The following is a 58,477-nucleotide window of genomic DNA, read 5'->3' as shown; positions in this document are numbered from 1 at the left end:
AGGATGGGACCACCTCAAAGTGAAATTTGTATCAATATGCGTATAGGTTTTAAAACTATCTGAATATAGAAAAATACATATAAAGTAAAACACATAGACAACGCCCACTCAGGAAAACACTGTGGGTTCTCTATAAGAACATTCTACGAAAAACACAACTATGGAACGTAAAACAGGAAATTGTTCCATGTTTTGTTTAAAACATGCACTCGATATTTTGCAGTAGTTTTAAAAGTTTATTGTCACCAACGAAATAGTGAAATAATTCAAAAGAAAATAATCAGCTAGAGAATCAGATGGTTGCCATTCTAACGAATATCTATGCCCCATCCATAATTCGATAAATACAATATTTGAAAAGTAACTTAGAGTTGGTATGCAATGTTACAAAAATTTCCGTAAAAGCCTTTAATTTCTTACATTGATAGAGTTCGGATTTATAAGGGCTATCACGAAAAAAGATGTTCATTAACATAGTACTATGTACTGTGTTGTACCGAAACATTATTCCTTAAAATCGGGATGCGGCTTATTCTGTATTAAATACGTATCCGACCTCAAAATGAATTTTAAACATTATGATCTTGGGGCCGTGTGTTTGTGCAGATCAATAGCTGGTGTCACGAGGATCCTGCAAAACGTTCTCTGTTATTGGGTTCGGGTTTCTTAAGTGCTACGTTTTATTGAAATTATTTTTACTACAATCTTTGAAAGTATTCCCAGCCCCCCCCCCCCCCCCCCCCCCCCACTCCCTTTACCGAAACTCATTCCTATAACATTTTTATCCAATCGCGAAAAGCAGATAAATAGTCTTCTTTTGGTATCTCTTTTTCACACTGATAAATTGTGCTGCCCAGAGAACTTCAGGAACTTCAGGACTTCATTCCAGAAAGCATTTCCTTGGAAATAAAAACAAGGTCACAGTGACTCATGCAGGTGAATAAGGCGGATGGTTTACAACTTCGACCTTTTCAGAAACCAAAAGAAAACTTAAAAACCAGTTGTGAGATGAGGCGTTGTCATGTATAAGATGGATTCCTGACCATCGTTTGGTTGGACGTTTCTTATTGTAAAACGTTTTCATTTTCTTCAGTACAGACTTCTTGTAGAAACGTCCAGTGACTATTACTAGATGGACAAGGCACTTGAACGACGACTAGCCCACTAGAATTGAAGAAAATTGCGTACAACATCTTTATCGAAATTATGGTGCGCTTGGCAAGACAGGGCGTTTTTGATCTTTTCGCTTCCATCGCTTATTATCAGCCCTTTTCTGTGGCTCAAACATTTACAACCAGGTTTCGACACCTGTTAGCGCGTAAGAAATAACCCGACTATCACTGCCATTGTATTGTCTCAAAAGTTCCCGAACAAATTTAAGGCGTAGTTTCATTTGCTCCCTCGTGAGCTAATTAGTTGCCAGCCTAGCGCAAGCCTTTCTCAGGTCCAAACGCTTTTTCAGAATTGTTTCCACACTGCCTTCTGATATGCCAGTTCAAATGCAATATCTTTCACCGGCAATCGCGCATTCTGTTCGACCACAGCTTTTACAGCAGCGATGTTTGCCTTGATAACAGAGGTTTTAGGCCTTCCAGAACGGGTATCATCTTCGACAGATAATGTCCCAGCTTTAAAAGCTTTAAAGATCTGCTCCCGTCCTACCTTTTAACTTTAAATTGTCACTGAAAAAGCATGAAATTCCTGACTATGAACAGTGACGCCTGTCAAACTAGAGTCTATTTTATATAAAATTCTATATGCAGGGGCGTAGCGTGATCAATTTAGATGTTACTCAAGGGGAGAGTGTGGGAGGAGGAATCCCCTCCTCCTCCTCCGGCTGTGTCCGGGGAGCCTCCCCGTGGAAATTTTAGAGCAAATTTTTGGTGACTTTTCTAACGAAAACTATGCTCCTTTAGTTTGGAACAAAATATTCACAAACGGCTTGGAATGTAAAGAAAGGTCTATATAAGTTGATAAACGTTACAATCGGGGTATGGGAGAGGAGCGGGCTGACATTTTGGAAGGACTTGGAGTAGGCAGGACGAAATTTGTTATTCACAAATTAACAACATGAGTTCTTTTTCCAAACTTAATTGTTGTATACAAAATTTGCATTCACTATACATTTTATATGGAAAGACAAATGCGTTAATTTTCATAGAAAACAACATAAGATAAATAATATCAATTCAAGTTTTCAAGTTTATTGGCATAATCAGCAAACAATTTGCCTTTGGCCATTTACAAACAAAAACATACTATGGCAAAGACACATATACATACACAAATCATAATGGATACTTAATACATGGCTGTATACACATTATTACAATATACATTTAAGAAACAGCTAAGTTTTTCAGGGCATTTTTTCTTATTAACATGCAGTCTTTAATATATTTAGATATTTTTATCTGCAAACCTTTACTTTTTGTAGACATAAGCGAGTTAAATTTCTGTATACAAGGCCAAGATATGCTTCTAAAGTATTTTCTACGAACTGTTCTGAATTTGTCACAACATAACATAAAATGATATTCCGATTCAACTGCCTTTTGATTGCACAATATACATAGTCTATTTTCTCTTACTGTACCATTATATCTGCCACTTTCTATACAAAGGTTATGAGATGACAATCTTAATCTAGAGAAATATTTTCTCAAGTCATCATTTGTAATATTACAGAGATAATCTTCAAAAACAAAATCATTTTTATATTTACAATAGTAGTTTAGTTTTGGCATGTTATGTATGGTTTCTCTCCATTCTTGGATATGCTGGTCACGGATTCTGCGCTGTATAGTTGGGAAGTAATTTACAGTTCTATCAAAATTAAGTCTTATGTTACTAAAACCTAAGTGATCAATCACAGAATGAATTCTAGTTGCCCAACAATTTGTTTGTACATGCTGGCATAGGTCATTATACATCTTAAAAGAAGGCGAGTCCCTATTTTTCATAAGTTTCAGCCAGTATTTTATTGATCTTTCCCTGCAAATTACTGATAATGGGAATCTTCCCAATTCACCAAGAACAGCACTGTTTGGAGTTTGATGTTTAACACCAAGTATATATTTACAAAATCTGACATGAAGTTTATCCACACATTTAAAACTGGTACTATTATAAATCCCCCATACTTCTGAACCGTACATCAATATTGGTACCACCATTTTGTCAAACAATGAGAGTTTAGTTTTAATATCAAAATTAACTTTATCAAACAATGACAAAAGGTTATGATAGGCTCTTAGGGCTTGATCATGTAGAGCTTTTACAGCGCCTGACATATTACCAGTGTATGTGAATTTTACACCTAAGTATATGAAATTATCTACGATCTCAATTTTTTCACCATTTATGACAAAATCAGGATAGACATTTTGTTTACGCTTTTCAAAAACACATACTTTCGTTTTATCAACATTGATTTTCAAGCCCCACTTTTGTGAATACTGATAAACGCTATCAATTTGTGCCTGCAGGCTTTTAGGATCAGTGGTAAACAGTACAATATCATCAGCAAATAATATCATAAACATTGTTAACATATCAAAATCCCTGTCTGTTAACAAATTAATATGTAAGTTATCAGTAATATCATTTATAAAAAGTATGAATAAAAGGGGAGATAATGGCTCCCCCTGTTTCAAACCGATAGTAACATCGAAAAATTTGGACAACTCTACAGTATTTGTCAATTTCACACAAGACTGAACAACATTATAAATACATTTAATCATACTGACCATTTTACAGCTAATTCCAGTTTGGAGTAATTTTAACCCATAATGCATCATGATTAACGGTATCAAAAGCCCGTTGATAATCGATGAAAACACACCAAAGCTTAGAACGTTTAGACAAAACTTTTTGAATAATAGTATGCAACAAAAAAAATAGCATCAGCAGTAGAGCGTCCATCACGAAATCCAAACTGCGACTCATTAAAAACATTTTCTGATTCGCACCATGCGTTTATGCGATTTCTCAGTAACAGTGAAAAAATTTTACCTATAACGTTTACCAGTGTGATTCCTCTATAATTGCAGGGATTATTTGCATCACCTTTTTTATAAGTAGGTACAATCACAACCCTTTACCCATGAATTTGGATAAATACAGTTTTCAAATATGTAATTAAACATGGTACATAAATAAGGTGCTATATAACATTTTGTATCAATAAAGAAATCAGATACATTGTTTTCATAATCACAGCTTTTATAACGTTTTAACATAGATATTGTTTTTTCTATTTCTTCTACAGATATTGATCTATCTAACTGATCAACATTTACAGTTACATCACGTGACACATTATGATCGTTAATATCAAATTGACCTTGTGATTCATTTGAAATGTTCGAAAAATGAGAAACAAAGTCCTCGATTTTAACGTTATTAGTAGTATTACTATTGTTTTTAAATTTCTTAATATATTTCCAAAATTTACGTGGAGACGTTTTGCTCATATCTGACAGTTTAATTTTCTCTTTATTATAAAAGACTGATTTAGCTTTACGTTTAACTGCACTATATATATGTTTTGAATTCAAAAACTGCACTTTATTTTCTTCAGACCTATTTGACATATACTGACGTTTAGCTGCAAAAAAGTTAGACTTTGCTCGTCTGCATTGTTCATCAAACCAAGGCGATTTTTTCTTTTTTGGTTTCGGACGGCTATTAACAGTTCTTGCAAAACATCTGTAAGAGATATCATGAACCAAATTTGAAAACTCACTCATACACTGGTCAATATCATATTCTCCAGATAACAATCTGCTATTTATTCTATCAAACAATACAGAATTATTATCTACTTGTTCTATAAAAGAATCCTTTTTGGATATATCCCAAAAGATTTTGTCATATTCAACCGAATCATTTTGTGGTATATCAATACAATTTTTTAATGCAAAAACAATAGGACAGTGGTCCGAGAATTCTGTTAACTCAAGAACACAAAAATCTGTTATATCTTGATAACCCTCATAGCTCGTGATTACATAATCAACTAAACTAGAAACCGGGTTATTTCTCAATATAGAATGAAAAGAACATTTTCCATCATCCTTGCGTCCATTAATAATACATATATCGTTTTCTTTACAAATATTTAACAAGTGTAAGCCAAAATTGTTGACCTGTTGATCATGATTACGTCTCACAGGTAAACTAGACGTCTGAATACCAGACAATGGGATATCAACATAACGGTCAAGATTTAAATTCAATACATAATCCGGCAAGTCGCCTGTGCGAGAATTTAGGTCACCAACCCAGAACACAGTACCAAGGTCACTATATTTACGAATTTCAGTATTAATATGCTCGAAAAATCGAACTCATATAACATTGAATTTTCATTTCTATACATAGCAGAATTTTCAGGCGGTATGTAGCTCACACAAAAATATGCGTCAGATTGGGCATGAGTAAACTTTTTATCAATTTTAAACCATATTATACCTCTAGCATCTAAACTAATAAGCTCTAGATAGTTTTTGTAACATTCTTTATAATACACAATAACTCCCCCACTTTCGCGCTTTGCCCTTTTACTCGACTTGGGACGAGGACAGTTAAAATGATCAAAACCTTCAATTTTTATGTTCGCTGTAGTAGAGTTCCATGATTCTACAAATAACAAAATGTCAAAATCACTTATGAAATTTACAAAATCACAGTCATTAAGTTTCGAATTTAAACCCTGAACGTTCCACAATAGAAACGATAACTGCTTCTCATAGACTTCCTAGCTATATCCAGAAGTGGACACATTGTCCACCGTGTACATTCTATTGTTGATAAACAGTTTATCATAGGATAGGTAAGCAGTCTTTCCATCATTTTTAGCTTTTATCATCGCCGGGATCAACAAGCGTCGCCGATCCTGAATGGTTTTGGGAAACTGCTCACTGACGCGTATCTTTGGCTGAGCTGATAGGCTTTTTGCATAATGACGACCTTTTCCGCGAGATTGCACGCGTAATCTGACGTCCTTCACCAAAAAACATGAACAGAATGGTCACGTTCCAAAAAATATTTCAAAATTGGACGCCAAATCTTTGAAAAAGAACATTTAATTATAGCTCTAACTAGTTTTTCTGGTGTCAAAGATCACAGAACACGACTGTATGAATTTTCACTGGAGTTAAAATATTTTAAACAAAAACCAGGAACTGTATCTTTATCGGAAGGCGAATTATAGTTGAACGTGGGCGGGCATTTTTGACTGTTCTATTACAGGATGACGGAAAGATTAATATCTTGACATTTATTTTGATTTTCTGATACTCCTAGAAAGCAAATCAGTTATTTTTGTAGCAAGCTATCGTAAAATGTAAATGCTATTTTTTTGTGCGTTCATATAGTTATGAACCACACTGGAAGGCCAAGTATCACTTGTGCGATCCATGATTTTGCAAGAAGTCCCAATGTACTTTATACTCGTAAAAACGCACAGAAATTATTATTCAATTATTAAAGTACACATGTATTCGTACGTGTTACAACAGAATATATGCAAATTACCTTGCAGAAAATACTCTAAAATGCCTATGAACTGATTAGACTGCTGAGGGCAAAGTTTGACTTATGCACAGTTTAAAAACAGACAAAATGATGAAGCTATTTCAGCAGATTCTTATTTCATTCTTCATCTAAATTTACGGTAAATTCTCTTTTAAATATTGAAGTTAGGAAAATGTTGTAAGCATTGTATTGATTTCTAGACCAAATTATTGTTTGCCATCTGTCTTCCTTTCAAAACTTCAAGACAGTTTCAGTGAAATGAATCACTACATTATTTGAAACCGTCAAGTAAATTATTATACAGAGACAAAAGTCTTGTGACAGGTGTTTAGACTTAAATATAAAATCTATATCACGGAACAATAATAAAGGAATTGTCCAGACGTTATTAGTAATTAAATATTAACTGGTTCTGAGTATTTATTGCACAGATAGATAGGTAAATAGATAGATAGTTTATTCAAACAAAAGGCAGTATGCACATATGTATGTCCTAGGTTTCTAAATTACTTTCTGGTACTTACGTGTAAAAGTTTAGTTCTGCTCATCTCGGGGCTAGAGGGCTTGCACTTCCAATTCCGTCAATCAAACCGAACCTGCAACATTTTCGTTTATGTCGTGTTGGGCGACCTGTGGTTTTCCACTTTTTTATTTTAAAGAAATCGAGGTATTACCGTATTTCAAACGTATTAAGGTGTAGGATGTATAATTATTTCGTGCGTTACATGCCATGAATATACTACCATTTTAGATTCCCTACAGTTTGTTAACTCAGCGCCAGGTTATAGTGATTAGAACAGCCAGTCTACCTAACCCTCTGACCCATGACATTCCGTGCAAAGCATAGTTGTAAATACATGTACACTACTGGCTATTGCACAAATTAAAGACCTGCTCCAGTCCTACCTTTTAACCTTAAATTGTCACTGAAAAAGCATGATAATCCTGACTATGAGCAGTGACGCCTGCCAAAATAAAGTCTATTTTATATAAAATTCTATATAAAATACCTGTGGTTTTGCATGCTAAAGTGTGGCGCGTGGACGTTAACTGTTACCTGTTGTAATCATGAGTTGCATACACACAGCCGCGGAGCAGGGCTTTAAACCCACTAGAACTAATGCGGCTTAATATATTATGTTATTATGAAGTTATTAAATAATATATATCTTTTTCGCGAATTTTAACTTAAACAATTGATAATTTTAGGGTTTTTTAATTTATTAATAACTCCCTTACATCTTTTAACGATTTTTCAGCAAATAACCTTTTATTTACACTACAGTAAGTTCTTTGATTATTATGCCCCCGAAGGTGGACATATTAATTTCAATTTTAAATACTTAGTATGTTTTGGGAGTTATGCATACTTGTGTTTTTCCTATAAAATGTTAAGGTCAGTAGGGGCTGTTTGTTAAGTTACCGTAAAGACGCCCCACAAAATAACTGTATTCTTTTGTATATCTGTGATGGTAATTATACATTCTTTGCATGGAGAAAATGAGAAATAACAAGTATCTAGTTACAAATTGACAGTGACATGTATAAGGCCAAGACAACGTGTTTAATGTCTATATATATTATTAAATTAATGCAGAAGTATGCACGGTACTTCATGTATTAGGTGAGTTTAGACCACACTTTGTTTTTACAGTGTATTTATTTATTTATTTGGGTTTTACGGCGCACCAACACAGTATAGGTTATATGGCGTCAAACAGGACTACAAATTTTGGTTCCACATCTCATTTACATTGAAATAAATAAAACATGAGGTATGGAATTTTACAGTGTAAGATAAGATTATTATTATTCCATGTTTATAAAACTATACTGAGAAGAGAATGACTGAATAAGTTTGCAGATGAAGCTGTGAAAACACATTAATTCAAGGAGAGCCTAAATTGTCCCAGTATTATCAGAATGATTTACACCAAGTTCACGTGGGAGGAAAAAGTAGGTCGCTAGGTCGTGGTGGGTCTTTAACACTTCAAGTAATTTCTTGAATACCGATGGTTAAAAATAAATACTATAGCCTACTTACTAACGGTTAGTGCGCAAGCGATAATGTTACACGCTGATAGCCACACGAGAACTACATGCAGATATAGACTTGTCATAGTGCACTACTGCGGGAAATATAAAGCGGTAGTATTGGACTGGGAAATTCATGGCATGATTAATTTTGATTGAGGTATTTTTTTCTGCAATAAATGTTGGGAGATGAGTGTAAGGGCATAAGAAGAAGGTGGCTGGAATTGAAATTTGGTTTCTTTATACTACCCCCTCCCTCGACGGAGTGAAGTAAGGTGGGGTAGGTGCTTTGCAGTATAATGACCCGGAAATATATACTCATAACGGTATGATTTCCATGTAGAAATTAATGAATTGCTAGTTTATATGACTGAAATTGAGTGTTATACTATGGCAATGAGGATAACAAAGTCCAAATGTTAATTTATAAATCTGTTCTTTTTGCTGTCGTTGATTCTCTTTGATTATGGGATAGATAACTTATTTTTATTTAGGAAATTCTGCTTTGGAATTCATAGTTGTCACAGACACGGTTGCTTATCCTTCCAAATTTTACTAGTGATGGACAACTGCCATTAGGAAGATCGTTCTTATGGTCAATACCAGCTATAGTATATATGCATCTGAAATCATATATGTATTTAGAATTTTAAATGTATTTAGATTTAAATATGTATTTACAATAACAAGTGCAAGTGGAGCTAGAAAAAAAAACGAAATTTATAATTTTTGATCGAAATTTTGATAAAAGAACAACACCAATCTGCCGACACAAAGTTTATTAGTCAAGGACCAAGACAACAACATACTCATATGCTATGACATTGTCCCTACACCCATACCCACTCCTGATCAGTTTTATATTGCTTCTACGGAGTTTTCAGCTTTTTATGCCACGCTACGCGCATTATATTAAATACTAGTAGTTTTTCGTCCTTTGTAGGACCTTATTCGTAACAGATCGCATTTGTAACAGGTGTTACAAATTCGATCGCATATGTAACAGGTGTTACGAATGAGATCGCATATGTAACAGAAATCAAGCACATTTATAACAATTTTTGAGACAAATGTGATCGATGCCGATTTTTGATGTGACATCTGATCACATCTGTCACATGTCATTTTCAACCGGAAAAATGAACAAAAAAGTGCATTTTTACATGTGAAACACATTTGTAACATGTTTTAGCTCACTTGTACGAAGTGACAAAGTAAGCAGTTGTGATCATCTTTTGTACGTCGTCCGTGGTCCGACCGTCCGTCCGTTCACATTTTTCTTGTGAATACGATAGAGACAACATTTATTATTTGATTTTGAAAAAAACTTGCACAAACTTATATATACCTATGATATCTCGGTTCCTTTCAAAAACCAACCATATCACCTTATTTGTCTTAAAGTTATAGTCCCAGAGATGGCAATAATTACTGATTTTAGCCTTGTGAACGCGATAGAGACCATATATTTTGTTTATTTTGACTAAACTTGCACACAACTTATATATCTATAAGATCTCGGTTCCTTTCAAAAACAACCGCATTGCATCATTTGACTTGGAAATACGGCCCCTGAATTGGCAAAACAATACTGTTTTTGTCCTTGTCAACACAATGGAGACTACATTTGTTACTTAATTTTTATTAAACTTATGAACGATCTCACTTCCTTTAATAACGGCCATATCGCGCCATTCGTCTCGGAGTTATGGCTGAAATGGCAAAATTTGCTTATTTTAGTCTTGTGAAGACAATAGAGAGAGACCATATTTATTATTTCATTTTGACCAAACTTGTATAGAAGTTATATATCTATAACATCTCGGTTCCTTGCGAAAACCAGCTATATAGCACCATTTATCCTGGAGTTATGGCCCTTAAAATGACAAAATTAGCTGACTTTAGCATTGTAAACATGACAGAGATCACATTTGTTATTTGATTTTGACCAAACATGCATTGAAATATTATAGCATTAAAATCTTGCTTTTTTTCATCGATGAGTAGCCACATCACACTATTTGTCTTAGAGTTAGGGCCCCTGAAATGGCAAATATCGCAGATTTAATAACATGCATAATGTAGTATTACTCATGTGAGCGATAGTGGGTCATGACGACCCTCTTGTTGATTAGAGGGATATTTCCGGTCAGGTTAATATCTTGGTACAGGTTTGTTATCTGTCAATTAAACTTGGCAAGAATACAGTTATCATGACTGGTCTGTTCATAGTACCATGGTACTACATGTACATATCACTTATAAATTTCCTATATCGGTTTTGGTTTGTAAGATTTCATTTTTACTAAATGCATATGAATATGTATGATTAAAGAGGAAGATGCACACCACATGCAATCCCTGTTCAATTTTTATAATCGGTAAATCGCTGGTTGTATCGCTTCAACAACAAATAAACTGCACTAAAATCAAGATCAATGCATTCTCAGCTAACATAGAAGTCTTGTAAAAGCTTGTTTCCGTAGAACACCGGGTATATATACATTTATGTATACTTTAAAATAGTGACTAACTTGACTATTCTTAGACTGCTCATGGCTATTGTTCTGATCCTGATGTCGTCGGCGTCCGCGGGTTCGCTGCAAGATAGGTTTTTCGTTTTCGTTTTGTTTATCTTTGTCAATTCGCATTGCTTTAAACATCAAAAATAAAAAAAAACTTAAACTGACGACAATTGATACATCAAATGAAATATGTCCCATTTAAAACCCTGACGTGAACTCTATTGGATTATATTTAATAAAAGAGTTTTCTTGCCAGGCCTGGTGTCTGCATTCGGGCCAGAATTTCCAGAGATATTGTGTTTCTCATCCACCCAGTTAAGACTTTACGTGTATCGGTGCGTTTTACCAGGCCCGTAAACGAACGTACGAGTGTAAACTCGTATATGAGCCAGGGTATAATTTCAATTGAAATTAATGGGAAGAACTAACCATCGGCTAGAGTGTCAAGGGACGAACGTTCGAGACCGGGTGAAAGCTACTCGTATCTGTTGCGATTTTCGCCTATCGGTGCTGTTTCAAGCTGGGAAGTTGTCTGTTACTAACAAAGATACGGTTGTACTGATTTTAATATTATTGACATTTTTATTATCATTATCATCATCATCTTCTTCATAATCATCATCATCATCTTGGACTGGTCCGTTGTAGGATCAATGGTAAGATTATAACTGTCCTAAACTGTATACCTAAATACTGTTGAAAACAGGCGCTCTGAATCCAACAAACAAACATAATATTCATCAAAACCATTCTACAGGGTGCCAAACTTTGAGACGTTTGCAGTAATAAGTGTAATATGATCACCACAGATTGTCACTAAGTGGTGGTTATTTGTACCAAAGTATTTGGAAATCTGACTAAAGCGAGTTACGAACTGGACACAAACGAATATATTACAACAAAATAACAAAACAAATCTTAGTTCAAAGCTGTGACCTTGATCTTGGATATAGCAACATGGATCATGATCGCAACAAACCTTCTATCCATGCTGATCATTTGTACCAAATAATTTGAAATCTAATTATGCATGGGCAAGTTATACCAAGGACAAGAACCTATATATAACTGCACGAACGCACAAACTCCGCTATTTCACGGCGGGATTATAATAAAAGAAGGCCTATTACCTCTGAGGCGGGCTCAGTGGGGTGAGGGTAATAAAAAAATAAAGTGTAATTTCTTAAAATCTCATAGGCATTAGTCCGCAGCACAAGATCGGCCCCTAGACTTAAGGCTAACGACTCCGTCCATGACAAGTTATATATAATTTGTCCCACGACATAGCAACTTCCTGTTTGTCACCCAACTTGAAACAGCTCTGGATAACGAAAGATAGCTACACAAGTTGACGCCACCGGGTTCGAACCAGTGACCTGAGCCTGTAGGTCTACATTTCAGCTAGTCGAGGTAACAGTAGAAGTAGCTGAAGTTGTAATCATATTATAGTGTTAGTGGCAGTGGATGCAGAAATGGTAATAAGAATTGAGCCACGTCACGGGAAAATTGGCATTCGGACATTTTCGTGAATTTCCGGAAAGTCTATATTCAGGCTGACCTGTGCATTTATCATCTGAATTAAGATCAGAAAATTCCATATTCAGGTAGAATAAGCCTTCTTTGAAATAACAGTGAACGGTGTGTTCCCGTGATCATACTGCGTGGATATGCAAGCTGATCAGGGGCCTACAATGGTAGCAAAGCCTCGAAGATTCCCGAAGGCCCATTTTCTCATGATGCGGCTCAAATAATTTATGACTTCGATGACGACGAACTTATGATGGTGCTTATGGCAGTCATTTAATGATGTTGCGATGGCAACCGACTGATTGAACATTTGCAGTATAAAACTCAACATGATACATATGTGCTTCTCATGTCAACCCTCATGTTGGGCAAACACATTCATAACACATTTTACCTGTTACGAATGCGATCGCATACGTACGAAATCTGTTACAAATGTGATCTGTTACGAATGTGGTCCTACAGTGCTTTAGTGTGGCGCGTGGCCGTTAACTGTTACCTATTGTAATAATGGATTGCATACACACAATAGAATTTGAATAGCCGCGGAGCAGGTCTTTAACCCACCTAAAAATGTGCGCATTGAAATGGCCTGAAGTCCATATATACCATAAAGTTCATCAAATATAGATCTGCTTTGTATCTATATCAAGCCTAATCAGGCTAATGCGGCATTTTATATAGCTACGGATTTCAATCTTTTCGTCCATTTTACAATTTGACAAGTAAATTGGTCAGTGTATATGACTGCATGTATTTCAAGACCCACCACGATCTAGTTACCTGCTTTTCAAACATAAAATCTTCAAGAAAATCATTCTAATAATACAGGTAATATACAGCTGTACTACAAGTTTTCAGGTGAACAATCTAGGCCCTTCCTGAATAAATGAGTTTTGACAAACTCATCTGCAAACTTATTCAGTCAATCTCTTTTTAGCATAGTTTCAAAAACATAGATGAATAATTATCTTACACTGTAGAAACAAAATATGATTGAAATTTAACTAAATAGGGCCTACACTGATTTCTGTACATATTGCTACAGTTATTCAATAAAACATTAAACACATTTTCTTGGTCTAATATATGTCACTGTCAATTTGCAACTAAATAACTTGTATATCTCATTTTTTTCCCATGCAAATCTTGTATAATTACAATCATGGAAATACAAAAGAATACGGTTAATTTGTTGTGCGTCTTTCAATTTGAAATAACTCTGTCATTTGAAAATTTGCACGAAATAAACGGATATCATTAAGTTAGCTATTGGACACAATGGCACCAGAACAGAAAGAAAATTACTCTGTACATGTTATACCTTACCCCTAGATATTCTTGTTCTGGTGCCAGTGATTGGACACACCACTCAAGTGTAATGTAGCGGTTTAAAAAATACAAGGGATAAAACTACGGAAACCCATAAGTGAGGACCCTCATATCAAATGCATGCACTCATTTTTCATTTTCATCCCATCAATCATTTTTCAATGTATATGGAATTGTACATTAGACATAGTGGTAATTTAGTATAACTAGGTGTTGAAGGCTATAACTGTACATTACTGGTCTTGATCTCTATACTGTTCGCTATTCCATCAGTAAATATTCAGTGAACATCACTCCAAATAAAAGATGGTATTGCCCGAATTTAATAATGGACCAGTCCATTGTAGGATAAAAATTAATATAAAAACATCCTTGCATTTCTTTGATACATGTAACACTAATGCGATTTTTTTTATCAATGTCATGGGTAATTATCAACAGAAATATATCTTTAACTTTAAAATTAGTGAAAGAAAGGAAACGGAAAAGAAAAGCAAACAGGCACGAATTGAAATACCCAGAGGCTCGAAATCACTAATAAAAAAATTAAGATCTTTTTAAAGCATAGGAAGCAAATAGTAAATAATATCAAAGTTTATTTGAGCCGTGCAATGAGAAAACCAACATAGTGGCTTTGCGACCAGCATGGATCCAGACCAGCCTGCGCATCCGCGCAGCCTGGTCAGGATCCATGCTGTTCGCTAACAGTTTCTCCAATTCCAATAGGCTTTAAAAGCGAACAGCATGGATCCTGACCAGACCGCGCGGATGCGCAGGCTGGTCTGGATCCATGCTGGTCGCACACCCACTATGTTGGTTTTCTCATGGCACGGCTCATTTGATTTAATGCGTTCATGAATTATTTTAAGTGAAAAAAAAGAACCCTCCTCAGCTCCGAAGTGTTAAGGATGAGAAACATATCATGTAATTTAAAAGAAAAACATCACTCACAAGTCATTTTCACTTATGTATTACAAAAATGTGATACTGTAAAATCACTTAATTTCGTGGTTTTGGTCTAAACGGCAATCTCGTGGTAATATGAATTCATTGATTTCAACTTTTGAACATAAAATGAATGGGAATTTCACATGTTCGTTGGGATTAAATTTCGTGGATTGACTCAACCACGAAATCCACGAAAATTAGTCCCCCACGAATATTAACGATTTCACAGTATTTCGAATGTAGTACAATTTAAATTTATCCGGTATCGTGCGTATTATTCACCATTCTTACCATGTGTTTTATACCCGTATACATGTAAACGCAGAGAAAATAACATTACAACGGAATGTGTGCAAATCACATTGCAGTAACGATTCTAAAATGCAAATGATTTGGCTGCTGAGCTCAAACTTTGACTTATGCACAGTTTCAAAGAATTCATTTCAACAGATTCTCATTTCATTCTTCAAGTAAATGTACGGTAAATTCTCTTTTAAATATTGCAGCTATAGGATATATTGTTTTCTACACCAAAGTAATTACTAAAATCTTTTGCGTGCTTTTAATATTACAATCGTTCTTCCATTGACAAAATCTTTTCAAAACTTACAATATCCGAGAAATGCATCTCTACTTTCTTTGAAACAGTCAAGTAAACAATGATACAGAGACAAACGTCATGTGACAGATGTTTAAGCTGAAATATAAAATCTAAATTCACAAAACGATTATAAAGGATTTTTTTATTAAGTGTGTAGACAACATTGATTTAGTAATTATATATTTGCTGGTTAAGAGTATTTATTACATATTTGTATCATAGGTTTAAAGAAATCGAAGTATTATCGTATTTCACAGGTATGATAATTTCGTGCGTTAAATAATTTTGATTGATGTATTTTTTCAGTAATACATTTTGGGAAATGATTATCAAGACGTCCCAAGAAGGTGACTGGTGTTAAAACTTGGTTTCTTTATACTGCCCACCTCCTCCCACGACGGAATGGAAAAGAGATGAGTGTGTGCCTTGTCCGCGCAGTCTGGTCAGGATCCATACTGTTCGCTAACGGTTTCTCTTATTGCAACAGGCTTTGAAAGCGACAGCATGGATCATGACCAGACTGCTGATCGCAAATGCACTATGTTGGTTTCTCATGGTGCGGCTCATATATGCATCCAAAATCGTATATGTAGATATAATTTAAAATTTATTTAGATTTAAATATGTATTCAGAATAACAAATGCAAGTGGAGCAAGAGAGAAACAGAATTAAGAAATCTTGATAAAAGTTCTGATACAGGAGCAATAACAGTCTGTCGTTATAAAAATTAGTACAAGGTCAAAGTCCAAGAAAACGGCATAAGCATGTGCTATGATATTGTCCCTACCCCCATACCCACTCCTGATCAGTTTTTATTACTTCTTAGTATGGAGTTATAACCTTCTTTTTTTGGATTTTAAATGTTACTCAGCTGCGTAACTGAATATTGATATTGAAGAACAATCATCTAAGAAACAAAGATATGCAATAACAGTCATAGGTCACCAGTATTGAAACAGAGTTATCTGCCCTTGAAAACGGCATTTTCCCCAAACATTAAGCAGGATGAGGGCTATGTGGTCGAAATAGGGTTGTCTAATTTTCAGCTTTTCAATGAACTAATTAACATCTTAATTAACATCTTATTGCTCTCCTACATCTACAGAAATCTGATTGCGATGTTATCCAACAATTGTCTTTACAAATAGCCATGTTTCCAAATATCAGTCAGTATCTTTATTTGTAAATACCCCTTTTAACAGTTAATGGTACTGTCCAACTTGGAAGATGGACAAGTTCACTATAGAAATTTAGTAGGGTAAGAGTAAATTCGTTCATGAGATATTTTTATTGATAAAACCGAACCTTCATTAGCCCTGAAGTATTAAGGATGAGAAACATAATGCATCATGTTTTCACTCATCACAAACAAGTATTAATTATAAAATATAGAGGATATTTGTTTGTTTTGAGTGAATATGGAATATATCTCACTTCGAGGTGAGATATATATTCCATATTCACTCAAAATAAACAAATGTTCTTTTTATTTAATGCTCAATATATAAATATTACGTTGAGATGTGCATTCTGCAACAAATTTTAATCTCAGCACGGGAAACAGACGTCAGACGTGTTGTGACGTTATAAAGACGCACACAAAATAAAGTTCCATTTTATTTTATTTTTTGCTGCATAACGTTATGAAATTCTCATTAAGTTAAATAATTTGAATCGAGAAATATACTATAAAGAGCAAAGTGCACAATTTTCATCCTATTTTAAGCAAATAATTTATAATTCATACATACTGAATGCGGGGGCGGAGCTATATCTCTCACAGTGTGAAAATATAGATTTCATATTTTCACAGTGTGAGTGATGAGATATGAAAATATTTAACTGATAGAATACAGTATTTCATTAGTTAGCATAAAATAAAAAATGAAAATTTGTTTGTTTTTCGTGAATATGGAATATATCTCACCTTGAAGTGAGAAAATGTTCATAGTTTCACTCGCGCTCCGCACTCGTGAAAATATTTGATTTACTCACTTCTCAGTGAGATATATTCCATATTTACTCAAGACAAACAAATATCCTCTTTGTACTATTACAAGAATGTGATATTTCGTCAGTAGTACAATTTAAATATATCCGGTGTTATGTGTATAAATCACCACTCTTACATTTTGCGTCGTCGATCGAAGTAACAGACGCAGTAGAGAGTGATTGTTGTTTTACTTCTGCAAAATTCGTAGTTTAACAATGAATGTTGGGACACTTATTGTGCTTATATATTTGATAGCGCCGGTGGTTTTTGTGCAAGGGTCGGAGAAAAAGGGCGTGGTCCACTGGGCAGATAGTTATAAGTGTGATGATTTCAAAGCATTAGATAACATGACTTGGTGGTAAGTCCATTTATCACTTCAGATTGTCAGATAGTATTTTGTTTCTGATTTCAAGTAGATATTTTTTTTTAAATACAACTTTGGTAGTGTGTTATTTATCTTTAACATAATGATAACTTATGTTTTACGATCACATCTGCTATTCGAACATGAACCGTTTAGTTTCAAGATCCATCCACAGAGTGCAGTCGTTATTACATTTTATAAAATATTCAATATATATTTTTGGTACCAGGTCTACATTTTTATTTTTATTCATTACATAAATCTTTTTTCTCAGTTTCCTTTCTGTTTTTTTTACAATTAAACAGTGCGGGATTGAGTTATATACAAAGATATTTCCACTACTGTCTATTTTACCGTCACAAATCATCCGTGTATTGTTATAAGGGCAGTAATTTTAATTAAGAGTTTTTATAAGAGAAACAAATAACGAAATGAAAAACTGATTTATTCACCTTCGAATTGCCTTCTTTTTCGTGCAATATATCATCAAGGGCGGGCGCGTGGATAGAACCATCGGTCTCCCGTAAGCCAGATGGATGGTTTCTCACATGTAAAAATCACCGCCCTAAGTGAGCTCGGACCCACATCGGTGATGGGCAAGTAATTCAAAGACAGCGACCCTAACCACTCGGCCACGGAGGCTCCATTAAGGATATGTAGTATTATATCACGTCAGTATTACAGAAGTTTTACCTGACATACTGTATGAATCTCCAGATGATTTGTTAGGCCTGGATCACATTCGAGTGTGGTCCAGCTTGGTAAAATTCTTGAGAAACGAATACACCTCAGATCATGTGGCAAAAAATGTTTCTCCTGAATTATTTACAGAGCGAGGAATATAAATGAAACCGGTTCAGGTGCGGGCAAGACAGGGAAGAATGTTTCCACTCAATGCATTTTGAACTTTAATTTTTGCCAGTTTGTATTAAGTTTTAATAATCAGGCGGTAACTTTATGTCTTTTGTCAATCGTTACATTTTACATAGACGAATCTATTTTGTGTAAATTGTTATTTTTTGACCTTTATTCCGAAACACTAACTTGACTTATTTTGTTGGTTTGTTTAGTGTTTAACGCCGTTTTTCAACAGTATTTCAGTTATGTAAATGGCAGTTTTCCTGGATTCTGGACCAGTACAAACCTGTTCTCCGAAAGTAACTGCCAACTTCTCCACATGATTCAGAGGTGGAGGACAAATGATTTCAGTCACAATGTATTTTATAAATTGAGACGGAGAACATACGCCCCGACCGTGGATCGAACTTGCAACCCAGCGATCCGTAGATCTATGATGTCCCTATTGAGCTAAGCGCACTATTTTATACATTATATTGCATTATAAAAACTGTATTGCTGTCACTGTTGAAAATTTCGATAAATCACTACGTAGAAAGCAATATAAAGTAACAAGAGGGTCAAGATGGCCCTGTATCGCTCACCAGAGTATCATTGCTCAAAATGATACGATCGAGTTTTGACATAGAGCACATAGGCATACACATTAAATATCATCAGGATTAACATTTTCTTGTAACGGTCCCTTTGACCTAGTCAGGATGAATTTCCATACCAAGTTTGAGGGTCCTAGGCTCAAATGCTGCATTTTTGCACTACCATGACTATTCCTTACCCAGGAAGACTTAAATAACATTTAAAACCAATCTCATTAGATGCTGCTGATATATATTCGTTTACATAAAATAAAGGGAGGTAATTTGTCACAAATTCAGTCAAAAGTTATCTACCCTGATTGTCCGAGTCCATCTGATGGCACAAATCGAGGGCTCAGAGCAAAACTAGTCTATCTGCTTCTATTTCTATATACACTTAGACTAGTTTCGCTCTGAGCCCTCGAAATGACATTTCAAATCAGTATCTTCATTGGATACTGAGATACACCCATTTGATTTGAAAGAAAAGGAGGTAATTTGATATAAAATCAGTCGATAGCTGTCCACCCTGATTGCCTCAGTCCAACTAAAGACAATAATGAAATTTCAAATGAGTTCTATAATTATTTACCAAGATAAATCCATTTTATTAAAATCGGGGAGGTAATCATGCATTGGTATGCAGGTAGAAGATACAAAGTACAAGCCTATACAAAGTTATCTAATATGACTATTTCTTACCATGGAAGACATAAATAAATAACGTTTCAAACCAATCTCATTTGAAGCTGTTAAGGTGTATTCGTTTAGATAAAAAGACAAAGGACGGTAATTTGTCATAAATTCAGTCAATATGTATCTTCACTGATTGTCCAAGTCTGTCTGTTGACATAAATGAAATTTCAGATCAGTATCTCCATTAGTTACGGAGCTATACCCATTTTAATTTGAAATAAAGGGAGGTAATTTGATATAAAATCAGTCCATAGTTATCTACCCTGATTGTTTCAGTCCAACTAATGACAATAATGAAATTTCAAATAAGTCCTGTAAGTACTCACTGATATAAATCCATTTTGTACGGAGTTCCGTTTGGACAATCGTGACTTTTTATTGAATCCTAAACCGCGATGTACGATGGTACGATGACGAAAACGCGATGGTGCGATGGCACGATGATGAAACAACTATGGTACGATGGTGAAAACTCGCTGGCACGATGATGAAATCGCGATGATGCGATGGTAAGATGGTGAAATGTCGATGTAATATCGCGTTTTCATCATCGTACCATCGCATTTTCACCATCGTATCATCGTACCATCTCGTTGTCACCATCGTGCCATCGCGTTCTTACCATCGTGCTATCGCGTTTTCATCATCGTACCATCGCATTATCACCATCGTACCATCGTGAAAACGCGATGGTACGATGGTGAGTACGCGATGGCACGATGTTGATAACGCGATGGTACGATGGTGAAAACGTGACGGTACGATGGTGAAAACGCGACGGTACGATGACGAAAACGCGATATTACATCGACATTTCACCATCGCACCATCGCGATTTCGTCATCGTGTCATCGGATTTTCACCATCGTACCGGCGTTGTTTCATCATCGTGCCATCGCGCATCGCATTTTCATCATCGTCCCATCGTGCATCGCGGTTTAGTATTAAATAAAATGTCACGATTGTCCAAACTGAACACCATAATTTTGATTATAATCATGGGAGGTTATCAGATATAAAAAAACTCTGGAACCTACGACTGGGTCTGACAGATTCGTCATGGAATCCAAGATTTATTGTTGTTGAAGATATTTTGGAAGTTTGTATCAGATCAAACCATAAATGAAGTCTCTATATGGCTGCAAAAGCCAAAGTAGCAAATTGTGGACATTTAAGGTGCCATAACTCTGAAACCCATGATGGAATCTGGTCAGTTCAAGAAAGGAACCGAAATCTTATGGTGACACATGGGGACACAAGTTTTGTGCAAGTTTGGTTAAATTCAAGTTATAAATGAAGCTGCTATTGTGCAGACAAGGTCAAAATATCTAATTTTGGCCCTTTCAGGGACCATCACTCTAGAACCCATAATTGAATCTGGCCAGTTCAAGAAAGGAACCAAGATCTCATAGTGATACAAGTTGTGTGCATGTTTGGTAAAATTTAAGTCAAAAATAAATATGCTATTTTGCAGACAATGACAAAATAGCTAATTTTGGCTCTTTCAGGGGCCACAACTCTGGAACCCATAATGGGATCTAGACAGTTCAAGAAAAGAACCGAGATCTTATGGTGATACAAGTTGTGTGCAAGTTTGGTCAAAATAAAATCATAAATGAAACCTCTATCGTGCAGACAAGAAATTGTTGACAGACGCACGCACGGACAGCAAACGAAGGGTGATCACAAAAGCTCACCCTGTCACTATGAAACAGGTGAGCTAAAAAATTGGTGAGGTGAAAATTGTTGAATTGGCAAGCTGGATGCAATTATATTTTTATAAATTTAAATTCGAAACAGATTGGTTTTGTACAGAGATCATAAAATGCTGAGGTATAAAGTAATTCTCACGTTGGATGGTATTATATAATTAACAGTATATAGTTTTGCTTGCATATGTTATTGATTAAAAACAGACAGATAAATAGATAAATAGATAAATCTTTAATTCCTTCATAAGAAAAGAAGCATATAATAATACAAACATGATCACAATCTCTTGCAAGATATAATTCGTTTACAAGACGAAATATACACATTGATGTTGAATCTAACATATTTCAAAACTGACAGTTAACATAAATTTGACTGTTAATTTGATGAACATGACAAAATGATACCGCAAAATCCTAGTCTTTCCCATGGACCGAATTTCTTTATACTTGACTGCAACTGAAGTCTGAAACAGAAATAAAAATATAAAAAATGCACAGTTCTCTTGCTTTGATCTTCAATAACCTGCCCTTGAAAATTGGATTGTTTTTTATTTTAATATATATTTCCGTTTTAAACTTGATTCTCTGTCAGTAAACAAAGTCAAGGTCAAGGTCACTCTTGCTGAAAATAAAAGAAACATGTTTTCTGCTCAATAACTTTAGTTTGCATAGATGTATTGAAAATAAACTTCACTCATAAATAGTTTTTAAGAAAGTAAAGGTTGGGATTTTCTATGGGGTCAGTAAGGTCAAGTTCAAGGTAAGCATAACGTAATTAATGTTCATATTTGGAAAATTCCACCGTGGCGCAATGGGCTAGAGCCTTGAGCCAAAGCTACTTTTTGTAGTGTCGAACGGAAGGGCAGCGATTCAAACCCCACTGAGCTCATTTTGTTTTGTAATACAAAGGTCATTTTAATGCCACTGGGTCAAGGTCAAAGTCATATATATTTAGAAGTGATATGTTTGCTCAGTTTGGTTATCAAAAGGGTGGTATCCGGTTTATGATTTTAGTTTAAACTTACATACTGTGAGCAAAAATTTGGTGAGTAGCATAGCTTTCGATGATATTTTGGGTCACTGTTACTAAAAATGAAAAATAAATGGCATCCACTCTATGTCTTTAGTTTGTTTAAACCTATTGTCAGTTAACTTGGTATGTAGATAGCTTTTATCAAACACAAAGGTTGAAAATATATCGTCAAGTTATTGTAAATGTTGTTACAGATTACTGAATGCAAAAATGTGTTATTTTTCAAAATGCATTGCAAGGGTTTAATACCAAGTTTTCTTTTAATTTAGTTCTGCCAGAGTTATCGCATCCTTCCCAGTCATATTGCCAACATAAACCTTGCTGACTTTTTTTATCATAAACATTAGATATGTCAGAAAACGATGAGAATTTCAATAGTTAACTGCGTAGAAAGCATATAATGTAAGCAAAATTGGTAAAATGAATAGTTTAATTAACAAGCTGGATGAAATTATATTTTTGTAAATTTAAATTGGAAACAAATTGGTTTCTTCAATGATAATAAAAAAGTAAAAATAAACTAAAATTTAAAATAATTCGCAAGTTGGGTGATATTATACAAGTGGCAGAATCTAGTAGTTTTGCTTGTAGCTGTTGTTGATTAAAAATAAAAAACATCAAAATTTAATCAAAACCCCTTTGATGTGTCAGTCATCACGGATATCAATTTTCTACATAAAAAGTTTATTTGCTTTTAATCGAAATTATAGTTTAAACTTTTTGTTTTAACTTACTTCACGAAATAACCACTGATTGATTAAAGGTAATTATTATACAAATGTACGTGCAGTTACAGGCATAATAAACCCACAGTTTTGTTAAAACGAATACCCGTGTTAATATAATAATAGACAAGTTTACTAACACATTAGAAATGTTGACCAAGAACGGATGCGAAACTGATTGGGTTGCGACAAAATTGTTAACTCCTTCTTTTTCTAAACAGTTTCAAATCATTTTGAAGGGGCATATACAGCAGAATTTTAATAAATTACAAATCATGAAAGCGCCTTCGCAATCTTCTTGGCCAAGTATTAATTTATCTTGCAAAACAAAATCAAAATAACAGCTGTTATACATGGTGTTATGTGCAGCAAATTACAAATAATACTTTAAAATCAGAACTCAGCTACCAGACCAAATATGTACTGAAGATACCACTGGTAAATATTTCAGTCTGTCTGTTTCAAAGAGGTTAAATTCATCCCCGTTAGGTAATCCTTGATACATACACAATAGGCAGTATACAGTATGCTTATTTAAAAAATTTAAAAAAGAAATTAAGGCATGTACATGTACGCAGCACATGTGTAGAAGGCATTTAATGAATGTGTGCATTTTTCAAATTTACAGTATTTTGTTAAATCTGTCCGCTTGAAATTACGTTCGTCTGCTTGTCCGAAACCTTTTCGCAATTAAAGTAAAAAATTGAAAGGCCCACAGTGCCTTTGTTTTTGTTATGGACATAAATTATTCTATTTCTTGCTAAAAACTAATTTTTGATATTTATGTTCTCACGTATTTTCTAAGGGTTTGAATATTGATTAAAATAGTGGAAAACATTTTTTTTTAAATCCATTGCTTTTATTACCTCCTTTTATCCCTCCAGCTGTATAGGTTCGTGTGTTTTATCAACAGTAATGATGTTCTTACCACGTAATTCTGATTTTCATCTGTAACAAAAAATTGATTTATCTGTTTTTAACACGAAAAATAATAATTCGTATGGGACTTTAGCTGTGTAGTATGTATATTTTAATGAGGATATACATACCGGTACTATCACAATTAAGGGTAGAAAGTTAATGTATCAAAAGAAGCCCTTAAGAACAGATTCGACTATTTTGTTTGCTTTGAAATGCTTCGTAAGGATCGTCTAGGTCTGATTAATGAATAACTCTCATAAATGATACAGAAATCGTTAGAAAGATCTAGACTTTTACTCGTGTAGTACCTTGTGTAAGAGCAGATTTATTTCAGAAGAATGTTAACCGAGTGACGTATACAAATATCTGAGCCGCACCATGAGAAAACAAACATAGTGCGTTTGCGACCAGCAGGGATCCAGACCAGCCTGCCCATCTGCGCAGTCTGGTCAGGATCCATGCTGTTCGGTAACAGTTTCTCTGATTGCAATAGGCTTTGTAAGCGAACAGCATGGAACCTGACTAGACTGCACAGATGCGCAGGTTAGTCTGGATCCATGCTGGTCGCAAATGCACTGTGTTGGTTTTCTAATGGTGCGACTAATTTATTCTTAAAATACTGTATTACAAGTCCTTTTATTACAGATCCTAATAAAAAAGTTCATTGCATTAAACACGGTCAAAATGTTTGCATGTACTTTCGAGGGGAAAATTATCTCAGTTTATATTTTGAATTAATGTCTTTGAACAACTTCAAGAATATTACATTCCCGTGCCTCTATACAACTAACTTGACAAATAGAAGGCAAAACTTATTGATATTGAAACTGCTTGTACTTTATCAACACACGTAATTGAAAATAAATACAAAAAAGAGCGATGTCAACATTGTTTGATACATGCGCCTGAACATGTTTGATAGAAACATGCCAAGTCAAAAACAGGGACATCCAACCAACGTTTGAGATGTATACAAAGTTTCATTTCAGTTGTTGGATGGAAACTACAAAAAGTGTAAAGAACACAAGAAAGTGCGATGCACTGACAGACGGACTGTTCTAATATTATGCCTCACGGACCTCCGACAACGGCAAAAGTGATAGAATACCATGTAAAAAGAGAAGCAAGTACAATCTCTATAATAAACAGAAAATAACATATACAGATCCGGAAGCCTTTTCATAGTTTACGCTAATCATACAGAACAATTTTAGAGCTTTGTATATTATAGCAAAACTGTTAAAAACGTAATTCCATCAAACTACACAACAGACAAAAATATTTCGTACATATTAAGCCACATAGTACAACAGTAATATAAACTTTTGTTTGCAATTTAACAGTTACTAAACATAGAGTTTACCGATTTTTTACTGCCGTTATTTGTACAATAAAACCATGACAAATTATCTACTTTACAGCCAATTTTCCACATACTAGATCAAAAACAGTGGATTTATAATGACAAGTTTTATGAACATCAAAAGCAAGTCACATTTAATATCCTTTGATGATTGACATTTCAAAAAACAAAAGTATATATTATCTTATACTTTATTCTATTTGATTCGGCCTTTTTAGGAAGATAATTTATTATGTTCTGTAACTTGTTTTAAAACATGCAGTCGCACATTTTGAATCATATATCACCTATTAGTCTCTTAGTGTTATGATAGGACATATTGGAATGTTGTAATTTCTTCAAACATTTTTAGTATAGTGTAAAACAAGAGCTGTCAGAGAATAGCAACGCCCATTATTCTAGCGCTTTGTCACAAACGTGAATAAATGAATAGCTACGCAGAAAATATAGACAATTACAAACGGGGCACCACTACAGTCATCAATGAAGCCAAATTCGAGGGGTTCAAACAAAATATTACCAGAAAAGACAAAGAGCACATGACTCAGCCAGCAAGAGAGATAAAGAAAATAGGCAATTTACATCTGAATGAACAAGTTAAAGTTTAAATGTTTTCCTCTTTGCAGTATCTTAGATTCAAGCTTACACACTACTAATAAAACATTTCCAAGTCGAAAAAACTTTGTCAAATGAAAAGAAAGATGTGGAGCCTATGCATTTCATTCCAGATAATCAAAAAGAACAAGAGTTTGACGTTTTAGTTCAAACCGACTTAATCAATATTGCTAAGAATAAAGTAAATGCTGCTCTCACAGCTGAATGTTAATAAAATAAATAAATAAATAAATAATAATAAAAAAGAAAAAACAATGTAGAAGAAATTGTTTACTACGAAACTCGGACTCTAAATGAGCACAGACAATTATTTATTTAGACCAAACCTACATCTAGAATAAGATCAAAAACACTAAAGTCTTTATAAATGTGTATCACTAAAAATACTTATAATTAGGAGTGATTTTGTTTACCCTAGTGCATTTTCAAATATTTCCGGTATTGCTCATATCAGTCATTCATCGTGATCACTAGTACATAAATAAGGTTTAAGATGTTTTTGTCGATTGTATGTAAATATCGCATAGGCTTAAACAAATTATTTGCTTCCGGTAACATGCCCCCAAACATAGGGTAGGTAGGTCGGATTTGTTTTTCAATACTTTTTTATTAATTTAGACTTTGCGGAAATTATTTTAATGTTAAAAATGAATACAAATAAGATGATTATGCCTTTAGAGTATCAGTAAGTTGATTTCTAACATCACTTACCATGTTTAAAGCACAAAAGTGCAGTTTTGCAACTTTTGTTAAATCAAAAACAAATATTCTCCAAGGCCATAAAAACATTTTGGGTCGGGATACCGACGGGATAGGTCGGGATACCGGAAACAAACATATTTTAAGGCATTGCAAAGCCTTTTACAGTTGGTGCAGATAATAATACCTGTTGTTGATAGTAAACATTTTATAGTATTGCAATATTCGCAGCTTCAGAATTTCGGTATTTTAAAAGCAGTTATTTGCTTTAAAGTGTTAGTACTTTTTGTGCAAGGGTCGAAGAAAAAGGGCGTGGTACACTTGGCTGATAGTTATATTTGTTCTGATTTTTAAGCATTAGATAACATGACTTGGTGGTAAGTTTACCCTCACTTTATAAACATTTTTTTTCTATTTCTTTGTTTTAATTATTCGTTTATTGATATGTCTTTTTTTTAAATTTCACAGTTAGATAGTACCATACTAGTATTGTTCCTACTTTTGGTTAACACCAAGAAGAAGAAGAAGAAGAAGTTCCTACTTTTAACAGTTTCATTTAAATACATTTTGCAAGTTTTATATTTTGGCTCTTATATTACATGTGGGCTTGAAACTACTGTTTGCTTGGCAAAACCGGCAACATATGTTGAAAAGAATACTTTTAATTGAAATATCAATTTAATGGCATTACATGCACGCTATTCTTCGTAAAATATAAAAAAACCCTGTGTAATTATGTTCTACACGACATTTCAAACTAACAGAATTAATTGTACTTTTATATGCGAAGGTGTCTCCGTGGTCAAGTAGTTAATGTCGCTGATTTTGTAATCACTTGCCCCTCACCTCTGTTGGTTAGAAACTTCACTTGTGGTTCGGGATTCTTTAATGTAAGGAAGTCATCAAACGTCTTGTTGAAGGTCAATGGTTCTACATTAGTGCCCGCCCGTGCCTACAATAATGCTCGGAGGTACACACAGTGTCTTCCTTCATCGAAAACCTTTACTGACGATGGTAAAAAGAAACTAATATCACTTGTCTGTCTTGCTTAACTTAATCCCAGATACACAGAAAATGGAGGCTACATTGGAGTCACGCATGTCCGTTCGTCTGTTTCCCCTTCTGCCAGTCCGAATTTATGTCGGCTCCGTATCTTATTACACGCTGAGAAGATTTTCTTAAAATTTGCATCAACTATTCATCCGATAAAAACGTCTTGCAGAGCGCATAAACAATGTCATTAGGATCAAGATCAAGGTCATAATCTTGGCATTTTATTTTTCATGTATCACTTACGTTAAGCCAATTCGTCAAGGAAGAAACATAAAACTAACATTGTGTTTTGTATTTCACTATGTGTATTGCCTTACCAAAGAGATGTCTTTATAGGGTACAAAAGGCACTACAGTACTTTTAATATTGCACATGAACTGCTATAGGTAGCCTAAAGAGGATTAAAGGGAGATTTAGTATATACAGCAATATTCAAACCTTTGACAAATGTTAAAGAAAGTAATTATCAAATATAGGATTTAGCATTATGAGCCTTTAACCATTACTAAATTTGCTGCTGAATCAAGTTTTATCTGAAGATCAATTACGATCCGGATTACCAATCCTCACCCTCACGCGCCGCTGGATTCAGAAAAAGATAACCGTTCCATAGACGATCTGACTCTCTTCCCCGCATCCAAATTTCAATGCTTTATGCAAGTCCACTCGCTTAGCTAGAGAGAGAGAGAGAGAGAGAGAGAGAGAGAGCGCAAATCTACGGATTGCAGTTTTGAACGTTCAACACTTTGCAAATACTTGCAGTTACGTTTATGAAGGACATTTTGTCTGCAATCATGTGGAGAAGTTGGCATTTACTTGCAGATAACTGGGTAGTACCGGTACAGAATCCAAATACACTGATTATCTGAGTTAACTGCGCGCCGTTATATAGCTGAAATACTGTTGGAAAAACGGAAAGAAACCGAAAACAAACAAACAAGTGCTGAAAGCTAAATTGTTGACAACTTTCGAGTTCACGTGATTCAGTTGTAAGTGTTGTTTTAATTTAAAATACCTAACGTGGCGGTCTCAAGTACTTATCAATAACCGAATGATAGAATTCGTGCATATACTGCATAATTATGTTTGTGTGTGTGTGTCATTGTATTGTATTTTTTTTTTGTAAACGAGATGGCGTCGTTTCAATAACGGTGGGTATTAACGATAGTCTGAATTACTGCACATAACCTTATTAGCCCATTAAACAGCTCTGTATTTCTCACCAAATATGGTTTTTGAATTAAGATTCATTCATTAGAATCAAAGTGGGAGGAAGTTATAGTCCACATTTATGAATTGAACAGTGCGGAGGATATAGTCTGGGGGATATGTTTTTACGTTATATCGTTAATTCTTTTGCAAGTTAGACGGTGTGAAATTTTGTCACCTGATGTTGACAACAAATAGAAAAATTGCCTGTAGCTATCGAATAAATACGGAAATATTTAAACAGTTTGATACGCCATCATCATGGATCACCTATCTATATGAATAATTCATTTATTTTTAAAGCAGGTTTAAGATGAAAAACACGTTTTATTTTATGCTAACTGATGAAATACTGTTTTATCAGTGAGATATAATCCCTATCACTCATTGCATATCACCCACTGTAAATGCCGATCTCAGGATGAAAATTGTAGTTGCACTTTGTTATTTACAATTTGTTTTTCGATTCACATTATTTTCCTAAATGAGAATGTCATAACGTTATGCAGCAAAAAATAAAATAAAAGGGAACTTTGCTGTGTGGTCTTTTTAACGTCGCAACACGTCTGACGTCATGTATGTTTACGTGCGTCTGTTTCCCGCGCTGAAGTTAAAATTTGTTGAGAAATGCACATCTCGACGTAATTAAGCATAAAATATAAAGAAAATTTGTTTGTTTCTCGTGAATATGGAATATATCTCAACTCGAAGTGAAATTTCATTTTCACTTCTCAGTGAGATGTATTCCATAATCACTCAAAACAAACAAATATCCTCTATTTATATTGCTTGCTCCATGGACAACAACAACAGTAATGAATTAAGTAGATTTATATCCAATCGTTCTGTACAAAGTGAATAATTATAATATGATTTTCCTCCGCCTTCACAACGATACATGAGAAGGCGAATCGAAGAACAGACCTCCTGTTGATTCCTCAGGTTCTTAAATCATACAACAGCCTCAACTCTCTGCCCCTCAGTCACAGGGGCCTTTAAGTTAGTAGAAATACGTTAAAGTACAAAGCAGTACGCTAGAACATAATTATCTTGGTGATCGGAACTTTTATCACCTGATGTTGACAAAACATGTTTTCCTGTGGTTATTGATTTAATATAAAAACGTTCAAACCCCTTGATATGTCATTATCACATTTGTTTTTAAATCAGTTTAAAAAATTTACGGATGAAAAGCACGTTTTATCTTGTTTTCTGAATGAACCAGAAAACCATATTAATGGACCTTTCTCTACAACGCGCATGTGATCCGCCTTCAAAACAATACATGAGAAAGCAATGTAGGACCACACTCGTAACAGATCGCATTTGTAACAGGTGTTACAAATGCGATCGCATATGTAACAGGTGTTACAAATGAGATCGCATATGTAACAGAAATCAAGCACATTTGTAACAATTTTTGAGACAAATGTGATCGATGCCGATTCTTTATGTGACATCTGATCACATTTGTCACATGTCATTTTCAATCGGTAAAATGAACAAAAGAGTGCATTTTTAACATCTAAAACACATTTGTAACATGTTTTAGCTCACTTGTACGAAGTGACAAAATGAGCTATAGTGATCATCTTCTGTACGTCGTCCAACCGCCCGTCCGTTCACATTTTTCTTGTGAATACGATAGAGGCAACATTTATAATTTAATTTTGACAAAACTTGCACAGAACGTGTATATATATATGATATCTCGGTTCCTTTCAAAAACCAGCCATATCACCTTATTCGTCTTTGAGTTATTGCCCAAGAGATGGCAATAATTATTGATTTTAGCCTTGTGAACGCGATAGAGACCACATTTTTTTTTGTTTTATTAATTTTACTAAACTTACACACAACTTATATATCTATACGATCTCGGTTCCTTTCAAGAACAACCGTATTGCACAATTTTACTTGGAGTTACGGCCCCTGAATTGGCAAAAAAAAACATGCTGATTTTATCCTTGTCAACACAATGGAGATAACATTTATTATTTGATTTTTATTATACTATATAAAAGGATCTCACTTCCTTTAAAAACAACCATATTGCGCCATTTGTCTCGGACGAATGGCTAAAATGGCAAAACTTGCTTATTTTAGTCTTGTGAACACAATAGAGACCATATTTATTATTTCATTTTGATCAAACTTGTATAGAAATTATTTATCTGTAACATCTCGGTTCTTTGCGAAAACCAGCTAAATAGCACCATTTATCCTGGAGTTATGCCCCCTAAAATGACAACATTTAGCATTGTAAACATGACATTGATCAAATTTATTATTTGATTTTTACCAAACTTGCATTGAAATTATATATCATTAAGATCTTGCTTTTTTCCTTGAAGAGTAGCCACATCACGCTATTTGTCTTAGAGGTATGGCCCCTGAAATGACAAAAATCGCAGATTTAATAACATGTATAGTGTAGTATTACTCATGGTAGCAATAGTGGGCCATGACGACCCTCTTGTTGATTAGAGGGATATTTCCGGTCAGGTTAATATTTTGGTACTGGTTTGGCAATTAAACTTGGAATGAATACCGTTATCATGACTGGTCTGTTCATATATATAGTAGCATGGTACTACATGTACATGTCACATATAAATTTCCCATATCGGTTTTGGTTTGTAAGTTTTCATTTCTACTGAATGCATGAATAGATGAATATGTATGATTAAAGGGGAAGATGCACACCACATGCAATCCCTGTTCAACTTTTATAGGTTGTATCGCTTCAACAACAAATAAAATGCACTAAAACAAGATCAAGGCAGTCTCAACAGAGAAAGTCTTGTAAAAGCTTGTTTTCGTAGAACACAGGGTATTATTATACATTTACGTATACTTTTAAATAGTGACTAGCTTGGCTATTCGAAGACTGCTCATGGCTATTGTTCTAATCCTGGTGTCGTCGGCGTGCGTGGGTTCGCTGCAAGATAGGTTTTTTGTCTTCGTTTTGTTTATCTTTGTCAATCCGCATTGCTTTGAACAAAAAAAAAAAAAAAAAAAAAAAAACTTATACTGATGACAATGGCTTCATCAAATGAAATATGTCCTATTCAAAACCCCGACGTGAACATTGTTGGATTATATTTACTAAGACAGTTTTCCTGCCTGGACTGGTATCTGCATTCGTATGGAAACACTCTCATTTTGTATCTCTATAGGAGCAGCACAAGTAACTCCATCGGTGAGGGTGGTGCAGTGGATAGTTTTGCAGATTACGAAACCGGCGGAGCCTGTTGAATTCTGGAAGTCAGGGCCAGAATTTCCAGAGATATTCCACCCAGTTAAGACTTTACGTGTATCGATGCGTTTTATCAGACCCGTAAACGATTGTATGAGTGTAAACTCGTATATGAGCCAGGGTATAATTTCATATTAATGGGAGGAACTAACCATCGACTAGAGTGTCGAGGGATACACGTTTGGGACCGGGTGATAACTACACGTATCTGTTGCGATTTTCGCCTATCGGTGCTGTTTCAAGCTGGGAAGTTGTCTGTTACTAACATAAAGATACTGTTGTACTGATTGTGATATTTTTGACATTTTTATCATCATCATAATCAACATCATTATCTTGGACTGGTCCGTTGTAGGATCAGTGGTAAGATTAACTGCCCTAAACTGTATTACCTAAATACTGTTGAAAACAGGCGCTCTGAATCCAACAAACAAACATAATACTCATCAAAACCATTCTACAGGGTGCCAAAATTTGAGTCGTTTGCAGTAATAGGTGTAATATAATCACTGCAGACTGTTAATAAATGGTGATTATTTGTACCAAGGTATTTGGAAATCTGACTAAGGCGAGTTATGATCCCGACACAAACGTATATATTACAGCAAAATAACAAAACAAATCTAATGGTCCGAGAGCTCACGGATTTTATTGCAACAATTTAGGCCAAAAGAAGTTTATACATTTTTGGAAACAATATTACATATTCTCCATGAAAACCCATTTCTTAAGTGTCAGAGCCGTGTCTATTATATTTTGTTCACTTATATTTGTGATAGGGGAGGTAAAACTCACTTGTTAGAATTTAGGGGGTAGGGTAAAGTTTACGTCTACTAGTGTTTTCACTGTTTAATTACAGTAACTATCTGATTGTCAGCAAAAAAAATCACCAAAAAGGAATGAAGGTCAAACTTGATATTTAAGGTCAAAAGTCAAATTTATGTACAAATCACAAAAAATTGGCATATTTGGAATTTATTTTTATTCTTAAAAATTAGTTTGTTATCATAAGTCATTCAGTTTTACTTATGTAATGTGTATATATCAGTCAATGTCAGACATGCAAATCTTATTGCGAAACGTCAAGGTCAATCCTGATAACTGAAGGTGAAAGTTCATTTTCAGGCAAAAATGTAAAAAAAAATGTTACCTTTACTTTTTAAATCTGTTTAATATGTATTCGCATTATTAGAAGTTAATTTGTTTTAATGTCTGTATGTCATGCAAAGTCAGCAGTGCAGATGTAACTCCAAAATTGCCAAAGGTAAAGCTTATATCAAAGGTTAAAGGTCAAATTTGTGTGAAAAATTGCATGAATAGCTTTTTTAAAAATATAAATGCTATTTCTGATCATTATAAGTAATTCTTCGATATTTTTTTTATATGTTCCACAATGTCAGTAATAACTGACAATCTGGCGTGCTTCTTCCAGATAGGAACATCTCTGCAGAATGTGAAACGGTGTTTGTTCCTCTGATCCGCACTGACATTCAGCTTTCTCTGCAACACCCAGCTTCTTCATATGTTTTCTCACCGCCACAATCTTCAGTGCGCAGACGGAAGACTGTTAATTGGCTGTGCCTGTTTAGCTTGTGTAGACTGTCCAGATTTGGCAGGTAGCCTCCATTTATGGTCTTCCAGTCTGACGCAAAGCTGTTCTTCCATAGAATCTCAGCTTCTCTGTATGAAGTTGGAGGTTGGGGCTGTATTTGCCTGGTTGCTTCCTTCGCAAGCTTGTGTGCAGCTTCATTTCCAGCTATGCCCACATGTGCAGGAATCCATCGAGCATTGTTGTTCTCAGACAGGAGAATGATGTTTTTCAGACAGGAGAATGATGTTTTTCAACAGCTGTCTGATTATGTTGTCTGATTGACCTGCTGAGACAGCCTGAAGAGCTGACTTGAAGTCTGTTAGAAATATATTGTCTCTTACAGTTCGAGTGCAGCCAATGTGAGGTCTTGCATTTGGATCTGTAGTCTCTTGCCGACTGGATGAGAGAGTGTGAGAGAGGAGCTGTCTGAAAATTAAATGTAGGCACCACTCTCAGCATTTTGAACTGCCTTTTCCACTGATCCATCGGTGTATGCTTGGATCCAAGAGTGTGCTGGACAGCGGTTATTGATCATTTCTAGCGTAAGAGATTGTTGGTAAGTCTGATGTTGTTTTACCTTTCGTCTACTCCTGGCACCTCCAATCTGATCTTGGGAGCACATTGTCTGGGAACCCATTCATTGGGCTCGAGCGGCTCTGCCTCTGTGTCCAGTGCTGCTGCTTTCCCTTTTTGCAGTTCCTTGACGATGTGTTTGAGACTCTGTCTTTTCAGTCTTTCTTGGTTCTGCTCTCGAGTTTTGAGTGGACTGGGTGGAATGGTAGTCTCTTTGCATTCTCTGCATACACAAAAGCTTTGTATTCTCGTCTTGTCTCTAATGGCTCAGGGCTGGCTGTCTTTTCCATTTATTTTATTGGAGTTATTTTCATTGCTCCGGAATTATCCCCAGACCTGAAACTTAACCTTGTCCAGTTTATCTTCACTGGTTTTGGAAACAGGTACCAATGAGATTGATGCGTACTCTGCTATGGGCCGTACGTTGCCTGTGTAGCCTTGCAGAGGATCTTTGCATTTGCTCCCCAACTTTTTCCAGCAAGTGTTTTCATAATGGCGAGTTTTTTGAAGGCCCTCTCCTTTGACCTTTAATGTCAGACTTGACCTTGACTAATTTTTCATCATTATTTCAAGAATGATATCCTCTGTTATATATACTTTAAAATGAATAATGATTAGTTAATAGTTATTAAATACCCTCAAAAATAAAGAAACATCATCGCGAAAACACTGTTTTTTTTTTGGATAATTTTCACGCAAATTTGATCTTTGACCTTTAATAATAGGTTTGGCTTTGCCTTATTGGATAAGACCTACATTCCTGACTTTGCTTGACATGTATACATTAAATGAAATTGCTAACAGAAAATTAAAACAAGAGCTTCTATTTTTGAGCAAAGTAATGAGTAAGTTACTACAATTTGATCTTTTACACAAAAATGACCCCTGACCTTTAAAACCAGGTTCGACCTTGACTTATGTTCTCTTCAATGGCATCGTCTGACATATATACAGTAAAATGAACAACGATCAGTTACTAAAATGACAAAACACATACTTTTAAACAATAAAAAATATTACAACTAGGTGATATTATTGCAACATTTTACTTACTTTTTTGACCTTTGACCTCTGATATTATGGTTGACCGAGTTTTGAAATAATATGCGCATACCAGACATCGCCTAACATTAATACTTTAAAATGTAGTGGTATCGTTGATTAATATCGACAAAATATAATTAACAAGAAGAAAAGTTAAAGAGCTCTTATTTCATTCTTTTATCTGAAAATAACCTTTAAACCTTAATATCACACTTGAACTTGTCTGATTTTAGACGATATTTTTATTACTGACATTGTGGGGCATATATACATTAAAATAAATCACGAGCAATTACAAATGATGATTATAAATAGCTGTTATATTTCAAACAGGAAGCTATTCATGCAATTTTCACACAAATTTGACCTTTGACCTTTGATTTAAGCTTTATCCTTGGCTGTTTTGAGGTTACATCTGGACTGCTGACTTTGCATGACATACAGACATTAAAACGAATTAACTTCAGTGACTAACAAAGTGAATACACATTTAAAACGTTAGAAAAAATAAAGGTAACATTTTTCACATTTTTGCCTGAAAATGAACTTTGACCTTCATTTATCAAGGTTGACCTTGACGTTATGCAATAAGATTTGCATGTCTGACATTGGCTGATATATACACATTACATATATAAAGCTGAGTGACTTATGTTAACAAACTAATTTTTAAGAATGAAAATAAATTTCAAATATGCTAATTTTTGTCATTTGTACATAAATTTGACCTTTGACCTTAAATATCAAGTTTGCCCTTCATTCCTTTTTGATGAATTTCTTTTTGCTGACATTGGTTGACATATATACATTTATTGACAATCAGATAGCTACTGTAATTAAACAGTGAAAAAACTGGTAGCCGTAAACTTTACCTTACCCCCCCCCCCCCACCCCCAAATTCTTACAAGTGAGTTTTACCTTCCCTATCAGAAACATAAGTGAACAAAATATAGATAGGCACGGCTTTGACACTTAAGAAATGGGTTTTCATGAAGGATATGAAATATTGTTTCCAAAAAAAGTTCTTTTGGCTTCAGTGAGCTCTCGGACTATAAGTTCAAAGATATGACCATGATCTTGGATATAGCAACATGGATCATGATCGCGACAAACCTTCTGTCCGTGCTGTTCATTTGTACCAAATGATTTGAAAATCTGACAATGCATGGGCAAGTTATACCAAGGACAAGAACCTATATGTAACTGCACGAAGGCACAAACTCCGCTATTTCACGGCGGGATTAAAATAAACGAAAGCCTAAATACTTACAAGCGAGCTCAGTAGAGTGAGGGTAATTAAAAACTAAGGTGTATTTCTTAAAATTTCATAAACATAAGTTCGCAGCCTGCACAAGGTCGAGCCCTCCTGGACTTAAGGCTAACGACTCCGTCCATGACAAATTGTATATAATTTGTCCCAGGACATAGCAACTTCCTGTTTGTCACACAACTTGAGAAAGCTCTGGATAACGAAAGATAGCTACAAATGTATGTCGCCACCGGGTCGAACCAGTGACCTGAGCATGTGGGTTTACATTTCAGCTAGTCGAGGTAACAGTAGAAGTAGCTGGAGTTGTTATCATATTATAATGGTAGTGGTAGTAAAATAACAGCGAACGGTGTGGTATATAATCAGACTGCGTGGATGCACAGGCTGAGCTGGGCCCACACTGATTGCAAAGCCTCGAAGATTCCCGAAGGCCATTTTCTCATGATTTGGCTCAAATAATTTTATGACGTTTTGACGTCGACGACGACGACACTAACTTGATGGTGCTTATGGCAGTCATTTAATGATGTTGCGATGACAACCAACTGATTGAACATTTGCAGTATAAACTCAATATGATACATATGTGCTTCTCATGTCAACCCCCATGTTGGACAAACACATTCGTAACATATTTTACCTATTACGAATGCAATCGCTTACGTACGAAATCTGTTACAAATGCGATCTGTTAGAATGTGATCCTACAAAGCAATTTAAGAACCCGATACAACATGAGGAGGCCTGTTGCCGATGCGCTATATATATCTACTCTCTCCTCCGATGCCAGTCACAAGTGCCTTACTGAAATACGTTAAAGTACAAACCAGTCCCCGCAAAAACGTATGTGCCAACCGTTTGCCAGATTTTCAAGCAGAATTTGAACATTTCAGTTTCAGGTCCTTTATTTGTTATTCCTATTTTCCGTTCTCTTTAAATGTCTAGCACTAGGTATTCATTTATTCTCCTTTTTTAGCTCGACTATTTGAAGAATAGTCTTAGCTATTCTACTCACCCTGGCGTCGGGGTCGGCGTCACACCTTGGTTAGTGTTTTGCATGCAAGCGCATATAGCTATCATTTAAAGGCATATAGCTTATTCTTTCTTTTTCTAGGTCAATAACCAACCTCACTGGGTCAAGTTCCATAACTCTGATATGTATTTTGAGCAAATTATTACCCCTTCTGGACTAAGAAAATCCCAGTTAAAGTTTTACCTGCAAGTTACTATCTACAAAACTGATGCAGATATTGAATTGAAACTTCACATGTGTCTTCGGGGTTATAAAACTAGTTGATAGCATCAAGTCGCATAACATGACCTGCATTTTAGCCAAATTATGCCCCCTTTTGGACTTAGAAAATCCTGATTAAAGTTTTGCGTGCAAGTACATACAGCTATTACTAAAAGCAGGAAGGTATCAGTTGTTCCAGCTAAAAGGCACACAGATTTGAAACTTATTTTTTCTTTTTCTAGATCAATAACCAACCTAACTGGGTCAAGTCCCAAAACTCTGACATATATATTCGGCAAATTATGCCCACTTTTGGAATAAAAAAAAAATCTGGTTAAAGTTTTACATGCAAGTTACTATATACAAAAATGATGCAGATATTGAATTGAAACTTCACATGTGACTTTGGGTTTATAAGTTTAGTTGATAGCATCAAATCCTATAACTCTGATATGCGTTTTGGTCAAGTTATGTCCCCTTTTGAACTTAAAACTCTTTTGATATTTTAACATTTTGGGTAATATTTTCCTGCTTCTGGGACAATATTTCGAAAAGTCGAGCTTGGCTATCTTATGGACAGCTCTTGTTATTTTACATTATCATGGAATTAATGGATAATCATTAAGTAAAACAAACATAAAATTTTAGCATTTTGCCTGCTGGCGGCGAATATTTCTGCAACTGCGACCAGTGCAGACCAGGACCAGCGCGCACATCATGGTCTGCACTGTTCGCTGTTAAGTCAGTAAAGTTTCAGCAAACACCTCTCCGAATGATAAAGGGTATTGCCAAAACTGAATGATGGACCAGTCCATTTCTGAAATTTGGCAGCATAAAATTTAAGACACAGTACCATACTACAGATTCCTGTCCTACATATTACCACAGTACTTGGGTTCAAATCATTGACTATTATAGGTTTGGTTATGTTTCCTTTCTTCGCTTGTCAGAAGTTTTAGTAGAGTCCATGGACATATTTGAGTGTACTCGTATAGCGATATCTTTACGGTTTAGTTTTTAATTAAACCTCATTTAACTATGTTAACAAAACTACAACAAAGACAAACCTTTAATGGGCCAGAACACGTTTTAAACGTTACCGTAGTGTATATGTGTATGTACATTATTAAAACTGAAAACATTAATCATAGAGGAAACGGGGTAAAACAATCAATAAAGGAACAAAGTTGGACACAGTCATGGAAACTTCTCTTTAACATGTTCACTGTATATATATATATATATATATATATATATTTATATATATATATATATATATATATATATATAGTAGAGAGAATTTATACGAACTAAATCACTACCACAATATACCAGACCAATTACGGCAAAGCGCCTAGCAGTACAAACGAACACACACATGCCACAGCAAGTCCACTACCCCAGTAAGATTAGTTTCGATGCTGCTTTATATACGAGCCCGAATTGTACTACAAATTCGTACTGGTTCAACATTTGCACATATATACTCAAATCTCTGTTTTCATGTATCTATATTTTCTCTCTCTGAAAGTTAACTGGATCTCGAGGATACATTGAATATATATATAGATAATTTGCAATTTGCATTACGGGATATATTTATATTCAGAACAGTTGACTTTCCCATACGTGAGATCCGCTAGGATACAAGTTCGCATTATAAATTATAATATAGTAGAGAGAATTTGTACGAACTAAATCACCACCACAATATACCAGACCAATTACGGCAAAGCGCCTAGCAGTATATATATAAGTCACTGTATATAAACGTTTTGCCTGTCGTGATAAATACAAATAATAACAAAACAATTTCAGTTTTTGAATGCCTTCTGTTGACTACTGCGCAAAATAACGTTTCAGAAAACAAGAAAAGTACAAAAAAAAAAAAAGAAAAAAGAAAACACAACCTGAAAAAACTTATGAATCAATATATATATAAACTATTATATACATTTAGGTCATACAATAGAAATATGTTGATATTTCTCAATTCTTGTCATAACAGTATACAATAAATAATTTCTGTGTTTTTTTGCATTCTGTCAAATACATGACGACTGTTTCAAATGTCAAACTGGGTTAACGAATTGATCCATACCTTTTAATTATTTTAATACAAATTTTGATCTGACTGATGAGCTTAAACATGACATTAAACGTAAATGATACAGATTTACTTGTCACGTAAGGTAATTAGCGTTTAGTTTTGTTAATATTTTATATTTGCATATAGATTATGTCTATTTTAAGGCACGACTTTAGGATGAGCCTGGATTATTTCCATGACAACAACATTTGTTCATCAACCATTGACAGTTACAAGAAAACGCATGTTCCTATGGTATGGGGGTACTGGAGTAACACGAAGATTAAAATCGACGACGAAGCGCAATACATCTTAGGTTTTAACGAGCCTAATCACAACAGGCAGTCGAATATGTCACCTGAAAAAGCTGCTGCCGCCTGGCGGGAAGTAGAAAAGTATTCAAAGGGGAAACAACTCGTAAGTCCATCAGCTGCCGTGTGTGGCAATGAATGTCAAAGCGGTGAAATAGAATGGTTCGACAAGTTTTTTGCACTTTGCAAAGGGTGTCGAATACATTACCTATCCACCCATACATACTGGTGCAATCCTGACAAAGTGATAGATTACTTGGAGATGCTGTACAAAAGATACGGACTGAAGATTTGGCTTACTGAATTCGCGTGCAAGAGAACATTAAATCCGTATAAACAACTAATGTTCATGAAGCAAATCTTACCAAAATTGGAAGCTGCTGACTACATTTTCAGGTAGTCTACATTTACATTAACATCACGTAATTTCTTCATTTATTTGTCACTGACCTTTGATACTGAAGCCGTTTCTAGGAGGCGTGAAAGATTTTGCACATTGTATCATCTCTCAAGAACTGACTCAATCAAACTGAATCTGGTATCATTTTGCTTGATTGCATTCTATGCTTTCAAAGGCTTCTCATATTTATGATTTTATGGCCAAGACAGTCAAACATGCATATCTTACCCTTTACTATAATACCTCACGTTGTGCAATACACTATGTTTTCATTATAAAGAGTAAAACAATACCAAAATAATGCTTTGTGTGTTATAATTACATCGTCTAATTATACGATCTGAACAATGAACCGGAAGTAGACAGATCCTTTTCTTCTTTCGCAACGAACTATAGGCTTATTGTAGACTTTATAAATACACATCAGTTATTACCTAAACCGCAGACTGGTTTAGAAGCTCTTCAGAGTTTTCTCATGTACACCAAGAATAAATTAGATTTACAATCTATACGTTTTACGTGCACCCTAGTCTGAACGTTGTTTAGCAGAAATATGCAAGGTTTGATTTTAGTTAATTGTATAATGATAATCTCAAATTAAACAAAAACGTATCGGCATCTATTTACCGATATTCATAAACATTCATTGATAAGTATTCAAACATTTTTCTAAAAATGCATTGCTACTTGTTTTAATTACAGATATTCCTGGTATTCAGCACGAATTACAAAATCAGGATTTATAACGACATCTGCAAGCTTGCTCAAGCCAGATAGTTCTTCACTAACAGACCTGGGCCGATGGTACAACGAATTCCAAGGCGTAAAGGGTAAGTTTGTTTGTTTGTTTTAGGTTTAACGCCATTTGTTTCAACAGTATATAAGTCATGTAACTGCGGGCAGTTAACCTAACCAGTGTTCCTGGATTCTGTACCAGTAGAAACCTGTTCTCCACAAGTAACTGCCAACATACCCACATGAATTAGAGGTGGAGGACAAATGATTTCAGACACAATGTCTTTTATCAAATCGTCACGGGGAACATAAGCCCACCCCGAGGATCGAACTCACGACCCTGCGATCCGTAGACCGACGCTCTACCTATTGAGCTCAGCTGGCGGGTCAGTAAAGGTGAATATGTGCCTTAAAATCTGTGGTTTCTAAATACACTTAACAAAACTTTTAACGTCCCTTCAGTACTTTTAATTATGAAATTATTTATGAAATACCTCACAATATTTTGCTTACAACATATTTATGTTTCAATGAAATTTAGAAAAAAAGGTTAAGGATAACATGGTGTAATAGCCATATTTCATATCTTGTAACTGGATGGTAATATTTAAATAAAATTTGGTCACTTTAAAGACATTTAAAATAAAAAACGTTTCACCGAGAGATTTTTCAAATTTTATCATTTTGGGGGGGAGATAATCGATATTGAAGTTAACACTGATGTCTTTGGGAAATATATAATTTCTTTGATTATGAGAATCTGATCTTCAGTTGCGAGAAAATTTTGCGGTAGAAAATTTTGCGGTAGAAAGCTGCATTATATGATTCTGATTCAAATATCAAAAAGAAAATTAAAATTCCCCACAGGGAAAAGGAGAAAATTATTATTTTTTTAGTTTTCAGGGGAGATAACTCATGACAAACCAAAATTATCAGGGGAGGTAATCGAAAGGATTTTTTTTTTAGAACTTCTGTCATTATATAACTTGACAATATACACTTTATTTCTATCGTTTGATATTTTCAAAGCTTACATTATCAAGTTGTATGTACACTTTGGTGAAATTGAGGCCTATCACGGGTAGTAATCCTTAAGTTATCGTTTCATTCATGTTGCAACCTAAACCAAATTTAAAACCAAATGCCCCCAAATACAGGTTATTGGCTATATTTAACAAACAAATGTATTAAGCTATAATGCAGAAAAATTGTGACTAAAGCAAAATTACTTCTTTCATCTTACCATATCCTTAAACACAATAAGTCTTAGTTGATATCACCAGATAAAGTTCAGTCTAATTATAAATGCTATTTACACGTTTATTAAAAGCAAAACATGCAGGTAAAGTTAGTGACTTTTTGAAAATTGGTTGTAAAATGAACAAAATTATGACATCGTATAACTGAAGTTTCGATTAGTACATAAGTTAGTATAGTGTTACAAATGGATATACGACACCATGTTTTTCAAGTAATCGTAATTTGGAATAGTTTAAACATTAAAGTGATGTAAAACACTTTCAATCTTGAATAGCAAATAGCAATGAATAAATCATTTGAACAGGTGTGCCAGCCTATGCTGAATATCATGAAGCCCTCAATGTCACTTGAATATCAAATACTTCTTGAATCCAATTTGTAACTATACTTATGATGATGGTTAGGTTTCTTTTATTATAATATATTTCACAGGTACATAATATAATATAATACGTAATATTCATTACAAGTATCAATAAGCAATAGTTCAGTTGCAGCATAGATTAGGTTTTTGACCTCATTTCTGTGTGATGTACAAACATGTAGTCTACACTCCCAACGGGACAACTTGCAATTTTATTTTCTTTCTTATTGTTAATAATAATAATAATAATAATAAATTCTTTATCTAAAAATGGTAAAACTCTTTAAGTTTCATACATAACTTACAAATCTTATTTTCAGTGAGGCCCTCTAACAAACACAAAACCACTTACACATACAAATGAAAATGACAAAGTCATTTCATAGAGCAGACTTGTAAATGAATATTAACGCATGTTAACAGTCACATAACAGTGAAACTCTACATTGTATTAATTAAAAGAAAGTTTCTAAGTAAATATCTAAATGAATTTACTGTGCTAGTATTTCTAATTGAGTAAGGTCACACCCTATTACCTGATGTTCACCATGCCGAGGGATGCGGCTGCCACAGAGGTCAGAAATCAATAACGATGAGTAGTGGTGTTAGTTTTTTAGCTGTATTTTTTCATTTCGACTTTCCATGAAAGTATTTTGGTGCAAGCATACGTGTAAATGCCTAAACATATTATATAATTAATCCTGGTCGCCAACTTTGCGAAATAAAGAAGTATTCAGCTGTTTAAATTGTACGTTTATTAAATAAATGCGAAAATCATATTCATCGGCCCAATTCGAAGTGTTTACAAAATAATTTAATCGGATTTACCTCACCCGTCAAACGATCAATCATCTGGGGATAATCCTGGCAAGTTTCAAGTCTGTCCGTACGTCTACACCAGCGTTCTGGCTCTCCAAAGGGACCCGGGTAAAGTCACGTATGATAAACTTTACCGCAGAGGCATTTTTTAATGATGCCCATCCCACCGAGGAGTCAATATCTAGGATATCGTTTACGGCAGAGGGAAATTTGCTGTAAAAACGTCTATACTGGCTGTTTGTTTTGCTTTTAAGACCTTGGAGGTCATGGAATTATTTGCAATATGCATTGCTAATACTTATGTTTAATAAGTGGCTATTTTCAATGGCGAACACCGCTGTAACACAGTGTTAATCAGTCTACATTGTATTTCTATCTATCTCCGACATTGCATACAATCTGCTACATGTATACATTTGTTTTGCTACTGTAAATGTTCATTTTGTGAATTCATTTTTGCTACAATTTCCTTTATCATGAAATATACAGAAATAATGATATCGTAAGTCCTGATGGTATCTGTACTTGCCTTCTTGCTGGATTCAGTGTTGAATTTACGGTTAATATTAGCTTATATACAGCTTTCATTTAAATACACATCAGATCATACAGTTAAACAGTTTTTCGACTAGTATATTTAAGCATATATATTTGAAATATATGAGAATTGTTTAAAAGAAAGCTAAGGCACTGATTTGCAGCTTACGCTAGAGTGATTGACCATTTAGTTACAGGGAACTGGAAACAGATAAAAACATTTGGAATGCTGGATATAGGCCGAAAACATAATTATACTGACGTGATTCCAAACGAAGGTGAAATGCTAATTTCTAGCGACCAGCGTGTGGGCATTTATCGAAGCTACAAGGCAAAATACCAAAATTGAATACACCTTTAAAGTTGTCAAGAGAGATCGATCAGAATGAAATCTTCATTTCAGATGGTAACTTGGTAATATCATTTTTATTAGCAGGTGGTTTAGTTATTTCCATTTCATTCTGATAGATCTATCTTGACATTGACAATTAAATAAATGGTCAATCACTCCAGTGCTAACTTCAAAATCATTGTTACAGTAATAACACATGTATGCCTTCATCTTTGGTTCAGAAAATGAATACAAGATAAATTGTTTAGAACATTTCTGAATAACAGAAGCTTTATTTAGAACCGATCACTTTACTTATGTCACTGACAACAAATATATTTAAATTTTCTAGCCTAGCTGATCTTTTATGTAGGACTATGTTTCTATCAGTGGCCTCTTAGTATGAAAGCTTAATAATGCAAAACAATGATATTTAATATTAACCGTATATTCAACACTGAATCCAGCAAGAACGCAAGTATCAGGACTTAAGATATCATTGCTGGTAGCAATGATTCTACAAAACGAAGGCGTTCAGTGGCAAAACAACTTTATACATATTACAAATAAAGGAAATTGAAACACAATTGAATTTACAAAACGAAAACGTATAGTAACAAAACAATGTTGGAGATAGATAGAAATTCAAACTAGACTGAATAACACCGAGTTACAGCGGTGTTCGCCATTGAAAATCGCCCATTATTAAACACAAGTATATAAACAATGCATATTGCTAATAATTCCATGACCTTCCAGGTCTTAAAAGCAAAATAAACAGCCAGAATAGACATTTTTACACCAAATTTCCCTCTGCCGTAAACGATATCCTAGATTTTGACTCCTCGGTGGGATGGGCATCATTTAAAAATGCCCTCTGCGGTAAAGTTTATCATACGTATACCCGGGTCCCTTTGGAGGGTCAGAACGTCGGTGTAGACGTAAGGACAGACTTGAAACTTGCCAGGATTATCCCCAGATCATTATTCGTTTGACGTGTGAGGTACACCCGATCAAAATATTCTGTAAACATTTCGAATTGGGCCGTTGAATATGATTTTCGCATCAATTTTGATAAACGTCCAATCTAAACAGCTGAATATTTCTTTATTTCGCAAAGTTGGCGACCAGGATTAATTATATAATATGTTTAGGCGTATGCCTGCACCAGAATATCTTCATGGAAAGTCGAAATTAAAAAATACTGCTAAAAAAACTAACACCACTACTCACCGTTTTTGATTTCCTACCTCTGTGGCAGCCGCATCCCTCGGCGTGGTGGACATCAGGTAATAGGGTGTGAAGGTATGTCTTTCCAAATTTCTACAGCCATAAAAATCATAAAAAACGAACGTTTTAGAACATTTGTTTTAGGTCAAAGGTGCTGTAGATCAACATGATCAAAATCCGTTTAAGAACGAAGGCTTTAGTATGTATTTCCCGAATTTCAACTTTGTCACAAATATAAGAAGGTGCAAGCTTATTTAATGCCACCATTATTGTATTAAATCCTGTTTGGGGATATTAACTATTTAAGTTCACAAAAGAGAGTACTGGATGATGTCAGGAAGAATACTTTCAATGTGGAGCTGTCCTCTTTTGGATTTTAAAGAGTTTTTTTTTTGATGTTTCCTTTAGAGCAGTTTCCCCATATAGTTGATGCATAGTCAAATATTGGTAAATGTATGAGTTATAAAACATATTCTTCATATAAGCATTTAGGTATTTAGATATTCTATAAAAAGATACAGTTTAAAATGCAATTTTTCGCATACCCTTTTTACATGTTGATCCCAACTTTTTATCGATATCTACACTAAATTACAGTTATCATTTAGAGTAAGATTTATGTTTCTTACTTTATTTAATATCTTGTTGTTACCAATAAACATACTAGTTGTCTTATTCGGATGGAGAGCCATATTGTTAGACGTTCACCAATTATTAACTTTGATAATATCAATTTGCAATTTTGTTTCAATATCAGATACGTTATGGTTGCCTACATTCATCGTACAATCATCGGCATGCATTTCGATGTTTAAGTTTTCGACAATCAATGGAAGATCGTTTACATATAATAATATTATATAATATCAAAAGGAGCAAAGATCCATGTATATATCCTAGTGGAACGCCAGATTTTATATACGATAAAGTAGACATGATATCATTTATTTGGACATATTGGGTTCGATTCCTTAGGTACGAATGGAAGTTCACTAAAATGATACAGTTTCATTTTGTGTAGGAGAATGGTATAATCCACTAAGTCAAAAGCATTACGGAGATCTAGGAATACACTACCAACTATTTTTCCTTAGTCAATGTCCTTCGTCCATTTATCAATTATACAGTAAGGGCCGTTTGGCAAGAATGCATTTTTCTAAAACCAGACTGAGTGGTGTGTAGTATGTCAGTTCTGTTGAAGAAATTATGAAGCTGAGTAACAATATGTCTTTCAATTACATTGGAAATGGTTGAAGATATGGATATGCGTCTGTAATTGCTCATTTCCTCCTTAGAACCAGATTTAAAAATTGGAAACACTTTTTAGCTTCTTTAAGTTTGTCTGGAAAAAACATATTGAATGCTGCTATCTATCTATTGCAACAGTTAAAGTGTCGGAGCAAAGTTTGAAAATTCTGGGGCCAATACCATCTGAGCCGGTAGCTTTGTTACTGTTCAGATATTCAATTATCTTTTTCACTTCAATTGGCGTAATATAATCAATATTAAATAGAGAATATTTTAATTTGTTATTATGTCTCCCATATATTGAATTACTCCAGTCTGTGTGTCTGTCTGTGTGTCTGTCACAAAGCTTGTCCGCACTCTAAGTCAAACATTTCTCATCCGATCTTCACCAAACTAAAACAAAATTTGTTTGACCATAAGTCCTCGGTCACGTTCGATAACTTACCAAATCGGTCCAGGCATATAGGAGTTTCGGCCCTTGAATTATCGAAAAATCGGCCTTTTTGCTCTTGTCCGCACTCTAAGTCGAACATTTCTCATCCGATCTTCACACAACTTGAACGAAATGTGTTTGACCATAAGACCTCGGACAAGTTCGATAATTAGTCAAATCGGCCCAGGCATTTTGGAGTTCTGGCCCTTGAATTGTAGTGAGTAAACAGTATATAAAGACTGACTTGCTATTTAGATGATTAGGCAGTTGTGGGAGACATTCGCTTTTCTCAAAAGCAGCTCTAGTTTAACACTGTTTTCAGTGGCTTAAAACCTGAGGGTTTATGTGTACTTTAGAAACAGTATTTGCAATGTCTATGACATGGTCATTCAAAGCGTTTACTATCTCTAGTTGGTCATTTAATGTATTGTTATCTTCGAAATTATGTTACTAGGAAAAGATACAACTATTTCTTTATCATTAATTGAAATCTCTTTAATTTGCTTCAATAAAATGTTTGAGTTTGTTCCAATTGAAATAGCGTTGTTATAAAAAATTCAATTTAGCAAAGTGAATAAGTGAATTTACCTTGTCACGCCAGAGCTTATAATTTGTAAAGTCGTTAGAAGATTTATATATGTCCCTTAATATCCTAGCTTCTTTAATGTCATCATTGTACCACTGCGGTTGAATTTGTCTTTTTATACGTTTAATCTTGTAAGGCGCATGCTTTGCAAGTATATAATTTAGAGTATTATAGAATATATCAAGAGTACTTATTGGGTCGAGATTGCTTGTTGCAAAAGTCCAGTCTGCAAATGATTAAGTACATTTTAAATGCTTCCTCATATTTTATTGAAGTGTGACCTGATGCTGCTTTTAAAGTACCAGATTTAGAAAAAACAAACCGGAAAGTGATCGCTTACACAAATGGCCGGTAGACTTACTGCAGTTGTTTTATCTGGACAGGTTGTTGAAAAATGATCAATTAGGGAATTACATGACTTATTGATTCTTGTTCGGGCTTTAACCACTTGTTTTAAACCTAAGGTATCTATTACTGACGACCATTTTGCATTATTAAAACCTGCAATTGGAGAAAAATCAAAGTTAAAATCACCAATAGAATGCACCTCTTGGATTTTGCAAATTGTACTATTCATTTGCATTTCATATGAATCAATCCAATTTTGTAACGAATTTGGGGGCCTGTATGTGAATTAATAAAAGGACCCGTCGTTTTACCAAACAAACCTAACTAGGACAAAGCCTAGAACTTGAAAATACGTTGTTTCATGACATAGATTTAAGTAGATTTATTTTGACTATTCGGCTATTCTTAGAAAACAAAAATAAGATTGACCTTCCTAAGAATGAATATGCATTAGTGACAATTTTTTTCAAATTATGCAAATTATTTCCTATTAAATTAAAGAATTTGAAAAGCCGATACGCAGACTATACGCACTTTTGCGAAACAGGTCCTTAGTGTGTTGAGAATTAAATATTCTCCAGTCAGCTTATGTGTTAAACTGCGAAATGTAGTATAAAACCGCAGTGCAGTGTATTATTTTCACACATTTCTATGTATTGTTCCAGATAAGATTAGCACTACCGCTCCAGAAAGGGTAACTACTACACCGCCAAAGAAGGTAACTTATACACCGAGCAGTGGTGAAGACACTAGTGCAGATGGCAGAGAGGAAACATTGCTTATACTTCAGTCGTATACGTCAAATCCAACTAAGTGGTGGGAGATTATCGCATACATGAAGAGAAACTCAAACAAATTATCCGAGTCTGTACAAACGCTTTACAATACATCCTCAAAAAAGACACTCAAGAAAAGAATCAAAAAGATGTTTAAGGAGATTATATGCACCGATGTAGACACAATACAGGATAGCGAAATCAGGTACATTCATTTCATTCACTTAATTTTGTATTTGGTACACTGAGGTTAATGTTTCCACAATCAGCATGAATAATTATAATAAAGAATTTAAATAGATTTAAAAGAGTTATCGTTAGAAATAAATGTCCTATATCTTCACTTATTAAAGTATGCTAATGCATTTTGTAGGGAACTGGTAGAGAAAATCCGAAATATGCCAGAAGGAGACAAGAAACAGAATGATGGAACACTTCGCGTACCGAAATGTTAAACTGATACAAGGCTACAAGCATTGTCGTAGTGTTAAATTGTACCACGGAAATCGCAAATTGTGTTATTTTATGACGTTTTTTTGTTATCATATACAATTAATATACAACAAGTCTTCCGACACCCCATGCGAGTTTTTTCGGCCAATTCCAATTCAATGTTAATTGTAAATAAAAAATCTTGTTTATAATCAAATGCTTTCTTCGCTTTGACCATCCTGTTGCTTATTTAAGGGATGCTGTACTTCCCATTATGTTTCATGGACAGACTGTGAGTCCGCTTTTATTTTGCTTGTTTGCATTCTACGCTTCCAAAGTATACTTTTACAGATTTATTGAATATCACAGTAGAAATCTTATAGTGCCGTGTGGCGGACGCAAAATATATCCCCTAGCTTTGCCTTTGAATATCTGTTTTTTTTATCATGGAGTCAATTTAATATTTGTCTTATAGAATTGCTGAGTGTGGGAAAGGGTGAGGGCGAAGGGAGTTGTTCTTTACCTTTCATTTACAAACTCAGTCAAACCGAGCCTACTGTTATTTCATTTGATTGCATTCTTCGCTGCTAAAGGATCTGTTTACATATTTTATTATTAACATTATAGGTGAATTTTTTAAAATGATGAACAAAAACTGACGAAATCATTTGGTGGGGGGGGGGGGGGGGGTGATATTTTATTTGGTATTATCTGATCCGTTCCCATGTCAAAAATGCCAATACATTGTAAAAAGTTTACTTGAAATCACATATGAAGGAAATGAATGAATTAAAAGACTAAGTTTACAAATGTACCAAATAAACGAAAACTGTAATATTTATCAGGTTTCTATTCAAAACGGGACAAAGATCCAGAAAGGACAGTCACTAAGAGCTCCCTCTAAGTCTGGATAGTTTACGAGAATATATTTATCAAACTCATTCGGCCTCCACCTTTAAAACCACCTGATACGAAGGCATTTGCAGTGTTTGGAAATAAAATAGTTGCGTTTTATATAGTCCATGTTCTATCATAATTAGTATAAAAGTGATTTTTCGGACGATAGTTTTTTATGTAAAACGTTATCTATGTAAACTTGTGTAGGTAGAGAGGGTACTGAAAAATGTTAACATTTTATAATGTTTGATTCTGAATATTTTGAATTGTTTTATCAAATACTGTCACATCTATAAATGCTTTGCTTGCTTGTTTGTTTTTATTAAATAAACGGCGTTTTTATATTTTTATGGTCGTAAATCCATGCGGTCATTTATCCAACTAATGTTCCAGACTTCTTTACAATACTTGGTAGGCGACACATTTCTTACATGAATCAGAATTGGAGGACAATTGATAGGTTAATTTGTCATATTGTACTTACGTCTGATCCTGAGATCGCGCTCACAGAACTACGATTTATAGTCTCCTTCTCTGGGTTCTGACATTTCTCAGTGAGCTTAAAAATACTAACGAGGATTATACATATTCATTAGGAAGAGCGCAGTCTGTGATGAATTAAGAGCTTGAAGGAATCATAATATACGATATCAAAACGCTCTATACATATACCAGAATTTAAAAATTTGGATTTATCAACATTTTTACGTTTATGATTGTCATTCTTCGTTTGAAAGGGCATAACTAAGCAGCAACTATTTCAAAAGCATTTTTTTTGTAAAATCATACATGTTGTATATAATAGAATTTTATCAACACTATATGAGTGAATTTGTTTGTAGCCGCTTAAAAAGTTTATTTTACATTTTACAACTAATCTGGGTCTGATAGAAATGGAAATGATTGAGATGTAGTATCCGATCCTATACAAGCCGCGACATGAGAAAACCAACATAGTGCAATTGCGACCAGCATGGATCCAGACAAGCCTGCGCATCCGTCACTGTTACAGGTAAGGCTACCTTTATCGAATCTAAGAAGGTAACTTCAACACAATCCGGGAAAATTACGAATGTACAGCAGGAGAAATCAACTACTTCACTACCCAAGAAGATATCTACTACATCTCCCGGGAATGTAACTTTTTCACTGCTAAAGACTCTAACTCCTATACCACCCGAGAAGGTAACAACCCCGCCAGAAAAGTTAACTACTCACTCATCGAACGGAGTAACAATTACAACGCCCAAGAGTGTAACTATGAAACCGCTAAATAAAGTAACTAATAGACGGTCTGAGAATGTAATTATCTCACAGGCAAAGAAGATAACCTCTTCATTGCCCAAAAATGTTTCCACTACACTGCTCGATAATGGTAACTGTCAAAGAAGGCAGCTACTACACCGCCCAAAATAATTACTACTACACCCTCTGAGAATATAGGTTTTTTATCGCCCGAGAATGTAAACGCTACACCGCCTAAGACGGTAACTGACAAACCCCGATAATAAAACTTCTTCGCCGCCTGAGAAGGTAACTATTACACTGCCTAAGACGAAGGTACCTAGTAGAAAGTCCGAGAATGTAAATACTACATCGTCCGAGAATTTGACTCCTACGCCGCTCGTAAAGGTGAATACTCCATCGCCTAAGGTAATGATTACTACAGACCCCAAGAATGTAACTACAACACAGCCTAAGAAGGTAACTGCTACAAACCCGAGAAATTAGCTTCTTCACCGCCTAAGAAAGTAGCTACTACACACCCTAAGAATTTAGTAGCTTCATCGCCTAAGATGGCAACTAATTTACCGCCCGAAAATGTAGCTACTTCACTGTCTGAGAATGTAACTACTACACCGCCCGAGAATGTATCTACTTCACAATCCGTAAATGTAACTACTACACCGCCCGAGAATGTAGCTACTTCACTGTCCGAGAATGTAGCTACTTCTCAATCCTAGAATGTATCTACTTCACTGTCAGAGAATGCAACTACTACACCGCCCGAAAATATAGCTACTTCACAATCCGAGAAGATAATTACTACACCGCCCGTGAAGACAGCTACTTCACCATCCGAGAATGTAACTATTGCATCCCCCGAGAAGGTAAGTACTACACCGTCTGAGACGATAACTGCCACATCGCCTAAGAAGGTATCTACTACGCCTCCCGTGAAGGTGAATACATCACTGCCTACGATTGTAACAACTACAGACCCAAAGAATGTAACTGCTACACCGCCTAGGAAAGTAACTACTACAGTTTCCGAGAAGGTAGATATTTCGCCGTCTGAAAAGGTAGCTTCTTCGCCGCCCGAGAAGGCAATTACTTAACCGCCAAAGACAGTATCTACAGTATCGCCCAAGAAGGAACTTATTACATCGTCTAATACAAAGAAGGAACTTATTACATCGCCTAATACAGGAACTACTATGCATGCCGAGCTGAGAAAATGACACTAGTAAAGTTGCCAGAAAAGATAAATTGCTTATTCTGCAATCGATTACTTCAAATCGTGCCATAAGGTGGGAGATTATCAGCTACATGAAAAAATATTCAAATGAATTACCCGAGTCAGCAAGGGTTTTCTACGAGACATCATCAAAGAGGAAACTCAAGCAAAGAATAAAGAAGAAGTTTAGTGAGATTGTATATATTGACGTAGACACTATACAGGACAGAGATATCAGGTAAAATGGTTTAATTAAAAACGATATATATGTAATAACGAGTATGTTTACATAATAAAGGCCTTAGTTGTGCGGTCAAATTTAAAATTACAATGAGGAAGCAAAGCACGCAATTACGTTTATGGCAGATCAAGCACCCGTCTCGCCCAGTATATGTAAACTCTGTTATAAAGTAAAATGGGCTCCATAATTCAAAATATGGAAACAAAATCGAGGTACTCTTCAGAGGGACCTGTTACTGCTGTTGTGAAAGTTAATCAACTCGATACTACTACTACTACTACTAATAATAATAATATAATAATGATATAAAATAATTATTATGACTATATTAATGATGATGATGAAGGCGAGTTTAACGGATATTTAAATTTTATTTTCATAAGATGCTCACTTTGCTATTACTTCTTGTAGGGAAATGGTCGAGAAAGTGCGAAACTTTCCCGAGGAAAACACGGAAGGAAAGAAGAAAAAGAAAAACACGGGAAAGCTACGGCTACCGAAATGTTCGAAAAACTAAAACGGTTTCATTTGAATGAACTTTTACGAAGCTCTATTCTTGTTCAGTTGATATATAAAACTAGAATATTTTTATATTGTGTTATGACTGCTTTCAGTGAAGGCAAATTAGATGAAGGAGAGAAAGGAAAAAAGAACTTTTGGACGAAGTACGATTTTTCGATATTTTGTTTTGACAATATTCGGCAAATCATTGTTATCTGCCAGCGATTTTGTAAATGGCACATATGAAAATATGATTAAATATTTTTAGGATAGAAATTGTGAGGTCATCGTTTTTGCATGTCATGACATTAAAAGGTTACAGAAAGAGGAATAAAGTAACATTACTTTGAACATACTTAGATGCCTAAACACAATCAAAACATTGATTCAGACAACACTGCATGTGCTTACAGACCTGATTAACAGTTATTAAACTACAAATGGTTAACTGCTGTCATAATCAAATCATTTCTACGTTTTATTACATTCTAGATACATATAGAGACCGGACAAATATCTTGAAATTTAATATATATTTGTTTGTTTGTTTGTTTTGGGTTTAACGCCTTTTTTCAACAGTATTTCAGTTATGTAACGGCGGGCAGTTAACCTAACCAGTTTTCCTGGATTCTGTACCAGTACAAACCTGTTCTCAGCAAGTGACTGCCAACTTTCCCACATGAATCAGAGGTGGAGGACTAATGATGTCAGACACAATGTCGTTTATCAAATAGTCACGGAGAACATACACCCCTCCCGAGGATCGAACTCACGACCCCGCGATCCGTAGACCAACGCTCTTACCTACTGAGCTAAGCGGGCGGGCTTTAATATATATATATATATATATATATATATATATATATATATATATATATATATATATAGTTAAGTACGGTTAAAGGGAATTTTTTATTAACAATGGGGATTAAGCATTCATTTATTCGTAATTGGTTGTATTGGATTACTTCTTGAACATAATTGTCGATACTAGTACTGGATTGCGATATATATTAATACACACATATACATATGTTGTCTACATACGTGTACAAATCAAATTTACACTGACAATTACCTATAATTTTATCTATAAGATATGAAATGTACTACAAATTCCTAAAATTACATCATACCAAACATAACAAAGATTGAGACTAAAGATATCTTTGGAACATGTAATCAGCATAATATACTAAATACTATTTGCATGTGCATAAATAATGGTCTGTGGATATTCCATTGATAATCTATAGTATACTTCATTGTAGTGAACGGAAAAATATTCCCTGATCATCTAAATCACGCCGCAAATAAACTAAACTCCTATCTCTACGGTCACACACGTACATATATACAAGTATTTATGTATGTGTATATATGTTTAGTTTTTAGTATCTCATTACTAAAATATCAAATGTTTAGTTTTGGTCCATGTACATCTGAAACTTTATAAATGTCATTTTCTCGAACGTTTGTGATCCATGGTTTTAATTCAGAAATTGTCAACACCTGTTTCCTGTTACAATGAGATTAACATTCAGATAGGGTGGTCTATTATTATATAATATCAGATAATGTTACTGCACACAATGCACTAATGGATATGTCCTGATCAAATAAATGTGTAACTGCTATAATTATATTATATATTCTGTCCTGGTAAATGCATAAAAGTAGATTTACAACATGCACATCGCGTATTAATCTTGCAGAGGCAAAAACAGACAATACTGGAGTCCAAGTATCATAGCGCGAAAAATAGTTCGCTTTATATCTTATAGATATTTTTTAAAACTTTTGTTGCGTCCATGGTGTCCTATATCATAAAATGCACCTAAAAGTAATCTATTTTAAGTTTTCCTTACAATAAACTTCGATAAAATTCCGATGATGAATAAACAAGCAATTACAATTATATGTTAGAACAGTCCGGAGGAACTTATTGCTATCTCCTAGAGAACAAAAGACAAAATAAAAAAAAGGACAGACCACGTTTTAAGAATGGGACCACCTTAAAGTGAAATTTGTATCAATATGCGTATAGATTTTAACAGGATTTAAATATACAAAAGAAAACGTACATAAAGTAAAACACACAGACAAATATTTTGCACTAGTTTTAAAGTTATATATCCACCAACGAAATAGTCAAATAATTCAAAAGGAAGTAATCAGTTACAGTATCAAATAGTTGCCATTCTTACAAATATCCATGTCCATTGATAATTCGAAAAATGCAATATTCGAAAAGTTCGAATTTACTTTTGGTATGCAATGTTACAGAAATTTCGACAAAACTTTCAATTTCTTACTTGGACAGAGCTCAGGTCTATTAGGGCTATCACAAAAATAGGTGTGTGTTCATTAACATAATACTGTATTATACGGAAACAAATTACTCCAAATAGTCAGACATATATATTTGGGATGAGGCTTCTACTTTATTAACCCTTACCCTGCTGAATTTCTATAATGAGCTTGTCCATCTTTCAATTTGGGTGCAGTACCATTACTTGTTAAAAGGAGTGTTTACCCAAACTATACTGATTGAATAGCGAACAGGGCTGATCATGATCTACACTGGTCGTAAAGGCAGAATAAATCGTGTGCAGCATGCATGCAATCATAATTGAGCCGCACCATGAGAAAACCAACATAATGCATTTGCGACCCGCATGGATCCATACCGTTCGCTAACGGTTTCTCTAATTGCGATAGGGTTTGAAAGAGAACAGAATGGATCCTGACCAGACTGCGCGGATGCGCAGGCTAATCTGGATCCATGCTGGTCGCAAATGCACTATGTTGATTTTCTCATGGTGCGGCTCATTTCATTTTCATCTCAGCAATGTACATGGTATTGAACATTAGAAATAGTTGTAATTTAGAATAACTAAGGGATAAAAGTGTATTAATGTACAATAATGGTATTGAGATGTATGTATTTTAATAAATTCATTTAGCTTCTAGGTGTGTAAAAAGACATCATAAAGAATAGAAAAAAAATGAACGAATTCTAAAGAGACTCCATATGCAATAAGTTACAAGACCATAAAATTTACAACCCACCAAATACGGAACACATTAAGTGCCAAAGAAGAACATAGAACAATACCCATTGCAAGATAAATACAGAATATGTAGTTTTCACAGCAAAATTGTAGTTGAACATGAACTAGAAAGGAACTGCAATAATCGCCAGTTAGTTATCGCCAGTAATCGCAAGTAAGGAGTTGAACATTCTAGCAAATATTCAACTCCCTCTCAAAAAATGTTCCACCGGTGCCTAACGAAAGTTCAATTCCGTTCTAATCCTTTCTGATGAAATGTTAAACATTTTAGCGAATGTTCATCTCCTTTAAGATGAACATTCATTTCCTTCTTGACGATTGTTCAACTCCTCAAATTTCCGACTCAGTTCTGAAATAGTACATGTCCAAACCCGTTTGAATACTTAAGCAGTGCCCAAATACTAAAGATTTATTGTTTGTCATCATAGCCACATTCTAGTTTGTTTGCTAACAATGTAAGAAAAGTATGCTGCAATTTCAGTTTCTTATATTTATATTGAATCGCGTAGATGCAACTGTATATAAAAGATAGTACACTATCCCACTAATATCAATTATATTCGTGTACAAAAAAAACATTATTTTAGGGCAAATTATTATCATGGTTTCGTTGTAAACACACGGGCTGATCGAAAATATTATGTACGTAGCTCTTCATATCTAGGATGGTAAGTGTCAAGATACCTAAATGATCTTAATATGATTTTCGAAACAGGATTGTCCAATTTTCGACTTTTCCTTGTACTAATTAACATCTTATTGCCATCCTACGTCTATAGAAATCTAACTGTGGTCTTATCAATCATTGATTTTACAAACACTCATGTTTCCAAGAATCAAATTCAAATATCAAATCGACTTTCCTACTCATTACAATAAGAATATTCAATTTTGGTACGCATAGAAGCGTTACACAAAGGACTTTAACCATTACCATGCTGGACACGATTGATTCTGCCTTTGCGACCAGTGTAGATCATGATCAGCCTGCACAACCGTGCAGTCTGATCAAGATCTGCACCACTGTTTGCCATTCAGTCAGTATCTTTTTTGTAAACACCCCTTTTAACAGTTAATGGTACTGTCCAAATTGGAAGATGGACAAG

The 58,477-nt window shown here is 34.7% G+C and overlaps 1 protein-coding gene across 1 annotated transcript; it reads left to right on the top strand.

The window, feature by feature from the left end:
* Positions 1 to 17,626: 17,626 nt before the first annotated feature.
* Positions 17,627 to 51,419, top strand: LOC128545869 (uncharacterized). The gene is made up of 5 exons (XM_045349437.2): positions 17,627 to 17,862; positions 40,555 to 41,097; positions 41,804 to 41,931; positions 49,658 to 49,973; positions 50,142 to 51,419. Exons 1-5 carry the CDS (start codon positions 17,720 to 17,722, stop codon positions 50,221 to 50,223), a joined length of 1,212 nt encoding a protein of 403 aa, XP_045205372.2. The 5' UTR covers positions 17,627 to 17,719; the 3' UTR covers positions 50,224 to 51,419.
* The last annotated feature ends 7,058 nt before the right edge of the window (positions 51,420 to 58,477 follow it).

The sequence above is a fragment of the Mercenaria mercenaria genome, chromosome 5, assembly GCF_021730395.1.
Source record: "Mercenaria mercenaria strain notata chromosome 5, MADL_Memer_1, whole genome shotgun sequence".
NCBI lineage: Eukaryota > Metazoa > Mollusca > Bivalvia > Venerida > Veneridae > Mercenaria > Mercenaria mercenaria.
This window is presented reverse-complemented; position numbering and strand designations above follow the sequence as displayed.

What these genes read in the sequence shown, in the direction of transcription:
- LOC128545869 (XM_045349437.2), top strand. Translation starts at nt 17,720, where the DNA reads ATGAATGTTGGGACACTTATTGTGCTTATATATTTGATAGCGCCGGTG. An exon ending in CGAATTCCAAGGCGTAAAGG is followed by an intron (nt 41,932 to 49,657) that starts GTAAGTTTGTTT and finishes GTATTGTTCCAG; the next exon opens with ATAAGATTAGCACTACCGCT. An exon ending in ATACAGGATAGCGAAATCAG is followed by an intron (nt 49,974 to 50,141) that starts GTACATTCATTT and finishes TGCATTTTGTAG; the next exon opens with GGAACTGGTAGAGAAAATCC.